Source organism: Tauraco erythrolophus, chromosome 5 (assembly GCF_009769465.1).
Source record: "Tauraco erythrolophus isolate bTauEry1 chromosome 5, bTauEry1.pri, whole genome shotgun sequence".
NCBI lineage: Eukaryota > Metazoa > Chordata > Aves > Musophagiformes > Musophagidae > Tauraco > Tauraco erythrolophus.
In genome coordinates this window covers 1,750,722-1,819,180 of record NC_141469.1, presented here as the reverse complement: position 1 = coordinate 1,819,180, position 68,459 = coordinate 1,750,722, and the positions used below count along the sequence as shown (strand labels likewise).

At 50.1% G+C, this 68,459-nt stretch overlaps 4 protein-coding genes across 4 annotated transcripts; 3 read left to right on the top strand and 1 right to left on the bottom strand.

Annotated features, from left to right (window-relative positions):
* The first annotated feature begins 22,705 nt into the window (after nucleotides 1-22,705).
* On the top strand, nucleotides 22,706-24,367 carry LOC104380493 (interleukin-8). Its single transcript, XM_009987985.2, has 3 exons — nucleotides 22,706-22,808; nucleotides 23,548-23,677; nucleotides 24,280-24,367. The coding sequence occupies exons 1-3, from the start codon at nucleotides 22,706-22,708 to the stop codon at nucleotides 24,365-24,367; spliced, it is 321 nt and encodes a 106-aa protein (XP_009986287.2).
* A 1,826-nt stretch (nucleotides 24,368-26,193) lies between these two features.
* On the top strand, nucleotides 26,194-26,987 carry LOC147528665 (interleukin-8-like). Its single transcript, XM_086612268.1, has 4 exons — nucleotides 26,194-26,257; nucleotides 26,513-26,642; nucleotides 26,769-26,852; nucleotides 26,963-26,987. The coding sequence occupies exons 1-4, from the start codon at nucleotides 26,194-26,196 to the stop codon at nucleotides 26,985-26,987; spliced, it is 303 nt and encodes a 100-aa protein (XP_086468394.1).
* A 574-nt stretch (nucleotides 26,988-27,561) lies between these two features.
* LOC147528664 (C-X-C motif chemokine 2-like) lies at nucleotides 27,562-28,794 on the top strand. Its single transcript, XM_086611963.1, has 4 exons — nucleotides 27,562-27,625; nucleotides 28,071-28,206; nucleotides 28,477-28,560; nucleotides 28,674-28,794. The coding sequence occupies exons 1-4, from the start codon at nucleotides 27,562-27,564 to the stop codon at nucleotides 28,792-28,794; spliced, it is 405 nt and encodes a 134-aa protein (XP_086468089.1).
* A 5,544-nt stretch (nucleotides 28,795-34,338) lies between these two features.
* CNOT6L (CCR4-NOT transcription complex subunit 6 like) lies at nucleotides 34,339-64,755 on the bottom strand. Its single transcript, XM_009989612.2, has 12 exons — nucleotides 64,724-64,755; nucleotides 46,425-46,546; nucleotides 45,751-45,937; nucleotides 45,189-45,274; nucleotides 44,399-44,488; nucleotides 42,855-42,923; nucleotides 41,410-41,567; nucleotides 39,934-40,088; nucleotides 38,802-38,953; nucleotides 37,410-37,634; nucleotides 36,234-36,436; nucleotides 34,339-35,956 (listed from the first exon to the last, which is right to left on the bottom strand). The coding sequence occupies exons 2-12, from the start codon at nucleotides 46,534-46,536 to the stop codon at nucleotides 35,744-35,746; spliced, it is 1,650 nt and encodes a 549-aa protein (XP_009987914.1). The 5' UTR covers nucleotides 46,537-46,546; nucleotides 64,724-64,755; the 3' UTR covers nucleotides 34,339-35,743.
* Nucleotides 64,756-68,459: the final 3,704 nt, after the last annotated feature.

The window sequence follows — 68,459 nt, the reverse complement described above, 5'->3', positions numbered from 1 at the left end:
AACACGGGCTGGCAGGTCACCGGTCTCGTCTGAGAGTAGAATGGGCTGGGCTGTAATGGTAGAGCTCACTGTTGAAGCAGAGATGGCTTCTTCAATGTGATGTGTAAGTGTTATCATAGAATAGAATCACACAATGGTTTGGGTTGGAAGGGACCTCCAAGATCATCTAGTTCCAACCCCCCTGCCATGGGCAGGGACACCCTCCACTACACCAGGGTGCCCAAAGCCTCATCCAACCTGGCCTTGAACACTTCCAGGGATGGGGCAGCCACAGCTTCTCTGGGCAACGTGTTCCAGTGCCTCACCACTCTGAGAGGGAAAAATTTCTTTCTTATATCCAATCTAAATCTCCCCTCTTTCAGTTTAAAGCCGTTGCCCCTTGTCCTGTCACTATACACCCTTGTCCAAAGCCCCTCTCCAGCTTTCCTGTAGCCCCTTTAGGTACTGGAAGGCTGCTGGAAGGTCTCCCTGGAGCCTTCTCTTCTCCAGGCTGAACAGCCCAAACTCTCTCAGCCTGTCTCCATAGCAGAGCTGCTCCAGCCGTTGGATCATCTTTGTGGCCTCCTCTGGACCTGCTCCAGCAGCTCCATGTCCTTGTGTTGGGAACCCTGGAGCTGAAGGCAGCACTGCAGGGGGGCGTTTCAAGAGAGCAAAGCAGTGGGGCAGAATCCCCTCCCTGGACCTGCTGCCCACGCTGCTTTGGATGCATCCCAGTTAGGTGTGACTCCTTGAAGACTGCTGGAGTAGGACTGTCCCAGTTCCGAGCAGAGGAGATGGATGGAGGCTGTTTGGATGCAAAACAGGAGCAGGGTTTTTCCCCCTATGTGAAGAGAGGCTGATGTTTCCAGTAGCTGAGCCCTTCTGTCTATCGCTGCTTTCAGAAGGAGCTGAAGAGATTCCTGAGCTCCAAAATTCAGGTCTCTCATGTCTTAAGGTTTTGCCAGAGGGAAAACTTTGGATGTAAAATACCTGATCAACACCTGGTTTTTGCAAATGCTTAAGTCCTTATCTTTAGCAACAGGTTTTTGAAAACAAACAAGCAAGAAAAACTCTCCCGCGTTCCTATGCGCTGAATTAAATCCGAGTCAGAACGCTCCTGAAATTCAAATCTGTGCTGTGAGACTAGGCTGGGCTTGTAATTTCCATTTCAGAAGTGGAAATACCCTGCAGGAGGCGGAGTAATTGGCCAGACCTTGTGCCTGAATCAAGTTTTGAGCAGACAGATACAAGCAAAGATCACAAAGTATAAAATGGAGAAGGTGTATTTTAGCATTTTATCTTTAATGCTAAGAATTTTTGGATCTGACTAGTGATGCTGACTGTGTGTGTGTGTGCAAGGAGGAAGATAGAGGCTGGAGCACCAGTTCCAGAGAGTGGGAGCTTAGGAAAAGCCATCTCCCATGTGCTATCAAGGCTGGAGAAGGAACGTCAGGTTCTGGACAAGAGAATAATCTTTCAGTGAAGGATTGAAAATAAATTATTGTGAGAAGCATATAAAAGAAAAAAAATTACAAGACGACTGGTGATTGCTCTCCAACCCAGCAGCCAGCCAAGCCTGTCCTTGAGCCATGGGTTCCCCACACCAGGAAGCTGTGATGGTTTCCTCTGCATTTGATTGCCAAAATGTTGACCTAGGAAAAGGTTGACCTGCATGAGCCCAGTCAATACCCTTGTGGAACAGCCTTGAGCCTCCTCTCCAGCTCTGTGTTTTGGGCTCATCCAGTTGGGTTTGTGAAGGAGATGGCTTGGCCTGTGTCTCAAGGTCCTCTGCTGTGTCCTAGTAGCAGAGTATTATTAGCAAATAGTTTGTTTTCACTTCACTTTTGCCTCAGCTGTAGGGTTTTTTCCCTGCTTGGTTGCAGTACAGTCGTTCTTCCTCAGCTCCCTGTTGCTTTCCCTGGCCTTTGTCTGGTGAGGTCTTGCTTGAGCAACAGCTTGTTATGGTTTGTAGCAGCCCCTATGGGATGCGAAACCTTGGGGTGTGCTTCTGCCCCCATGTCCAGCAGTAATAAGACACACACATCCTTTTGGTACATGTTTGGAAAGGTAAGCAGCTATGGCCTGCTGTGTCTGTGAGACCCCACCTGCAGTACTGCAACCAGCTGTGGGACCCTCTGGGAAGACCTTCCAGCAGCTTTCCAATACCTAAAGGGACTGCAAAAAAGCTGGAGAGGGGCTTTTGACAAAGGTGTGTAGTGACAGGACAAGGGGCAACGGCTTTAAACTGAAAGAGGGGAGATTTAGATTGGATCTAAGGAAGAAATTTTTCCCTCTGAGGGTGGTGAGGCACTGGAACAGGTTGCCCAGAGAAGTTGTGGCTGCCCCATCCCTGGAAGTGTTCAAGGCCAGGTTGGATGAGGCTTTGGGCAACCTGGTGTAGTGGAGGGTGTCCCTGCCCATGGCAGGGGAGTTGGAACTAGATGATCTTGGAGGTCCCTTCCAACCCAAACCATTCTATCATTACTTACTTGAACCTCCTGTGGGCATGGCTGTGCCCTTCTGGGTAAAATATCAGGACAGTTTATGTCCCTGCCAGTGGTTTGAAACTCTCAAAATGCTTCAAGCTGTTAAGGGCAGCAACACGTCGATCTTGCCAAAGGGAGAGAAACAAAAGTGAAAGGAGAACAAGAACCTTAGTTCTGCTTTTTTTTTAATTCTGGGTTTTTTAGCTTCCTGGTACTGAAACTCTTGGAGGACAGGTTCTTATATGTCACAAACAGCAACAGATGATGCCTTTGCTATTTATGTGGTTGCATGATAATGGCAAAATGCCAGCACTTGTCATGGTTATGCCCTCAAACCATTTCCATGAGAAGGACTTGGACAGAAATCCAAGCTCAGAGATTGAATTTGTAGTTTTAAGTTGATGGACACAATAGATGATGGACACAAGAGTTGATGAGCATGCCCTTGCTCACGTGTGGCAGATGAATTTGCAGCTGGAGATGCAGCCCCATGGGATGTTATCACTCCCTTGGCCATGAAGGACGGAGCAAGACGTACTGTGTCTCACAGCGCCGGTGGTGCCGGTGCCCAGCCTTGCAGAGGAATTGGTGTCTTTTTCTGGGGCTGTTGATTTGCAGCCTTCCAGTGAAATTGCTGCGGACAGCTGGGTGCCTTTCTAGCACTCAGATGTGGCCGTTGTGCAAAAGTAGCCCCGTTCCTTATTGGGAGTGTATGACAAAAATCAGAGGCCCTTCTTTTCCTCCCTGCTTCCAAGTTGACATCCACAACCCACCCCAACCCTCCCTTGGGCTTTTAGAGATGGCCTGAGTCCTTCACCCATCCCTACGCCTTGGTGGTTGTGTTGGGGGCTGGCCTGTCTTCATAGCAGCAGATGATGACAAGACCACAAAATGCTGGTTAGGGGATGTCGTATTCACCTCATATGTGTGTTGCTTAGCAACATGGACACCACCATCACCACCTAAGCTCAAAACCTGAGCCGAGAGGGGAATTCTGGTGTCATTTCACGCTGGTACTGGGCCGAGTCAGCCGTCCTGGTTGTGAAACACCACGAATAGGCGAGTCTTGTGCAAGCCAGGAGCTGGCCAAAGGGTGCCCACCGTGTCCTCTTGGTGAAGTGCAACATGTTCAAGCTCAGACCGGACGTTCCCTGTTTGCTTATGCTTTATGGCAGACTGATAAGAGTAATAGAGCTAGTCCTGAAAGGAGACAGGGAGGCAAAGCTGCGAGGCCAGCGGCTGTACGGGGAAGATGTGGTGCATGATGGCTGTCACCGGTCTGTAAACCAGCCTGGTTGGGGAGGAAGGGATGAAGAGGAGTCCCTCAGCCATCCCACTTGTTTGCCTTGAGAAGGAGGAGCTGCACGTCGCTCTATGGAAAGGGGGATGTCACTGTCTGTAACGTTGGAATGGTGGAGATTGGTTTGAGGGGTTGGGTGGAAATGCAGAGGAGCAAGACTGGTCAGGGAAACGGGACTCTTCGGTGTGCAAGTGATGGAGAACGGCAGGGAAATACTTTTTGAGTCAAGAAGTGCCTTAGAGAAGAAAACGTAGGAAGATAATAGACATTGAGGGGTCTGATCTCTAGGCGACTTCACAAGGATTTGGAGGGCTTGATGGAAACGCAGCTCTTCTCCTCGGGTTCACCTTCGGTAACATCAGCAGAAATGAAACTTTGGCAGATCAAAACAACCTGCAGACAGGGAGAACTGGGGGTGGGGGGAAAAAGAACCTCCTTGGCAGATAAATCATCTAGGCAGAGGTTTTTGAAGTGCAGCCTGCAGGGTGCTCGAGGCTCGACAAGCCTCTACATGCAGCCTGGAAGGGGATTTTGGGGTTTTTTTTAAACTGAGGTATTGTGTTTACCTGGGATGTTGCACGGTGAGCGAATGTTCTGTGGTCCAAGCCTAGCGATGGAGCGGACGACTAGGAATGTGACTAATCCTATGGTGGGACTTTCCTTTCAAGAACTTCCTAAAGACTTTTTTGGGTGTGAGTGTTATCTGCACAAAGCAAACCCAAAGCTTTTGGAAGCTGGGAAAGAAGATAATCTCCTGGCAGTCCTATGTTTTATCATCTGGTTTCATTCGCCTTCTCAGAGAATTAGGCTTTGAGGATATAAAAAAAACCAAGCAATAAGGGCAGTTGGAATATTTTGGGTACTTAATGTCAGTTTTAATCAGTTATTTGAACTCTCTCTCTGTTTCTTCATGTGTTATTGTAGGACCATTTGGAGTACCTTGCTACAAAGTGGCTGGAATAGTGAGAAACTACCTCTTTGGCAACCTGCACCTTCTTTGTCCTGGCCAGGGCAAAAGGAGCTCCGGGCTGTCCATGTGTTGACATATTTGTAACTGGGAGAAATTTGGTTGCAAGGTCCGTGCAGCGCTCGAGGTCTTGTAAAACGGGTCACTGGAAACACGTAAGCAGCAGGAGAGGAGAGAGGGGAACCTGTTAATACTGGATTTTTTGGTTCCTCGAGCACGGATTTAACGCTAAACTGGTTTCGGACTTGGGGGAACTGCCACGTGCTGAAAAGCTTTGCTGCAAAGCGTGGAGGAGGGCAGCAGAAAGGAAAATCCTGTGCCCCCGAGAGCAGCAGCGGGTTACTAAGAGCTTTGGGGACTTCTGGAAATGGGTTCCCTCTTTAGTACTGCTTCATGGAAGCGACTTTCCACGCCATGAGGAAGACTCATGGTGCACTTGTAGAATTCCCCAAACATTGTCTCCTGGCACTGCGAAGGAGACACCCGACAGGACCCTGCCCTGGGCAAAGGGGGAATGCTGTAACCCTCCTGTCCCAGCCTTCAGGACCGTGTGGTGGATTCTCCAGTAGGGAAGAAAAAAAAACCCCATTCTTCCCTCATGGGTCATGCACTTGTGCAAACTAACATGCCCCTAGGAGCATGTGAAATTTAAGATTGGAAATTAGTGTGGAGAGGGAATGACAGAAGCCTGTAGGGAAGTAGTCAGGGAGTGAAATGTCATTAACTTGATCTTGTCATTCTCTGATGAGCTCATCTTCTCCTCCTGCTGCCATCACCAGATAGGGGAGGAATGCATGGAGAGCAGCATCCTGCTCCCTCACCTTCCCCAGTCCCAGCTGGGAGTGCTTTACAGGGAATTGGGCAGGGTGGGTGTCATTAGCTGAGCCCAGGTGTAGTGACTGACTTGGTAGCGAGCTTCCTCCTCATTGTAGGAAACCTGGTGGCCACGTTTCAGAGCGGAGATGTTGGTGGGAATGGAGCTGGGAAGCACGTTCTGGTTGCAGAGGTGACTCAACTCTTGCTTCGTTGCTCCTCGTACAGCTACGGACGGTGTTTCAATGTCGAAATGTAAGTACACGCAATCTTTCCAAATGTTTTACTAGTCGTTTATGCTGGTGGTTGCTATTTCACTTGATGAGGAACTTGTTTAGTCATAGAAATGCACCTTGGTCTCATCTTTGAAATGCAAGTTGAAGTCTCTATTTGACTGCCTAGTGGGGAGTCTTTCTCTCGGCTGGGTGTTATCAGCCCCTATGTTCCTTGAAGGACACAGACTTGTTGGTTTCCGTGTGACTTGGCAGAGGTTTAGTTGAAATTAACTCTCTGTTAGAAAGTTTTGTGCCAAAACAGCAGCTTTCAAAACGGTTGAAAAGATGGTCTTGAGGAAAGAAGGAAAGAGTCTGTTTTCTCTAATTAAGTAGGAAAGAGCCAGGTGGATGTTGGGGAGAGCAGCCATTACCCTGTCTTGAACCCACAGCAAGAGGTTTTTGGGTTGCTTCTGCCTTGGTTATTCTGGTGTGTTCTTTATGGGTAAAGATGACTTGTTTTGTTTGCCAAACTAGGCTTGTTGGTGGAAGAAGGGGAATAAGAAGAGAATGAATGGAGGAAGGAGTAGAGCCTTCTGCATTCAGAAGTGAATGGACAGAAGTTGATGTAGACAGTGCAGTCCTTGGGTCTTGCTACGTTTGATTTGAACAGACTTGCTCAAGTTTGGGCTCTGGGTTCTCAATGAATTGTATGGCCCTCATCACCTCCATGTTTTAAAAGCTTCCTAGAGGAAATATGATTATTTCACGGGCTTGAGACTTCATTTCAATAAAAAAATAAGTCATGAGCACGACCTGCTCCTTTGAGAAGTCCTAAAGTTTCTAGAGTTGAGGAGTTGTTCTCCGCTCACTGAGAGCCAGTGAGTAGCATGCTGTTGGTGGAGGCGTGTAGCATCTGGAAGTAGGAGCGTGAGTCGAAGCCGGCTTTTAAGATGGATGACCAGATGAAATGAGGGACTCATGCTAGTTTTGGTTTGCATCTGAATCTTAAAAACCCAACCAAACCGGCGCCAGGAGTGTGGGCTCCTCTGTTACGCTCTCCAATTAGCGTGTCCGCAAATGACATCCCTGCCTGGCAGGACACAAGGGTCATGGTGCGCTGCCACGCCACTGCCCCTGGCTCCCAAACAACCCCTTCCTGCCCTGGGGAGCCGAAAACCAGGTGAGAGTATTGCCTGAGGAACTGGTTCCACCCTCGTGTTAGCTGCAGGTGAGAGAAACGACTCTGAAATGCTCTGTAGCTTTTTCCAACCAAATGCATGTTGGTCCCTCGGAGTTGTGTCCGAGCACGGGAAGGGCTCGTGATGTTGGCTTCAGGGGGCTGGAGTGTTCAGAGCAGGACACGAGAAGAAGACTCGCTGCCCTGTGATGGGATCTTCTGGCTTTTGGGGACCCGTCAGGGCTGTTTGGACTGTGGGGAAGGACAGAAGTTGTCTATTTGGAAAAAACCCACCTTCTCTTGTTACTGACCCAAGATCTTAATTTTCCATACAAAACTTTCCCGTTGTGTCTTTGAACCAACCTGTCTTACTCAGTGGAAACGGTGTCTGCAGAACAGAGGTTTTGGGTTAGGGTGGCAACTTTGACTTCCATTTTAAGTGCTCAGAGTTTGAAGTAATTTCCCAAATACACGTATATTAATGGAGAACATGTAAGCACTGGAAGCAGGGGGATGTGTACAAAGCTACTGAGAGGTTCCCGGCTCCTTTCAGAGGGAAAAGGTGGAAAGAAATTTGATTCTTTTTTACTATTAATTCTAGCAGGAATCATAGGATCATGGAATGGTTTGGGTGGGAAGGGACCTCAAAGATCACGTAGTTCCAACCCCCCTGCCATGGGCAGGGACACCCTCCACTACACCAGGTTGCCCAAAGCCTCATCCAACCTGGCCTTGAACACTGCCAGGGATGGGGCATCTGCAACTTCTCTGGGCAACCTGTTCCAGTGCCTAATCATCCCGTGAATTGGTGCAAGGGATTGTGGAGAAGGTGGAACTTGCCGCAGCGCGTTTGCCGTGCGAGGTGGGGAGGAGGCATGTCACAGCATCGCGATACGTTTTGGGGAAAAGTGACATGTGGCTGACGTTTTACTTAAACTGGCGCAAGCTGGAGGTCAATTACTGTGTTGGTCTTTCTGAATCGAGCATCAAAAGTCTGATATTGCTGCCCTCATGGGGAAGGAGAAGGGGGAGATTTGGAATCTAAAGGGGATGGAGGGAAGGGGTCCCATCCTGAAACGGGTTGCTGACCCAGGTAGCTGTGTCTCCGCTGTTCACCGGTGAGTCTACTTGGTGTTGTTAGGGGTGGGGTTCAGACAGCACCAGCCAGTGACCGAAATTTCCCCTTTGCCTGTTGAAATAACACCATCTGACATCACCGATGGGTGACTCCTATCTCTTCAACACACCTTCCCAGGGGTTGCGTTGTCCCATACCTGGTTACGGAGGCGTAGGATGCTCGCTGCACATCCTGTGGTTGACTTGCTGCTTGGGATGTGTTGCACAGGGAAGAGTAACAAGATCGGATTGTTTCATTCATCTTTCAGATCTTGTGTGTGTTGGTAAAGTGCCGTCTGATGTCTCTGGGGCTCGGTGACCTGGGAGCGGGTGCATGGTGGGCATCCATTGTGACCCCAGAATGCCAGCACTTACTCTGGCTACTCGTAGAGAGTAATCACGCTTCAAAAGATGTTTTTTTTTCCCGTGAGCGTGGTAGAAACGTGTGCTGCTTGCTCATGGGTTAGGCAGGACGGTGAGTAACCTTAGGAGAAGCTGGGGGAGGAAGGTGGGAGCCTGCTGCTCCCAGATAGCTCAGGCCAGAAAATAGCTCCAGACCTGAGAAACCGGGGAAACATCACGGGGAAATATCAGCTGGGCAGGGCAAATAGTTGTGGCGTTACCTGGAAGGAGGTGGAACGGGTGACAGGTTGGGAGGGTGATGCGGAGGTGGGATTGGACTTCCACCTTCACCTCCATTGACCTTAGTCTGAAGGAGAGGCAGAGGGAAGGGACTCAGGGCTTGCTGCTTGTCCGCGAGGATGTCTTGGAGGAGGCTGACAAAAACGGGCTACAGGGACACAACACGGCTGTCCCGCCTCGGAGCTGTGTGAGGCCTGGGGTGAGGACTCATGCATGTCATGAAACATGTATCGGCGTTGGATGCAGGACACCACAGCTCTTCCCTCCTTCCCTGAAGCAGTAGAGGCACGATCCAAGGGCTGATGCAGGAAGGAGCCCTTGGAGTAACCCAAATATCCCCCTGACTTAGAGCACCGTGACCTTTCAACGCTTCCGTGGGCTGATTCACCTCGAGTGTCACCAACGCTCGGGGCGAGGCAGGGCTGGCACTGGATCCACCGTGAATCACGCTGCCGAGACGTCGCGCGGGCTCCCGGTGCCGTGCGTACCCGTTCTGGGCAGATAAACACTGTTTGCTTTTAGCTTGACAAACCCAACGGTTGGGAGGGTCCGTTGCAGTCACCTATGGATGCTGGATGGGGGTTGCTTGGCGTGTCCCAACTGAAAGTGTTGTTTAACTACTTGTTTGTGTCAGTTGCTCTTTCCAAAGTATTAAAAATCCCGGGTTTTGAAGGTATTGGGCATGGAAATGTGTTTTACTCACCCTCCCTGCCAAGTCCCCCCCAGCCCCGTGGTGTTCCCAGTATCGCTCCCCTCCGACTCAACGACAACCAGTCGTACCATCCCACAGGGAAAACCAGGCTCGAGCGAAGCTCAGCCCAACGCAGGCTGGTTATATCCACCACTCCCCAGGACCGGGTGCTTTTTGGGTGGCAGTTTGCACCAGCCCTGGGGAAAATGTTACCCCAACTCCTGTATTGCCCCACAGCAGCTGTCCAGAAAGAATCGTAGAACCATAGAATGGTTTGGGTTGGAAGGGACCTTCAAGATCATCTCGTTCCAACCCCCCTGCCATGGGCAGGGACACCTTCCACTAGACCAGGTTGCCCAAAGCCTCATCCAACCTGGCCTTGAACACTTCCAGGGATGGGGCAGCCACAGCTTCTTTGGGGTGTTGTGTCTATATATTGTAGGGGGATTTGGGGTTTTTGCTGAATGGTGTAGCTTACTCTGTCAGTCGGCACCTGTAGCAGTTACTCAGAAGTACTGACCATCACAAAACCAAGAAATACCGTGCAAAAGCCAAGAGATAGTGATGTGTCACGTTGACTTGAGCTTTCCAGGGGTAAATCTTGGTAACTGTTGGAAGGGAGGACTTTGGAGTAACTTAGTAGTTTCTTTAGGTTTCCCAGGCTTAGCTAGGTGTTAGGATAACACTACCATTCCTCAGGCTCTCCCCTCTTCAGCTTTCATCTCTGCAAGTCCCACACTGCAGGCTTGCACCTGTCTTAATTTATAGTAAATAAGGATCCGACGGTGTCTTGGTGCAAGCGTAGTCTATGGGACACCAGTGAAAACCCAGGAGAAATCAGGGGAGAAGTTCACCTTGAGCTCCCCCGAACTTTGATCCCACCATCGCTCCTCTTTGGGATTCAAGAAAAGACAGAGCCCGAGCGCGTGCTCTCCCGGCACATCAGCACAAGCAGGGTCGGATCACGGAGTCCAACCATCGATGCGGGCAGCCAGCACGCTGGTTCTCCAGCTGCTTCCAGTGGGAAGCCTCAGCCTTGGTCATGTTGCTCTACTTGTAGATGGCCTCCTGCAGCATGAACGGGTTCCAGCTGTTTCCAGGTGTGTGGCTGAAGGGTAATGCTGGTGTCTCAGCTTTAGTCTGCCTAACCTCCAAGTTTTCTAGCTAGGAATATAGCCAGTATATGTGGCCTAAAAAAGGCATTGCACGTCAACTTTGGCATCCTCATGCTTCTAGCAAAACTCTAGATGTATTAACAAGAAGTTTCTCTGGATTTGGAGAAACGGGAGCGATACTTTCCTTGCTGACTCTGGTTTTTAATGCTGGCATGCTTGTAGAGTCAAGCATCACGGCGTAGTTGAGCAGTGGGAGTCGTTAACTTGGAAGGAACTCTGATGTTTTAGGCTGCTTGCAGTCAGGCAGGTGTGGTGCTGCAGTTACACCTGGAAACTTCAGTGGGTGTATGTGGGAAGAAGGGTCCTGGGGTCTCTCCGAAGGAAAGCCTGGCCTTCAGAGCCCAAAGCAGGGCAATGTACGAGGGACACAGCTCGTCTGACTAACCAACAGCAGCCTCTCCCTGGTCCTGCTGGGAGGAATGCCTTTTGTAGGATAGGATAGGACACCTTCTACTCGCCTCTGGCCAGTGCAAGCTGTCCCTGACTGGGCATGGGAGTCCTTTTTCGACTGCCTGTGGTGGCTCTGGAGCAGGCACGACGCTGTGCAATGACTCCCTTTCTGCTGCTTTTCTCTCCAGCCTCCTCTTTCCACCCACGGATGGTCCTGGGAGCTTTGTCCTGGTGGGAGTGCTCCTATCTCCAGGATGATAGGTCGGCTGTAGGCTGTTGTCCTTTCCCACCCTGTCGAGCTCAACCACTCTCCTAGTGCAGGAGAACAAAGGCTTTCTGTCTACATCTCCTCCTCCTCCTTTTTCCAGGTGCTCACTGCTCTCTGCAGCACTCTTAATCCATCCTCCCTCAAAAGAAAGGTCCTTTGACGTTGCTGCAGGGTCTGTAGGGTCTAACCTGCGTTTCTAGATCTCCAGGATGCCTCTGTGCCTCTCCCCGCCCAAAAACCTACCCTAACCTCTGCTTGCTGCAGAACATCAGGACAAGCCAGTTCCACAGGTTGCTGCTGCTCTTGCCTGGGAATTGAGCAAAGGGCACTAACCCGTGTGTTTGGTGCGAGGAGGAAGCCCTCCCTTCATCTTCTCTTTTTTCCTTCCCCAGGTCTGGGTTTCCCCTCTTAGTTCCCACCTCGATGCCCAGTCGCTTGCTCCTTCTCAGCTGTGTCCCATCCCCATGCCTGGTACTTGGGGCACCCCCAGGTCGTTGTGCAGCACCCACCTGTGATGACCCCAGGCCATGCCATGGCACTGGCCAGCTCCGCTTTTATTGCACTGTGGTCACCAACAGAAATAACGAACTGGGGGGAAAAAAATATAATGACGAAAATATAAAGGTTCAAAAATACTCCTGAAAATTGAAATTGAACTTCTTCCCTCTGAGGGCGATGAAACACTGGAATAGGTTGCCCCGAGGAACTGCCCCATCCCTGGAAGTGTTCAAGGCCAGGTTGGGATGAGGCTTTGGGCAACCTGGTGTAGTGGAAGGTGTCCCTGCCCATGGCAGGATGTTGGAACTGGATGATCTTTGAGGTCCTTTGCAACCCAAACCATTCCGTGACTCCATAAAATTGCCTTCCTTAAGGGGGGCAGTGGGAAAAAACCTTCCATGGAGAGGGCAGGCATGTGGAATGCCTATAAAGATGTCAAAATTTTTCTTGTGTGATCAGACAGCTTTGATGGTCATCTGCCTACAGCCCAGATGCTTGGGTAGATGCTGGGCTGTGTGGAAGTCTCCCTTCCCCCTGGGTTTTCCCTGGCTCAGCCACATCCGTGATGCTGGCGCTGGTGTCTGCCGCTCTCTAGTGGTGCTGAGCCCCGACCCAACCCTGCTGACACCAACTTTTCCTAGAACTGGTGAATATGGACACGGGAGCAGGTGCTGGCAAGGGCCGCGGGATGTTTTTGGAGATGTTGGTCTGTTCGTCTGCTCCTCCCTGGGCTGGGCTCTGCCCACAACCAGCTACTGGGCTGCCACTGTCACCCAGTAAAGCCGTTTGGAGGGTCTTTCTTCAAACCAGATTAAACATTTTCCTGTAAGAAGGGTAAAACCCAAATGTTCTGGAGATGGGTAGGGGTGTTGCACAACCCATTTAGCTACAACAGCTGTGCCTTGGTCAGTGCAGTGGGATAATATTCAGCAAATACGGTTCTGAAATTACAGAAATTGGCTTTTTTTGTTCTCTGACTTGCTGTGCCTGAAGCCTGAGCTGTCACTGCAAAGTCAGAACCTAGCTCAGGCTTTATTTTTATTTTTATTTTTTTTTTTAACAAAGCTTCCTTCTGCTGTGACAAGTCTAAATCCTGTATCTACATGGTGTGGGCATTTCAGCTGCCCACGTTCTCCAGTCCCACACTCAGAGGCGCAGAAGACAAGTCCCTCGTTTTGTTACGCCAAGGTGATACGTTGTGTTGAGGAACCGTCTTTCCAAGTGCTTCCCTTGAACACCACCTCCACCTCCCACGCAGCCAAAACCGCCCGGTGAGATACCCGCTCCTGTCTGCTGCAGATGTCCAGCCAAACGTCCTCACAAACACTGGAGAAAAAGCAAAATGCCCTGTCCAGGAGAGGAAAAACCCTTTGTAGTCTTAACGTCCTTCTGCGCTGGCTCATCGTTGCTCAGAGAAGTTGTGGCTGCCCCATCCCTGGCAGTGTTCCAGGCCAGGTTGGATGAGGCTTTGGGCAACCTGGTGTAGTGGAGGGTGTCCCTGCCCATGGCAGGGGGGTTGGAAGGACATGATCTTTAAGGTCCCTTCCAACCCAAAGCATTCTATGATTTATTTTTTTTTTCCTTCAGGAAAGGTTTTTCACCCCAGTTGGGAGCCTCTCTGCCAAGCCCACGCCAGCGTCTCCGTTATGCCCCGAGTCACCAGGAGGTGTTGGGCTGCATTTCCTCACTCGCTGGCAGTGGCTCAGCACTCTTTGGCCCCGGCTGCTCCCACCCTGCACCCAGCTCAGCCCATCATGCCTTTGATAATTATTTTTATCCAGAAAACACGTACCACCACGTCAGCGCCGGCCGCGCGTGCGTTTCCGTCTGCGCAGGGCTGGCACGGCCGCTGGGAAGCACGCGCTTCCGACGGGCACGTCGTATACTCCGACTGCAGTCCGGCCCAGCCTGGTGCCCCTTGGATTTCCAAGGTTTGACCAGTTTCTCTGGCTCCTTCCAATGTGCTTCTCAAGATAGCTGCCTCCGTTCTTTTCTGTACGTAGGGGTTGGAATTAAGACATGTTGCTGTTAGGCGTTGGGTTGAAGTCAACTGTAGTGGTTACGTATCTCAAAATGCAAAGACGATGTGTTTCTGTGTAGGTTCTAATTAGCACCCTCAGACCATTTTTAAGCTGTTTTGATGACCACTGGACCCTTCCTAGCCTGAGGTCCTCCAGTACTGTGCCAGGCACGATCTTCTCGTACATGCAGACACCTGTGCTGACTCAACCATCTCCGTTGACGACAGATTGCCTTAAAATTTGCCAGGCACAAAGCCACATGAGAAGACATCAGGTTTTGCTTTATTTGCCTGCGTTACTAAGGTGGGAACAAACCTCGAAAAACCTGGAACGTGCCTTGTGCAACGCTCTTCGTTGAGCAGCCGGTAGAGATCCTTTGTCGTAGGAACAGAATGAGTGGTGGGGGTGTGCTACCACGACTTGTGTGACTTTGCTCCACGCATGGTCTTTCTGCCAGGTATTTCACAACTGATGGCTTCCCCTTTCCTTTCCCCAGAAATCTGGTCCGTTGTATGTTGTGGGCTTTTCATACTCTGAGTAGTAATGCCTGCTCCTCCATGTTGTAGAAATATGATCGAGCTTGAACGTGGGATTAACGCGGCTGTTGTCCAGAGGGGTGGCTGGATTCTCCTACAAGGTCGTGGCCAATAGCTGTATTGCTTCTTGTAGTACGTGTGCTGTTGTTAAGCTTACTGATGTCCCCCCCCATCTCTTCCACCATGTGCTCTTCCTCTCCATGCATCCCCCTCTCCCTGTTTTTGTGGGTGCAACAAGCTCCTCCATGATGAACCAGTCTGGGGCTCGTGACGATGAGGTAATTTGGGTGTATTTATTTAGAGGTGAGTGGGCGGGGGTTTTTCAGACCCAACGTACTCGTTGACACTGCTCCTCTTCATCCCATGGGATCATCCTCAAGGGTGTGTACCCCTGAAAAATCAGTCTGGGTTGGGTAAAAACTGCTTTTCCCCTGCTTTTGTTTTGCTCCTGGCTAGCAGAGGTGGGAAGTTTCAGGTTTGGGATGGAAAAACCTTTCTCGTATAACAAGACCTCAAGCCAGGAGATGCTCTAGCGTGTGCTTGAGAGAGGCAGAAGGTGACCTGCGTGTGGGGAGGTGGGGTATGGAGGGGAGGGGAGATGCTCAAACAGCTTCAGGCATGTTCTGGATCCCACCCAAGGCTGCACCCTGCAACAGCTGGGACTTTTTAGGCCTTATTGGTTTTCAGGGTGTGTTTCTTGAGCGACAACCGAGATAAAAGCTGAGGAAAGATCAAAGCAGGTTTCATGGTTTCTATGGGTTTATGCTTCTTGGTTTCGCTTTCCAGTATCTCCCGAAGTCTTTCTTCTTTCCCTGCCCTTTGATCTGCCTCCCCCTCTCCACCCGGCAGGCGAGAGCTTGCTGACCTTCTAGCCTTGAGGGTGACTTGTGAGCTCGACCAGCCCATCTTTCATCCTCCCCCCCGAACCCGAAGTGATGTGGGATTATTTTAGCTGCGAGATAACTCCTTTCAGTATCAATTCTCTTCACTGGTGGGGTTTACGTCCTTTGCGGAAGTTCGAGTTCAAGTTTCTCCTTCTCCGTTGAGAGCATCTCCGGGTAGTTGCGTTGGCTTGGTGGCACACGCGAGGCTCTGACGCCCCAAGTGCTGATTCAAGGGTGCTGAGTTCAGGAGAAATGGTTGAGAAGGGGTTTTCCCAGGCTGGGAGGCCTTGTCATCTCCCCAAAAGATGTTCATACTGCAGCCATGTGGTTCCTTCTTGGTGGAGACCTGGATTTCCCCTCCATGCCATGTGCAGTTCTACTTGCTCCTAGAGAACAGTTGCTCTTGGCTTGCCTGTTTTTTTTTGGATATAACTGCTATGGTGGCTTGCAGGTGGAACGTGGGGAAGGCATTGGTGTAGTTGGGGGTGGTGTGCCACTGCTCACTTGGGAGGAGAACGTGGACAGGGCTGGCACACGGCCTTCCCTCTAGTAGCCACGGCTCGATGCGATTGAGATGTCCTGGGAGGTGGGACACCCCCACTCACCGTGCATAATTCCATCCCCACAGCCATATCTCACCTATCTCATCCTTCTCCTTCCCAAAAAACTTTTAATAGCTGGGTGGCCTCCCACTCCTCGTAGACCTCCGTGACCCTCAGCAGCAGCTCCTCAGCAGTCATTAACCCTGGCCGAACGCCAAGCTGTTCATCCGTGCCTGTGTGCGGCTGGGACCATCGCTCCCTCTCCTGCCCCACCACGTGGCTCTACCAAAAGTAGCACCTTTTGGTGCTCCAGATTGCACTTACAGGTACTTTGCCTTGCTGGACTTGGTGTGATGTCAGTAGATGTGGTAGGCAGAAATGCTCATGGGGCTAGCGAGGCTCTCAAAGGTAGCTGGGCACGTCCTTCTCCCTCGACCATGTCACTTAAAGACTACCAGTTCTTTAGAGTGGATCTTGGTGTAGGCAACTGTGCATCACAAGGACTAGTGTTCTGGTGGCTTCTGTGCATCTTTTCAGAGCAGGACTGTGGCTCTTCTTGTGGTCCATTTAACTGGTTATCCTGCCTTGCTGGTTTCCTGTCCTCTAGGTAGGTCATCCCAGGCTGTGAATGCTCCAGGCTGTGATCTCTGTGTGCAATTTCCATCGGAAGAAGTGGGTCCCATGGGCAACAGGGATTTGGAAACCCTTCAGCTAGCTCCTGTCACCTTTGGGTTACTCAGTGAGATTGGACATCATCAGGCGAGGCCCTGCTTCGAGGTGGGGAGCTGGATGTCACATGTGGCCGGTGAACTTTACATGTAGAGTGGATTAATTTAATGTCACATATGCTGTGACAATCGAACCCAGATAGCCTGGAAAGAGATGACATTGGTTAGGAAATGAGTCGCTAACATATGTGTGAAGCGCAGATGTGCCAGCAGACATGGGGGAGGTTGACCGTTGTGGCTGAAGAAGCTTGTGTCAAGCTAGAAAGGAAGAGAAGCTACTTTTCTGAAGATGAGCTTCTGTCTTGTGGATTAACCAGTAGAAAATGAGTCAAGACCATGTTTAGCTCTACCAGAAATAATAGTTATGGGTTATCCTGCAAGCCAAATAATATAGACACAGCTTAGTTACTTGCTCAACTGAAATGGAAACCACTCATATTTGGAAAAATAAAAAACCATAAAATATCAGATGAACCAAGCCTGCCAGCTTCTAGCTGCGTTTATGGTGATGTCTGTCTGTGAGGGGACCTTGCCGTAACACTCCTTGGGAGGTTGGTGGGAGGAGTCTTGCTGAGTGTTCGCTGAAAGATGTTCCCCAAATACGATGTAATTCAGGTCAAGCAATTAAAATGAGCCTTCAGGAGGCTGCTCCCTCAGGTATGGAGGGGAAACGTGCTTCCATACCAGTATCTTTGCTGTATTTTTGGCCTTTGTGGCCTTTTTGGCACCTTTTTCCTTGTTGTCACGTACAGAAAGGTCTGACTGTGAAAGCTCACGTGGCTCCTTCCATGTCTTGGCAGTCCCTGGGTCTAATTTCTTTTTCCGGTTGCCCTGCCAGTGGCGCAACTGCTGACGTAGACCCAGAAGACAGCTAAAACCTTGACCTGCCCTGGTGGCACGTCAACACCCCGTGTCCCACCAGCACTGTGGGCTCGGCTGGATCATCAGCACTGTGGGACAACGTTGCGGTCCTACCACTCTGATATAGCTTCTTCTCTGTAGCACCCATGGCATAGGTCTCCTGAAGCACTGGAGCATCCTTACCGGCATTGCAGCATCCTCTTTCTGTTCCAGGGACAGGTGCTGGGGTTGTGGGGGCCGCCTTAGAGTTTGGAAACTTCCCATCTTGTGAAGCGCAGGCTAGGTCTGCCTGGGGGAGTTTGCAGGAACGTGTTCTGGTCTAGCTGTTCGACCTGGACCGCTTCTTCGCTAGCCCAAGAATGAAGTGCTAAAAGCAAGAGGCCTTCCTCCCATCTGGCGGCGATGTGGAGGACGTGGGGTTGAAGATGCACCAAGGATGCAATGAGAGCAGCAAGGCCATGTCAACAGGCGTGTCTCGCTTCAAATGCAATTTATGGGCTCCCTCCCCATCACTGCCTGACTTCATTTCAACTCATCATCCACTTGCTCCCGTGCCGGGGTGGGCGTTGAGCCCTCACCATGGCACGAAGCCCCTATGCAAATCGCTAACGGCGCTCACTCGGCGGCACCTGCGGCGTCTAGACGGGTTCCTGCGCCCACATGCAAATCATACGGAATGGTTTGGGTTGGAAGGGACCTCAAAGATCCTCTAGTTCCAACCCCCCTGCCATGGGTAGGGACACCATCTACTACACCAGGTTGCTCAAAGCCTCATCCAACCTGGCCTGGAACACTTCCAGGGATGGGGCAGCCACAGCTTCTCTGGGCAACCTGTTCCAGTGCCTCACCACTCTCAATGTAAAACTTTTCTTCCTTCTAAACGTGCGGAGAGGGAGCTGGAGACCGCAGCTGAGCCACCAACGCCGCTTCCTGGTAAAGCTCTTGGGTTTCCTTCCCATGTCTTCCGTGCCGGGCGGCACAGCTATTTCTGCTTTTCCCCGCGTGCCTTTGAGGAATAACACCACTTCTTCACTTTGCCTTTCGGTTCCTTTTGGACCAACTCCAGTTCGAAACCAGTTGAGAGCTTCAGGCGAAGCGGCGCAGGGGTGCCGGGGGTATTTCTCCGTGGTGCTTTTCTAGCAGCAAGTGCAAATGAATGCAGCAGTCGGGGGGATTTTCTCCTGCGCTCGCTTCTTGGTGCCATTTGCATCTCTGGGCTGGACGGGATGTCCCGGAAATTTTCTTTGCTTTGGACTCGGGTGGCATGTTCTGACACGCTGCTGAAGGTGTACTGCTGCTTTCCCTTCGGCAGAAAGCACCTGGTCGCTGCTCCGATGAGATCCTGTGGCTCGGGATGGGCTGGGGAGGCAGGAATATCGAATTCATGCTTCTTAGAAGTTTTCCTTAATTTCTTTCCCCCTAATGGAGCTTTTCTTCTTGCTCTGAAGAACTGGAACACTGGAACAGGTTGCCCAGAGAGGTGGTGGATGCTCCATCCCTGGAGACGTTCAAGGCCAGGTTGGACAAGGCCCTGAGCAACCTGATCTAGTTGGAGATATCCCTGTTCCTTGCAGGGGGGTTGGACTAGATGACCTTTGAAGGTCCCTTCCAGCCCTAACCATTCTATGATTCTGAGCCTCTCTTCTTCCTCCTTATCCCATCTCTTTCCAAGTTCCCTCTGACCATATTCCCTTTCTTTAGCCATCAAGAAGACCAAAGACTTGAGCCTTAATTTTTAAGACACCTGTAGTCAATTTTCCACTCGCGTGCAGACACACAGAGCAGAGGTGTCATCACACCTCTCTGGAATCCCCAAAAATGAGATCTTGTCCCCATGCCACGTCACCAGTAGGCCCGTGCACCTTGGCTTGAAGACACTAAGTGACAGCGAGCTCAATAGTTGGTTTGAACAACCTAATTTTGGCCTGATGTCATTAGGCTTTAGCTAATTCCGATGCTCTCGTGTTGAAATTTCTCTTCTATCCCTGACGTCTGCCGCAGGAAGCGCCGTCTGTTTTGCATCCCAGTACGAATAAAACTCCTGAGCTGGTGACCACCAGCACAGGGCCTTGGAGACCCACACGTCCTGGTCAGTTGTTCCCTTCCCCAGGGCTGCACCCTTGCGTCGGTGTTATTATTTGCAGATTTGGGCTAGTAATTTTTTAGGAAGAAAGGAAGGCCAGTCACATCAAGGGAATGCTTCTTCTTAAAATGCCACCAGGAGAAGGGACAGCAGGGGGAAAAAGGGCTCAAGAACTTCTTTTCCTATGTGGATAAATGAACACAGGCTGGTTGGGAATGTGGTTTTGAGGTATAGGAGGCACAAGGGGATGGACAACATCCCAGTTGGGCTGGAAGGAGCCCTGGGCTGGAAATTGGGCATTGCATGAAGCGGCTGAGATGTATTTTTGTGCAATAAAAGAGAAACCAACGCTTTGCTTGGGTCCTGGGTGCCTCTGCTCATGTTTTTCGCTTGACTGGTTGATTCTGAAACAGATGCGGGTGCAGCTCTCCCCCAGGTTTCGGCAGGAGGTATCTTCATCTTTGAAGCAGATGATGGACCACAAACCACAGTGGTGACAATTCACTGCAGTTGGGTTTTTTTTGGGGGGGTGGGTGGTTTTTTTAATTTTTTTTTTTAGAAAAACATAGTTTTTTCATCTCCCCTGCAAGGAGTGCTGAGTGAGTTGTAGAGGAGTGTGCTTTTAAAGTTCACTTTCTCTTAAAATGAACGTAGAGGTTTCGACACGGCCAAGAGATTTGCTTGCTGTAGACGTTTCCAATGCAGCCTCTTCAACTCTCACTTGTGGAGCACACGGGTCCTCCCTGAAGGGCAGGAGAGGTGGCATCTCCACGGCTTGTACTTCAGGGTTGGCTTTCTGCCCATCCCGGTAAAACGTGGAAAATGTTTTTTTGTCAGGTCATTTGCTGCTCATCTCCAAAATTGCCTTGTTGATACAGACCAAGTTCTTGCTCCATCCCTGGCTTGTGTGTTTGGAGACGCTGTGACAGGTCTTCCATTGTCATCTTACAGAGGGGGCTCAGGTACATAAAAGCTTGTTTGTCTCCACCATAAATCTTGAACTCTCCTCCTCTTTCCACACACGGCTCACCTACCACCCCTCTCGTTTCCCATCACCTATTTTTCAGTGCCTTCAAGGAAATCTTTGACCTTGCTGAACTAGCTTGAGGCTTCTTATGGCTTGATGCCACTGAATGACATGGTTTTAAGTGGTTTAATGGCTGCAGAAGCACAGCAAAGCCAAGCAGCAGAACACTTCTTTCCTGCCATGGTCATGGCCTTTGGGAGGTATTTGCACCACGTTTTTGTAGGCCTCTGATGTAGGTACTGTGGGAAGGGTGTCTGGAGGATCCAGTGGGTGTCCAAAAATCTTTAAATCGAAACAAAAAATGACTCGAATCAAACTCTTGCCTGCAAAGGTGCAGCTGCTGCAGAAGATATAGAAGCTTTTGGGTTATTTCTACTATGTTTTGGCTGATCCTTCAGCCAAAATTCAGGGGAGATTCAGGTTGGATGTTAGGAAGTATTTCTTCTCTGAAAGGGTTGTCAGCCACTGGAATAGGCTGCCCAGGGAGGTGGTTGAGTCCCCATCCCTGGATGTGTTTAAGAATAGGGTGGATGATCTACTTAGGGATATGGTTTAATGGGGATTAGGGATGGTTGGACTCGATGATCTCTAAGGTCTTTTCCAACCTAGAAATCTATGAATCTATGAATCCTGGCCCATAGAAGTCCATGTGAGTGCCACTCTTCAGAATTACTGGCATGCAGGAAGCGATTAAGCTTGAATATAGTCACCGAGTAGATCCTTGCCCTCCTCCCTTTTTGGAATTACCACTCGGTGCTGCGTGCCTATTAGCCACCTGTGATGACCACAAGCATTTTCTTCCTGAGAAAACACCACGATGTTTATCGATATTCGCGTTAGTCGTACATCAAAACCACCCCCGACGAATATCGAGGCGATTCAGAAACCCTGGGATGATAGTACCTAGGTCAAGTTCTTCTTTTCCTCACAGCTCGAAGGTGTTTTTTTTTGTCCCAGCAGCGTTGGCTTTTCCTACTTGGAGGAAAGCTACTGCGAAGGCCACCTCTGAAGAGGGGACAACTTCCTTGGTGCTCATGGTGAAGAGGAGACCCTACCGTCCTCCCTCAGAGGGACGTGTGGGTTTTGTCCTGAGTACACAGTGAGTTAAAGAGCACCATGATTGTCATGGAAGAAGCAGAGAACTTAGTGCCCGTTGCGAGAATGGACATAAAGCGATGTGTCGGCACAAAGCAGCACGTCCCTAGAGGAGACAACCTCAGTGGAAGGGCCTGGGATCTTGCAGAGGTCTGGGGGCAAGCACCTGCCGCAGGCTTAAACTGAGATGACTGTGGTTGGACTGATCACCCAGGACTCCTCTAAAGCCACCTCTCTAAATCCAGCCAGCCAAAGCATGCTTCCATAGCTCCCATTTCTCTTCAGGGTAGCTGGGAGATGGACACCTGCCCTGCACCCACAAATCTGGGGCGTGATCTCGCTCTCGCGTTACCTTGGTCTGTCCATTGGATGTCTCCCAAGGGTAACTTCTCCCTGTACCAGTTTCCTGAAGTGCTGCCAGCACTGGGGTTGATTTCCCTTGCTCGTGGAATAGCCACGCTTGGAGCGTGGGCTACGTGCCCTGACTCGGTCCTCTCCAACACGCAGCTCTGGGGAAAGTTGCTTTCACTTCTCTCGGTTTTTCCCAGCTATAAAAGCAGCATCATTTTGAAGTCATGAACTTCAGCAACAATTTGAAACTTTTTTGGTGCCTCCATAGCACTTTGGGTGGTTGACTGGTCATCCCTCCCGGTAAATCGATGCCTTCCCCACTGTTTGGCAGACTTTTCTTAGAAGAGACCCCAGCCACGACCTGGCAGAAGCACTTAAGGGGTTTCTACTGATGCAAGCGATAGCAAAAATAGCGTGGGGGGCTTGTAGCCTTAAGATGAAAGAAATATGTAAATATCTGAGGGCATGAAAAAACCCTGCTGACCCGGGGTTCGCGCTCCGGTTTTATTTTGGGCTCTCCTTGTGGTCGATGGGTAAATGCTCAAGGGAAGGAGGGGGGATGTTGGTCCAGCCCCAGCTCATCAGAAGCAAGGTGTGAGGAAGGCTACGTGGGGAATCCGAAGGCGCTCTTCGTCCCGGCGGCTGATTTGAATCAATAATATTGCGAATCCGGTTTCTGGTGGGGCTGGGGTGGGGGGAGCATCCGAGAAATGATGTCACCTCTTTTCACGGTCCACCGCTTGATGCGGCTGCTGAAGTTTGAATCTCGCCGCTTGTGTCAGAGCGTGACCCTCCCGAATAAATAGGGGTGTTTGTTCCGCCGGTTCCTCAGTCCGGGCGCTGCTGAGGCTGCCGTCGGGATGCGCACGCTGGCCGGGGTGGGGACGGGAGCCCCCGTGCTCCCCTGCCTTCTCCTGCTGCTCCTGATGGTGACGATGATGATGTCCCACTCAGCCTGCGCAGGTGAGCTTCTGGTGTCATCGCAGAGGCACCCCCGGCTGTCGGCTCCCAGCGTGCTGTGGTCCTCATGGTGGGTGGGCATCTTGGGTGATCTTCCAGTAGCCTTCCAGTACCTGAAGGGGCTTCAAGAAAGCCAGAGAGGGGCTTTTGACGAGGGAGTGTAGTGACAGGACAAGGGGCGATGGCTTTAAACTGAAAGAGGGCAGATTTAGATTGGATCTAAGACAGAAATTCTTCTCTCTGAGGGTGCTGAGGCACTAGAACAAGTTGCCCAGAGAAGTTGTGGCTGCCCCGTCCCTGGAAGTGTTCAAGGCCAGATTGGATGAGGCTTGGGGCAACCTGGTGCAGTGGAGGGTGTCCCTGCCCATGGCAGGGGGGTTGGAACTTGAGGGTCTTGAAGGTCCCTTCCAACCCAAACTGTTCTGTGATTCTATCCTGCACCAAAAGGGACTGGAGGAGGTGGAGACATCTCCATGCTGTTTAGCCCAGGGTTTTTTTCGAAGCCAGGAACAGAGCATGACCGTCCTCCTTCGCTGGGACCCGCTTGGGCTCTCAGTCTCTGTGTGAATGTAGGATGCTGGGGTAGAGGCATGGAGAACCGTTCCATACCACGCTCCCTACAGCGCCATCAGCAAAAGCACGGGATGGGACAATTCCTTGGGCTCCCTAAGAGGTTCGGAATTGCTGTATCCTTGAACCAGGCCTTTGGGAGCTGGGAGGTGCCACCTTCTCTCTTTCTCAGCCATCCTGGAGGTGAACGGAAACCTGAGCTGCAGGTGCGTGAAGATGACGTCGGACTTCCTTAGTCCGAAGAGGTACGAGAGCATCGAGATCCGGCCCCTGGGCAGCACCTGCCGACGCACGGAGATCATGTAAGTGCGGCGGGCGGCTGGCGGGGCGCAATGCCGCTCGTTCCGCCCCGTCCCTTCCGCAGCCACCCCGCTCCTCCGCTCCCTTGCTGAGAACAAAAGCCTTTTTGAACCACGTTGGCCACCTCCCTTGTGCTTTGCGGGCAAGGAACCTCAGAGCCAACCTGCCGCGCTCTTCCGGCCGGGACTGGCGCTCTGTGGCGAGCCTTTGCCGTTTGGAGGCAGCACATCCTGGAATGCCGAGGCGGGATGAGCCGTGAGCAATTTTTCCATCTCTGATACGCAACGGCATCTCGGGTCAAGTTTTTCTCCCGTTACTCCTGTCCTAACTCGTGCGACGCGTTACTCGGACACGTAAGGCTGTTGTAACCGCTCAGCGTCGATGCGTCCGGAAATCTACGGAGGGAGAATCATCTCCAAACAGCCACCTCGGGGCTTCAAGCGTGGTGCCTGGTTTTTTCCCCATTTTTGGACTTTGCTCTGCAGCTTCCCTGCCTCGCTAGCGGCTCTCCGCGATCCGGCGCTGGAAACGCATCGGCTCCGGCCGCTGGAATCCCTGCGGTGAGAGGGGAGGGAGAGGCTCAGGAGATCTCCTTGCCTTTCAGAATCAAATTAAAAACCTCCGGGAAGGTGTGTGTGAATCCCGATGCCCCTTGGGTCAAGAAACTGCTGAAGCGCATTGCTGGCACGTAAGTGGTTTCCGTGAAAACCCCGTTGGATCTGGTGGTTCTGGATGGCATCCTAGTGTGTCCGTGGTCCCGGAGAGTGCCCACGGGACTCGGAGGGGCTACCGGGGGCTGAGGGAGCCACTTCTAAACCAACGAGGGGTGAGACCTCGCCGCACAAAGCAGCGTCGAGCGGTTCCGCGGTGCCACCTGCGAGTCATCTCTGGAAACGTTTTGGGAAAAAAAAATATTTATTTTGGGAGAGTGGGAAAGGTCAGGAGCAGGATTTGCTCATCATGGGCATGACAGAGAGCTGGTGCCAAGCTGGGAAAGCCACCCTCTGTCGTCGTGCCCGGTTTCCTGGCATTGGCGTAGGGGCGGTCGGGAGACGTGGCCGCGAGCGACGTTGGCCCCGGCAAAACGGTGGCAACTTCCCGTGGTTGGGGCAGGAGCTTCCTCCCCCAGGACCCGCTTTTCTCTGCGTTCACACATTTTTCCTCCTTCTTCTGCTTTTTCACAGGAAGAAAAAATAAGTTTGCTGCTGAGGAAGTTGGCGCTCAGAGCCCCGGCACGGGCTGGCAGGCGCGCGGACCCCACCGCTCATCGCTTTGCCTTCGCTCCCCCCCCATTCCCGGAAAACCCATGTCCGGCCCCGGCGGTGGCCACCACAGGGTGGGGGGCGGCTCGTTGCTGACTCCAAGCCTGTGGCAGGTTTGGGGGGGGGTGGTTCCTCCCCAGCATTCAGTCCCTGGATCAGCATGAAGGTGAACCCTTCGTTTATTTACTTGCCCATGGATGGTGAAGCATCGCCAGGGGCTGCTCCCGTCTCCGTAGGAACCACTTTCCGACTCTTTCCGTGCAAAATGCATGTTGACGGAGCGCGTGTCCAGGTGTTTTATTACGTGGTGTGGCATGCCCTGTACCAAGAGCCCAAAGCAAATAAAATTCCAGGTTTTTTTCCTTCGGTTGTTGCCCTGGATCTCCTAGTTTCCAAGAAAAGTGGCTGAGCTTTGGGAAACCCGACCGTTGCAGCCTTCCATTGTTCTCGTCTTGCCACTGGCGTTGAGACGTGCGTTTGGCTATACATCGGGTGAGGAATTCCTACTCGAGGTTGGGGAACGTGGGCAGCACCCAGGCACCCCAGAAACCCCTTTGACGTGGAGGGCTGAGGCAAGGGAGGGGAAAGGTTTGTCTAAGGCAGTGATGGTCGCTGGGGTGGGTGTCCCAGCAAGGAGCTGGCAGCCCTGGCACAGTCGGTGGGAAGCCAAACTCCTTGGTTGCGTCTCTTTGGTTGCAATTTAAGGGGCTGGTGATGCTGGTGGGGAGCCAACGTGCCCCACATCCACGTGCTGTTGTTGGGTGATGGGGCTGGTGTGTGCTGGTGGCCTTACAGCTTTGGGAAGCAACGAAGGCGGACAAGGAAATACAAGAGATGGGCATTAGGGCACTTGGCAGAGTTTTGGGATGATTTGCCACAGTGGGAGGAGAGCAAAAGCAAATCCTCGCAGGGCTCAGGCTGGGATGTGTCATGAGGGGGGCGAAACGTGGTTGTAGGATGTTTGAGTAAAGAGAAAAACACCCCAAAAAACCTCCAGGCACTGACGGCTGCACGAGCTGGGAACCACCACTGGGGGAAACAACCGGTGTCTTTACAAGACCCAGTTTTGGAGGAAAAGGAAAACGGAGCCGGTTTCAGGAAGCCCGAGCCCCCGGCTGCTTTTTGTCAGCGGGGAATGGAGACGGCGGGGGGGGGAAACCCCATGGACCCCCGGGGCCGCCCACCCGCACCACTTCACTTCTCCTATTTTCCGGCTCAAATAGAGGGATGCTGCTGGGGCCGGGACTGGGGCTGGCATGGCTGTGTGGGTGGCCCTGCTGCTGGGGGTGCTGCTGGTGACCCACCGCCCTGGCGAGGCAGGTGAGACTTCCCGAGCCCACCCCCGTGGGACTGCAGGGTGCTGGGAGGGAGGGGTGAGATTTTCATTGATGGCATCCTACTGCCATCTCCGGGAACGAAATACCATGGAGGCTGTTTTCCAAGCGGGTGCGGTGATCCCGGTGGGATGTGGGGGGGAGCTGTGTTGCCTGGAAAGGGTTTTGGGGACGGCGGTGGGGTTTTTGGGGTGGGGTGTTGAGTGGTGGCTATGTGCACCCCCCCTTTCCTCCCTTCCAGCGCTCCTGGAAGCCAACGGCAACCTGAGCTGCCGCTGCGCCAAGACCACCAAGGTCTTCATCTCCCCGCGGAGGTACAGCAGCGTGGAGGTGCGGCCGGCGGGGAGCAGCTGCCGGAACATCGAGGTGATGTAAGTGGCTCTGGGGAGGGGTCCGAGCCCTCTGCTCCCCCCCCCAACCCATCCTCCTCGGGGCGCTCGAGCCGCGTCACCGGAGGAGGGGGAAGTGATGGTGCAGAAACTCCACCTGTTTTGTAGGATTAAGCTAAAAAGCCTGGAGAGGGTCTGCGTGGACCCTACCACCCCTTGGGTGAAGAAGCTCCTGCAGGACCTCCCTCACCTGTAAGCCCCCCCTACCAGCACCCTCTGAGCCAAAGGGGCTCCTGGCGGGACCGGGGGTACCCCGTGGGGACCAGTCATCACGCGTTTCTCGCTGCTTCTGCTTTTGGTAGGAGGAAGAAAGAGGTTCCTCGATGAGGATGCCACCACCGGCGGGACGGCCAGATGTGCTGGGTCTGAAACTGCCCTCCCCCCCCCTCCCCAAATCCCACTGCTCCGAGGCGGAGGGCACCGTGCTGCCACCTGACACCCTCAGCCCCTTTTTCCTTTGCATTCGGTGTGTTTAATCCCTTAAAAATGTCACTCCCCACTTCCTCGCTCTCCCGCTCCGTGACCGTGCGTTGGGTGTCCCCCTCGGGCACCACCTGACGGGTGCAATAAAGGTGCCAGCGCTCGGTCCCCATCACTCGTGTCCCGTCCTGCGCCATACTGGGGGTCCGGGGGGCTCCGGGTGCCAATCCCTGTGGGTGGGAAGTGAAGCGGGGGGGTCACCGGCGTTACTGGGAAACGTGGGGCGAGCGAGCAGATGGCTTTGGGAGATGGCCGCGGTGGTTTTCGGTGGCGTGGGCCATGTGGGCTGGGGGGAAGCGCCGGCGGGGAAGTTGAAGTGTGGGACAGATCCTTCTCCACTCCCCCCACCCCATCCCGTGAAATCCCCCGTTGGCCCCAGCTATAAAGCGGCCGCGGTGGCGGCTCGGGGCGGGCAGCAAGGATGCGGCTGCTGCCGGCGGTGCTGGCCCTGGTCCTCGTCCTGAGCAACGCGGTGCCAGGGGGTGGTGAGTGACCTCGGGGTGTCCGTCTGTCCATCTGCCCCTCCAAATCCCCGGGCAGAGGCATCGGGTGCCCGGGATGGCGCTGAGCGCGGGCTCCTGTAAGCTTTCACATCTCTCTTGCCTATCTGTGAGCTTGGGTGTATCTTTTAAACCCCGGTGGGGGGTCCCTGGAAGCGGGGTGGTGGGATTTGGCTGATGGGTGATGGGTTTAAGCTGCTTCTCTTGAAGACCTTGATGAAACTCGAGCGTTTGGCGGGTTTAATTCATCAAATATTGGTGAAGTTTTCAAACACCTGCAGGAAAAGGGAGTGTTGAGGCTGCGCCGGGAGGGATTTGCGTCCCTGCAAACGGCCCCGTGGGCATTGGGAAGGGGATGGGCCGGTGGTGGGAGATGGGAGGAGGTCCCCATCCGCGTGCCCCACTGGGTGTGGGGTCCTGTGGGGCGCAGGTCTGTCGCTGGAGAGCCTGCTCACCAACATGAGGTGCAAGTGCATCAGATCGACCGCCCAGCTCATCAACTGGGGGCTCATCCTCGCCATCGACGTTACGCCGCCGGGTATCCACTGCCGGAGGAAGGAGATCGTGTAAGTGGAAAAACATGGGGGTCCTCCTACCCTCCCTGAAACCCCCTCCCCAAAACTGGGGACTCCGGAAAGGCGCAGGCTGCTGCGTGATACGCCACTGCGCGTTTTAACAGACGTGACCCCAAAATATCCCGTCTGTCTCCTGGCAAGGGTTGTCCATAACGGCACTGGGGAGCGAGAAAGGGTTTTCTCTGCAGATGGCGGCACAGGTAGAAAAATTTGGGAGGAAGAGGCGTTCCCGGGGCTAAGAGGGTCTCGTTGCCCTCGCAGCCTCACCCTGAAGAGAAACAAGAAGGTGTGCGTGGCCCCCGAGGCGCCCTGGATCCAGCTGCTCATCCACAAGCTGACGCAGAGGTACGCGACGTCGGAAAAATTCCGAGCGGGGGCTCTCGACGGCATCGGCAGGTCCGTCCCCTTCTCCCTTTTTCATTTCTTGTCTTTCCCCCCACCCATCAAAAACCCCGCAGGAACGTCCCCAAAAAAGAAGCGGCGGCGCGGGCGCGGCGGGACGCGGAGCGGTGGGCTGGGGGAGCGGAGCGGCGGTGCGGCCCCCCGGCCCCCCCGCTGCCCGGATACCGTTGTACGTAACCGGCCGCGGTGATGGATTCCTCAGCGGGGCCGGCGGCCCCGTAATCCCCCTGGATTCGGTTCCGTGGCGCGACACCGGTGCTCCCTCTGCTCCCGGGGCTTCGGCAGGGGGCCGGAGCCTTGTCCCCCTCTTCTCCTACCCAAAAATAAAGGCTTTGCCTGTGGGCACCCAGCCTGGCCCCCGTTTCGGGTGCCCACCCCGGTACCATCAATAAAGGGATGAACGTGCTTCCTCCTTTGGCTGCGGCAGCTCTTTTTGCCCAGGTTTGTGTAAAATTGGGATTTTTGGGGGATGGAGGGATTAGGCAGGATGGTGGAGCCCTCGGGGCGCTGCCCGATGCGCCGCCTTTTCTCTGTTCCATGTTTTTGTGCTTTTTTGTGACCGCTGTTGGGAGGAACGGGTCGTGCTGTGGGATGCTGATGGGTGCCGGATGGGGTCTGAGCTCTGCAGCGCCGCGGTGCTGGGTCCCAGTTGCATGAGAGCGGGAGAAATGGGAGATACTGAGAAATTTCCTGGTGATGGGCTAAGGCTCTCTCCGTGGATCCCTCTTTTCCTGGGATGGACACACACCCCTCACGGGGACCGTGGCGACGCAGGTGTGACTTGGAACCCTGAGCAAAATTATTTGTAAAAATTCGGCTTGGGGGTGTCTGAGGCCTGGGGACCTCCCCAGAAAAGGCAGGAATCATATTTGTGTCATCCACCCCAAAACGGGGTCCCAGGGCGAGCTGTAAAACCCCCGGCCGGTCCCTGTGTCCCGCTCTGCCCACCCTGCGCTTCTCCGGAACCGCAGCGGGGCACGCGGGGGGCTGCGAAATGGCTTTTTATTGCTGCAGAAGGAAAGAAAAGCGCCGGATTGGGGAAGAACCGAGCGGATATTTAGCACCATCCACCCCGTGTGAGCAGCGCTCTGTGTCCGCTGTGCAGGGGTGGTGTTTAAATTTTAAAAAAAAAGAATTAAAAATTTGAAAAAAGGTAGAAAGAAGTAATAGTTGAGGGGTTTGAGGGCATCCTTTCCCCAGCTGCCCTAAGGTTGGAGCCAGGCAGGGCTGCTTGGTGCCGGGACCGACGTTATTTCGTCGGGAGAAGGTTCTTCTCCCTGCCTGGGTCCCTGCTGGCTCCGCTCGGAGGGGATTCGCGTTCTCGGGGAGTTTTTCGTTGCAAAGTATAAATCCGACTGGGGGGAATCACCCTGTGGCACGGTGCTTTCTCCAAAACATGAGTTCTTTCAGATAGAGGGGAAAAAAAAAAGGATCTTTTTGTAAAAGCGAAGGAGAGAGCCGGAGAAAGGGTTTCCTATCGTTGATCCTCGCAGGAAACATGGAACAAGCAGAGTTCCTACGTTGGGTTTTTGCTCAGGTCTCAGCTGAAGGCAGCTGCCCTGGGGCAGGCGAGGCAAACCCGGGGCCGGGATGCTCCGGCCTCCGCAAGGATCCATGTCCCCATCCGAGAGCCCAGCGCGCTCTCGCTGCAAAGGGAATCATAGAATCATAGAACGGTTAGGGCTGGAAGGGACCTTCAAAGGTCATCTAGTCCAACCCTCCTGCAAGGAACAGGGACATCTCCAACTAGATCAGGTTGCTCAGGGCCTCGTCCAACCTGGCCTTGAACGTCTCCAGGGATGGAGCAGCCACCACCTCTCTGGGCAACCTGTTCCAGTGTTCTACAACTCTCATGGTAAAAAATTTTTTCCTAATATCCAACCTGAATCTACCTCCCTCTATTTTAAAACCATTACCCCTTGTCCTATCACAACTGGCCCTCCTGAACAGCCTCTCCCCATCTTTCTTGTAGGCCCCCTTGAGGTACTGGAAGACCGCTATAAGGTCACCCCGGAGCCTCCTCTTCTCCAGGCTGAACAGCCCCAACTCTTTCAGCCTGTCCTCGTAGGAAAGGTGCTCCAGCCCTCTTATCATCTTCGTGGCCCTCCTCTGGACCCTCTCCAACTGGTCCAACGGGAAGCTCCCGTTTCCATAAAACGAGACGGAAACTCCTTTAAAATTTGAGCGTAAGGGTGGTCGGCAGTGCCACCGCGGCGGTCCCCCCTCTCCACCTGCATTTCCATCTGTTGAGGGCCAGGACCTTGCGGGTGGGAAGACAACACACAAGAAAGAAGTTCAACTTAGAAAAAAAAACTCTGTTTTTTTTGTCCCTGCTCTCGTTTCCTGGAGAAAAAGCAAACCCTTGGTCGGCGTCAGCGCAAAGAGCGGCCACAGGAGAAGACACGGTGGTGCTTAGAGCTGCGCCTGGATCTAGAGCATTATTATCTCCTCCAAAAATTGCTTTTTTGTCTTAAAATGAGTTCTTAGCCAATGCTTGGCGTAGAGGCTTAAGACGCGAACGGTTTCCACCAGGTTCTCTCAGGGTTTGGGTCTGTGAGTTTGAACGCTGCAGGGGGAGAGCAGGAGGGTACGTGACTGTATTTCTGTCATCTTATAAAAAAAAAAAAGAGGAGCTGTGTGTCGCAAGATGCTTTTCCTCACTGGGAGATGGAAAACTCAGCTGATCACAGTGTCTATCAGAAAACCCCAAACCTCTCTGTGTCTCGGGCTCACTTCTTTTCCAGTCTGTAACAAACCAGGTCTTCTCTCCCCCTGGGTACAACCACTCCACAAGAACAAGCACTTGAGCAGCGTTTAGGACATGCACAATGAGGCAGGTGAGGTTTTTTCCATGTTCTAGCTTGGTGCCAAAACCACACTGCTTCTGAAGCCACCGTTAATCAACCTCAGTGAGTCTTATAGGCTGCTTTGCTTCCCAATTTTTTGCTTCCCAAGCAATTTTGGTCACCGAGACCGCCCAGAAGAACATCACACCTCTGCGGTGACCAAGCAGGACGGTGACCGCTGCTCTTCTATTCGACAGCCTGATTTTAGCTGACCCCCCACCTCCTGCTGCTGAGTGTCCCAGCGTGCCAGATAGGATGTGCTTCCATCCGTCTTCTCCTCATAAAGCAGGGAGAAGGTCCTTCCTTAGGTCTTAGATCTTCATGATCATTACAAGAAAAACATCTGTGCAGAAGCCAAGAGCAGAGGAATCATAATTACGTACAAAGCTGAGGTCGCCGGGGAGAGGACAACCACTTTTTCCTTTTTTTTTTTTTTTTTTCCACTTCTGGCTCCTGCTCCCTACCAAGGCGGTGTGAATATTGTGCTCCTGGTCTAGGAATCCTTACAAGTGTTTCCCCAACCTCTTTCCTACATTAACAGAGAAAGTCTGAATGTCAACAAGCCCTTTGGGCTTCCCCACCACCACCTCACCAAAACCAACCCCTGGACAAACAAGTGATAGGAACCTTGGAGGTCCCAAGTTCTCACTCATGATTCCGACCCCGAGTCTCACGAGCCGCGTGTGGAAAGCCGGTCTCCGAAAGGCCAATATTTGGGATGAAGTGGGACCTGCAGATGCTCAGCATCTTTGTCAAGTGGGCCTCGGGGGGTCTAGAGGGTGAACGTGGATTTAGGGGTCTCCGCAGCAAAGCCAGCAAGGTGGGAGACCGTCATCCCCCCGCGAACGCGGAAAATCACGGCATGGCGTTGGAAGCTGCGTTGGCTCAGGGGTAAGTGCTTCTGGAAATGTCCAGAATCAAAGATTTTGGCTTTTTGGTCTATAAACCACAGAACAGTGAGGACTTGGGACTAATGAGAGGTTTTCTGAACGTGTCCGCAGATCAAACATGAGCGGCTTTTGATGGACAGAGGAAGTTTTTCCTCGTAAAGTGAAGTATTTTCTCAACAAAAGCTAGAAAAAGATGACAAAAGCTTTTAACGAGGCTACTGGGAAGGGAAGCTGGTCTCAGACCCCACCGTGCCACACCTGCCTTCAGCATGAGGTACGCAAGCGTTCGCCCCCCTTACATCGAAAGAAGGAAACGAAAAAATATTCAGCTACTTTGTACAAAATTCCTTTTTTTTTATATATATATATATGTATATACACACAAAAAACCCCGAATCTAACAGATTGATATATTGAATTTTAAAAAGTTGCTCGTCGAAGGGTGTTGGATTTTTGTTTTCTCTGCTTGCTTTAGGCAGTGCTGTTGCTTCGAAGTTGACACACTGTATTTTGGAATGTGAACCAAGACAACGAGGAGCACTAAAGGATTTAAGAGCTTTTTGTGGGGTTTTTTTGGGTTGTTTTGGTTTTTTTTTTCCAGGCATCGGCTGCGAGGACGCTGCGACGTGCTGGGATCGAGGGTCAGTGATGGAGAGAACGGATGGTTTTCCATCCGTCTCTGCTTAGGGGTTGGGATATTTTGCTTCGTGTTGCTCCCTATTCCCTAGAAAACACCCGACAACCAGCTTCCGTCTCCGTGAAAAGAAAAGGAGCGTCATCACCTGGATGGTGTTTACGGAAAGGGATCTCGTTCTGCGTGCCAGGCTGATGGCTGCCTGCTCCTCGCTCCCTCTCTTCTGAAAATTCCTCCGGAGAGCGGCGTTCCTGCTCGGCTGGAAAAAAAATTGCTGTGCCTTTACTTCTGCTGGGAAGAAGACAAAAAAAAAAAAAAACCAGAAGGAAAACAGGGAGGGAGCCAGACACGTGGAAGGTGGGTAAATATCTCCTTGGTTATGCGCATCGACCGAAACATAAACAAGACCAAAACATAAACTCTCTTTTTTTTTTTCCAAAAAAAAAAAATTCAGAGCTTTTGTGCAATGTCTATTGAAATAACTGTTGGGTTTTTTTTAAAAAAAAAAAAAAATTGCACAACATAATGGACGTTCAGAAGGGCGTTTTGCAGCAGAGAAAATCCAAGGAAACACCTTCCCGCAGCAGAACGATTCCATCGGTTCGAAAGCCAAGGTAAGTCAGACTTCAGCAGTTTACAATGTTTTCCAGGGTTGGGTTTTTTTTTTTTTTTTTTTTCATCCCCATCTTCTCCCACCCCCAGATTACAAAAGATGGTTGTTGGTTTTGATTTTTATTAATAAACGGGCTCCTCCGCGGTTCATATACAACCGTAGGCGAAGTGGAAATTCCGTTTTATACAAACATCTCAAAAAAAATGTTGGGAGTGAAGTATGGTAGGAACTATTGCTCACGTCGCGAGTTAACATGCGTGTAGGGAAAGGAGGAGAAGGGATTGTCAGTGCACCCCCCCACCCCCCCAAAAAAAAAAAGATACAGCAGCTGATTACAGAAAGGTGATGTCCACAAAATTAAGTTTTCCATGCTATTCTACTTTCCAGTACTATACTCTCCAGTCGCGTTCCCAATTTATCCGCAACGGCCGGGTGTCGAACGCTGAGGTATATTAAAAAAGAGACACCTGCACCTCGAGGAACATCCATCTTTAGAAAGGGCTTTTTTTTTTTTTTTGCTTTTTTTTTTTTTTAATTCTTTTGGGGCAGCACAAAGCCATCACCATACAGGAATTTCCCTCAGCTGCCACCGCTTCCAATTTTTAGCGGGCAATAGATGCCGCCGCCGTGTTTTTAGGCACTTCTTTTAAAAAAAAGAGGGAGCTGTCGTTTTGTCCAACTGGTTTTTGCATGCTGGCCCCCACCACCCCCTCCCCACTCCCCAGCAAGAGTCAGGGAATAGTTTCTACTCTACGTTCCAATTGATTTATTTTTTTTTTTTTCCCCCCCTATGGATAATTTCCTATGTGTAAAACGACAAAGGAAAGGTTGAATTCGAGAGTAGAGGATCAGCCTGACTTGATTTTGCAAGAGCAAAGAGATGGCTCCTAAGTATTTAAAACTAATTTCCCCATTTAAATTTGACTTTTTGAAGTGTACGAATGAGACATAAATATAGGCTATCAGTCTGTTTAAAAATTTCATCCACATAATGGAAAATTTTTTCATTTATTAAAAATATCACATTTTGAGACTAGAAACAGTAAAGTGCATGAAAAGTTTAAAATATAAATTCAAGAAAAATCTTATAGCAGCAAAAAAGCAGAATAAAGAAAAACTTAAAAACACAGACACAACCTTTTCCTATCACTGTGCCTTTTTTTTTTTTTTTTTTTTTTAACATTAAGCAGCCAACCAATTTTTCAGACAATTGCATTATGTTTAATGCCTCTTCAGGCACAAGGTTTTGAACTGGCCACCTAGAGCATAAAAAAGGATAAAATAGAAAAAAAAAAAAAGGATTTCCAACGCATCCAAAGAGCATTAACAGTCGGGAAAATGAACCAGCAGCTTTTTAAGTCAACCCTGACCAAGAACAGAAAAGAAAAGTTGTTAAAAAAGTGTGCTGGCTATTTGGCAAGTAGGGTCAGGAAAAACCGACGCTGGGCGTTCAACGCTCACCCGCAACGTCTGGTCAGACGTAGCTTCGCTGGAAATTTGGTTGTAAATGAGATAAAGTCAGGAGAATTTAGACCTCCAATTTGATCACAGATACTCATCTATCTTTGGTTTTCTAATTTTGGTTAGAGGAGGGGCAGGGCCACACTGCTGATTGTTTATAGTCAGGTATTAAGTGCTTCGCTGATGTGCAAAATTTATTTCAGATGCAGAGTTCAGTCTCCGTTTTGGGTTCAAACGAACGGTAGTTCTAATGTTCTTTCTACAAAACAAGCTTTTTTTTTTTTTTGTTGGTTTGGCTCAATTTGCCACGTTCTGGACAAAAGCATTGTCTTGAAATACGCTAATAAGCGAGTTTTTAATCTCATTTGTGAGGGCAGCCTCCTACCGAAACGAAAAAGCTTGCCAGTTTTAAAAAAAAAAAAATTAAAAATCTGGAAAAGGAATAATACTTTGGTTCCAGCCCTAGTGCCAAATGATACCAATATGCACCAAAATGTGCAAAATCTCCTATCAAACACATAAGGAAAGGAGCTTGAAGAAGCAGCTGGAGGTTGGCCATACTTCACTCCTACATACTTGGATTTACAACTGTACAGGTCCGTGACGACAGGTCCTCGCCCTCCCAGGGACAGGTCCTCGCCCTCCCAGGGACAGGTCCTCGCCCTCCCAGGGCAGGGCTCCACTACCTCCTGCTGGGCAAGTGCACACCGTTGACGAGAGGCAGGAGCGGAGGGTGGAGTTCGAGTTGTGTTAACAGTGAGAAGTGGTCTGAAGGGATGTGAGGGTGTGGACACCCAGTGATGTTGTTGTCAACCAGCCACTGAGGATCCAAAGGCCCCAGGACGCCGAGCACGTTCATGTGAGGGTTGGAATAGAAAATGTAGTCAATCACACCCTAGGGAGAAAGAGAAACGCGACAGTGAGATCAGACCTTGCTCCTGGCAACCTGAAACTCGAGTAGCTTCCGGGAAGAGCTGGAGTTGGGCTAAGAAACACGTTGGGTGATCAAAGCAAGGATTTGGGTGAGGTAGGAAAAGCGTCCAACGGGTGGAGGAACCAGTGAGGAAACGTTTACAGGAACAGAGGGCAAGACAGCCAACGGTCAGAAAATTAAGACAGCGTCCTGGGGAGACCAGGTGAACGTCTGCCATTTGAGAAAAATCACTGCTTACTTTGAAATCGAAAGTGTAATTGGTGTAAGGCATCAAGTTGTTTTCGTAGGCGCTCTTCAGCTGGAAGCCATGCGTAATCCTGCCTTCCGAAGCCCCGTTTTTCCCGTTGCCACTGAAGTTCATGAGACACTCGTTGTAACGCAACTCCTTGAAGTCCTTGTGGTTGTCGGCTACTATGCCATTGCTTAAGTATTCCACTACACCTGTTTGCAAAGGAAAGGATTCAGGGAGCTGCTTTGAAATACAACATTCTGGGAACGTTGGCCTCGAAGTTAAAAGCCAAAACACCAATAAGACACGCTGTGAGATGGGAAAAGAGCTTTCCACCTAAGGGGAAATCCACACGGCGGCTGCCTTGTCGGCGTCTGAGCCGTACACACCTTTCTGACGCGCGGCCGGGAAAATCATAGAATCACAGAATGGTTTGGGTTGGAAGGGACCTTAAAGATCATCCAGTTCCAACCCCCCTGCCATGCGTAGGGACACTCTCCACTACACCAGGTTGCCCAAAGCCTCATCCAACCTGGCCTGGAACACTTCCAGGGATGAGGTAGCCACAGGTTCTCTGCGCAACCTGTTGTAGTGCCTCACCACCCTCAGAGTGAAGAATTTCTTTCCTGTATCCAATCTACATCTCTCCTCTTCCAGTTTCAAGCCATTGCCCTGTGTCCTGTCACTACACACCCTTGTAAAAAATGAGGCTCTCCGGTGCTTTTGAGCCCGTTTTTTGAGGATTGCAGTAAGCCCACAGTACATGTAGGGTAGTAGGTGTGTGACGGGGTGCTGCAGAGGCACCTTTTGTACGTGTACCTGATACTACGGTACCAAACGTCATAATTAACAAAGCAAACCCACTAGAAAGTTTTCATGTCCCATCACGAACTCCCATCTTTCTTACTTCTGTTGCTGCTCAAGGCATGGGTATTTATTTAACCATTTTAAGATCCATTTGTGCTTTTTTACACCTAGGCGTAACCGACTCTTCTGGAGCGTACAACTCACCACGAAAAGCGGTCTACTCAAGCAGACTTGCATCCTCTTCAGCCAGATTTCCAAAGACAGCTGTCATCCATACCTACCCAGGCAGGTGCAAGCCACCCCATCGCCCCCAGAGGAAAAGAGGATTCCAACGTTCTAAAAAGGTAAGTTAAAACTTAAGCCAGGCTCAAGTCTTACCTGAATCAGGCAATGAGTTGAGATCCGCACACAGCACCAGAGGGATAGAGTTAGGATCTGCTGTTGGGCTACCGGGCCTGCTTGAGGCTTTCTCGAGGATATTTTTCAGTTCCGAGACAAACATCATCGTCTGGACGAGTTTCACATCTGAGTATTCGGGGTCCCAGTGCATGTGGGCATTGGCCACGATAAGCAGCTGCTTGTCCACGTGAAGCGATTTCATACCTGGATAGACAAACACGTCGTGATCCGCGAAAGGCCGATTGTGTGACTACGACAGATGTTCCCCTGTTAACGTTCAGGGTTTAGCTACTGAGGGCTCCAGCTCAGAGACACCAGCAGATGGATGTATTTTCACAGCTGGAAGAAAAGGCATTACCTGAACCACTACTTGATCCTAAATCAGCAGCATTTACCTAACGTTACGTGAGTAAATCTCTCCAGCGCAGGAAAGAATAGCCAGCATAATCTGATATTGTTACAATTGCCTTCTTTCTCTGCCGTTCAAGTGGTCATCACTTGACCTTGCACCACTGACTCCTCGCTGCCATGGTATGGGAAAAACCTTTTCCCTTAGGAATAACTCACCTCTGCTTAAATGAATGCAGTATGAACCTGGCTGATGCGAAACGCTGTAGCTGCTTTGGCTGTTTGCCTGAGAGGGCTTTGAAAGATGGGGCAGAAAATCACAGGCAGCTCCTTCCAGCACTGCCTTTTGGACATCCTGCTCCTTGGAAGGGTACAGTGGCAACGAGCGATCAAAAAACCAGAGCAGCCAGAGCAGGGTGGCAATTTTAAGCACATGGAAATTGTCTACTGTATCTGATCAAACTTCATGAAAATGTGGCAGTCAGTTGATCCAGTGGCATGAAAAGATAGCTAGATGATCTTTAAGGTCCCTTCCAACCCTAACCATTCCAACCCTAACCATAATCTCCTTCTTCCACATCAGTGCATTAGCACTGTCATGTAATCACTGGGGGAGGGTGGAAGGATTCCATCAAGCTGGGGAAAAAGAGAGTTGAAAATAGAATTTGAACATCACCGACAACGACCGGTGAGAGCATATGCGTGTGAACACACCGACCTGGGAAAAGCTTCAATTCTTCAAGTAAAATTTAACAGAATAAGTAAGCAGGGACAAGAACTTGAAAGGAGAGAGCTCAACGCTGGGCATTGAGGCAACCAGTCAGGAAATCATCCGTGCCCTGTCTTAGCCACCGACGGGCCATCGCTTCTCAAGTTGGCGCAGTGAACAGCGTCTGATCATCGGCGAGTAGTTGGTGACCACCACCAACGGCAACCATATTGTAGGGAGCCGTGCTACCTCGGAATAACTCCCGCCTTGACGTGGCACCGAAGAACCCATGAGAGAAGCCCGGTCATACTCACTCGCTCCAAACAATTCTTTGTGCACCTCCAACACCACGGCGACTCCGATGTTGTCCTTCGTCATCACTCGGTTTAACATCGCTTCTGAACCTTCCGAGTTGGCCATCGCCACCTGGTTGAACTCCACCGTGTGCTTCTGCACCAGCGTGAATCTGAGGAAGCAAAGAGAATCACGTGTGGACACGGCTGACGTGCAGCTGCGTGAGAAGAGGCGCTTTCTATCCGCGCTCCGCTCTGCCGCGTCCGAGGAGAGAGCCTGGGGGACCAGGTGAGGCACGTTGCTTCGGTCTTCTCCTTTTATAAAAGTCAAAACAGTTCTAAGAAGTATTCTCCTGGTCAGGATAAAGCTCTCCCTCTGGCAGCTGAGAGACTCTCAGGGGAGATGAGAGACCTGGGGTTTGGGAAGCGTTCACTCGTTTCGGCGTAGCGCACCGGGAGGACTATTCAGAGCAACGCCCGGAGGTTATCGCACCTCCTCAAGAGTGTTCCAGGCAAAAAATGAAGATAAGATGGTAACTAGAGGCTTGCCTTTTATTTTGGGAAAACACATTATTAAAAACCAGCTTCTTTCAAACCACTAGTTACCACCATTAGTTGGGTGGAATTGGTTTTTTATTCCTTTCCACTCTTTGGATGCCCAAAAACACCTTCCTTCAGGACAAACTGAAGGTTTCCTACTCAAAGGGTTTTTTTTTTGTTTTGTGCTCTACGAAAATTTTTAAAAAGAGTAATATTAGTGTTCTGTTTTCACCTGAGAGCAGCACAGCGTAATAACCACTTCTCTGCACACCCTTGTTAGTTTCAAAGTTTGAAAAACATCAGAAGTCTGTTTTCAGACTTCCTCTATTCCCAACAAGTCGAGTTGGTTTTAGTCATCTGAAAAGCACGTTTTTGTTTCCAGAAACAGTCAAAGCTCCGAAACGAAGCTGAAGCTTTGCAAAACTTCCATTCTAATGACTGCAAACTGTTGCAAGGGAATATTCAGAGGGATGCTCGGCGTGGTACAACCCATGAGCAGTTTACACAGGTGAGAAGTGTGAAGGCCACCACCTCTCCTCCCTTCCCAACAGTTTGCTTTCAGTGTACCACAACTCTTTGGCTCAGGTATTCGACAACGTAACGTTTCGATTACTTTTCCGTTTTGAAGAATATTGCACAGCCGTCCACGTGCTTCTTCTCCTGCTCCGACATGATTTTGGCACGTGACTTGGGAGAAAAGAAGCCGTCGTATCCTCGTTCCTTCAAGGCTGGCAGAAAAAGGGTGAAGTATTGCTCCGTTTCCACTTCCTGCAACGGAACACAAATACTTTAGAGCTCACAAAGTCACCTAAACCCTTCTTCTCGCTGCATGGCAACCTGGGCCTGCCTTGGCTTGCCCTCAGCAGCTCTCACCAACGTGGAAAGCTTCAGCTGGCACAAATCATGTCACTTCCAAGATTAACAGCCTGCTGGAAACAGATTGGCATTCCTGGATATCCTGGAATTCCCCCCAAAAGGGAAAGTGACAGGTGTATTTTGAAGAGCAACAGATTACACCTGATATTTTTGACATCTGAAAGCGGACACCGTCCTCGGTTCAAACTTCAGAGAGCTCGACAGACATCCAGCAGCAATTAATATTTAATCTGCAGAGCGCTTTGGCACGAGGGTCTCTCGCTGTTCTGTAGCAACATTTGGTCTCCAAGAGGATTTCCGAGGTTGATCTCTTGAGGTTTTTCAGACCAAGGCAACTACTCTCTTCTTGTGCAAGATTTTTGCTTACCAGAGCTTGCTTAAAACCCGAAAGATTCATAGATTCATAGATTTCTAGGTTGGAAAAGACCTTAGAGATCATCGAGTCCAACCATCCCTAATCCCCATTAAACCATATCCTCAAGTAGATCATCCACCCTATTCTTAAACACATCCAGGGATGGGGACTCGACCACTCAAGATCAGTTTAAAGGCAGAAGCATTCAACTGTTGTAAACATCGGCAATAAATTTCTAATAACGCAGCGGGATATCTGTTCCAAGGACAATGGATATTTAACTCTGACCATGAGAGTCCCTTTGTTTGGCAATGAGAGTGGTTTAGAGACTTGAACTTCTGTACCAAGCAGGAATGGATTAGGAACAGTGGCATTTGGGGATACAGCATTCCACATTCTCCCTGTCTGCAGTAAATGCCAGAGGAGAATATTTAAGATGCTTATCTGAGGGGGAAAAGACCCAGATCTTCCAATTCGTATTACCTCCTAATTTAGCCAATTTTATCTCCCTTATTTGGTCTTGTTTCATAGAACACAAGACAAGGCATCAACAAGGAGCTGTGCACACAGCTTGTATTGGTAACCCCTGGAATTTGTGAGCAAGCAGGCGAATATGGTGGTGTCAAGAGAGCGTTTCATTTATAGAATCACAGAATGGTTTGGGTTGGAAGGGACCTCAAAGATCATCTCGTTCCAACCCCCCTGCCACGGGCAGGGACACCCTCCACTACACCAGGTTGCCCAAAGCCTCATCCAACCTGGCCTTGAACACCTCCAGGGATGGGGCAAAATTCATTCTCAAGGTGGAAGTTCATGTTTTCTGTTTCTGATGAAAAAGGACAGTCGTTTTCCAGTTACCTGAAGGCTAATGATATCCGCATCGCAGTTGACGATTTCCTCCATGATTCCCTTTTTCCTGTACTCCCAGTTGAGCGCCCAAGATGGGCAGTAGCCGTAGAGCTGCCGGGTGGCGTATTTATCACACAACACATTGTAACACATAACTGTGAACGAAGCTGGAAGGCAAGAAGGAATGGGAAAGGTCATCAATGTCTGAAGATGACGAACGCCGAACTTACTCAAGCCAAAATACAGAATCTTACGCAGTCTGTTCTAGAGGACCTACTGAACACGAGGCAGTGGGCTTATTTGGCTGAGCGTTTCGTGAGCGGGAGTCAAAAAAGGTCCTGCTGAGCCAGCAGTTACCAGGTAAAGCTCAACTCTTCCCCAAAAAAACCTCAGCATTGCTACCAAAACGAGAGGGCGTCGCGTGCGGAACAAGGCGACGCGATCCCGTTTTGCGGTCGGTTCGTTATTGCCTTTGGGGATGGGGGACAGGTAGGGGTTGGCGACAATTAGGAACAGCATCTCTCGGGATTTAGGGATAAAGAGAGGGAAAGTAGCAGCTGTTTCAGTGATGGAGACAAAACCCAGTATTTATTGCATGAGGTGTCTTGATACAGCAATTTTGGGCTTAGGTGACCTGTGTAGCTCTGAAGCAAAAAGAAAACCAAGCTGCTCCTATGCCATGCAGAACTTGGTCGTGGTGGCTAACAGAACTTTGGCATTTATTCCTACTTTTTGCTGGTTTGTTGTTCTTTAATATAAAAAAAAGTGATGGATGATCTGAACGGCAACATTAGCCTGCCGAACACAGGACCAAGTTTGGAAGACCTGCTGTCTTCAAATTTCTAGAAAGAACAAGTGCAGAGGACTGCCACGTGATTCTTGCTGGTTATTAATCTGATCTTCTGCGATATCAATATCAACGTTTTCCTTCGTCATCCAAGCTCCCAGATGGTTTTTGAGGGCTGTATTCAGAATGCCCAGAGGAAGAAGAGCCACTGGGTTTGGACAGCCTGAAGAAATATTGTGTCCTGCACTTGACCAAAATTAACAATAGGTGGCATTAAACTAACTTCAGTTACTTGCAGATGGAGACTTCTCCAAGTCTCACTTTGGTCCATCTGTGAGTGCACGCAGCATTTGTAGACACTTATTTTACAGTTCTTATTATTTCTGACACAAGAATTTCTTAAGAAAAGCTCTTTTGCTCGGGCATCAGTGGCTGGAACAGTTATGGAAAAGCCTAACATGGGAAAAAAAATGACCGGTGTCCCGTTCAAATTACAAAAATGATTTTTACAGCACAGCCGCATGTTGATTTTTTTAGTACAAATGAACACAAATTGCCATTTTCAATCTGATCCATGTAAGGCAGAAGAGTTCTCTGGAAATAAAGCTAAAGAGAAGTTTTTCAGTGCATCATTGTGTGAACAGAGGGAAAGGAACCACAGACTTACCTGAGGGCAGAATTTGGTCTCTTTCTTTTAAAGTAATCCATGGCCTTGGAGGCAGCTGCTCTGGATGAACTAAAAAAAAAAAAAATTAAAACAGTGATTAATTCAGGGTTTCTATTTGTAAGTCACAGTTTGTAAGTCCAAACCATGCCTGAGCAATAATGTTCCACGCTGTGCTTTGCAACCCCAACTCCCTAAGCCTTTTTATGCTCCAGGGGAGGTAAAAACCCATTTAAGTGGCTAGCTATAGTAAGAGCAGATTTGTCAGTTGTAAGACTCACGACTATTTTTGTCTCTTGCTTTCAAACCTAGAAGCACCACTGAAATACTCCTGCGCCTTGAATATGCTGCTGAAGAAGGAGGGGTAAATCCTGTAGCGGTTCAGACATCCTACGCTCCGCTTATCCAAGAACCTCACCCTATATCCATTATTCTGGCAGTGTTTTAACTTGGCAGACATCAAGTGGCAGAAGAGAAAGCTCAGTTACAGAACCACAAAGCAGGATTCAAGTCAGGTACGGGATTTTCTTCATCACTTTGGTGTTTCTTGACCTAAATTTGACGTTTTTCTTGCATTTGGATTATAATTTCTAACAGAAAGGATCAAAACGGCTTCAGCAAGGAAGACTTTGCCTTTTGTCAGTAATTGAAGGGTTTCACACAGAAGAGTGGGAACAACTGGCTGTAACAGGGGAAAAGCTCAGACCACACATGTCATAGAATCATAGAATGGTTTGGGTTGGAAGGGACCTCAAAGATCATCTTGTTCCAACCTCCCTGCCATGGGCAGGGACACCCTCCACTACACCAGGTTGCCCAAAGCCTCATCCAACCTGGCCTGGAACACTTCCAGGGATGGGGCAGCACAACTTTTCTGGGCAACCTGTTCCAGTACCTCACCACCCTCAATGTAAAGAATTTATTTCTTATATCTAACCTAAATCTGCCCTCTTTCAGTTTAAATCCGTTGCCCCTTGTCCTATCACTGCATGCCCTTGTAAAAAGTCCCTCTCCAGCTTTCCTGTAGGCCCCCTTTAGGTACTGGAAAGCTGCTCTAAGATCACCCCGGAGCCTCCTCTTCTCCAGGCTGAACAGCCCCAACTCTCTCAGCCTGTCTCCATAGCAGAGGTGCTCCAGCCCTCTGATCATCTTTGTGGCCCTCCTCTGGACTCGTTCCAGTAGATCCATGTCCTTCTTGTGTTGGGGACTCCAGAGCTGAACACAGTATTCCAGGTGGGGTCTCACGAGAGCTGAGTAGAGGGGCAGAGTCACCTCCCTCGCCCTGCTGCCCACGCTGCTTTTGATGCAGCCCAGGACACGGTTGGCTTTCTGGGCTGCCAGCGCACATTGCAGGCTCCATGTCACCCTCTCCCACCGCGTGTGCGAGCGTGCCTTTGCGTGTACGGCTGGAACCACGTGCCAAAACCACCCAAGCGGTTAGGAAAGACTTTCCCTTCCGTGGTTCGCGTTCTTGGGTTAGCAGCCAACGCCGTCAGAGGCGCCCGCTTTGAAACCGCCTCCGTCAAGCAGATCTGTAGGGCTGTCACCTGCTAGATTGTCGAGCATGTAGTTCAGTAGCTTGCGAGTTCCGTCTGGGTCCTGGTAGAGGCTGAGAATATCTTGTGATAAAGGATTGCCTGCCAACAGCAGAAAACAACAAGTGGATGATTAGCTGCCTGACTTTCTTGAGGCTATCCAAGCAAAGGAAATCGCCCATAACGAGACCAGACCAATTGACCTAGGAGATATTCAGGTTGCTTAACTTGGAACTGTAGAATACCACAGTAACAGGTGCTATAAAAATAGCTAGCACAGGTAAGGTTTGAGAATCATAGAATCATGGAATGGTTTGGGTTGGAAGGGACCTGAAAGATCATCCAGTTCCAACCCCCCTGCCATGGGCAGGGACACCCTCCACTACACCAGGTTGCTCAAAGCCTCATCCAACCTGGCCTTGAACAATTCCAGGGATGGGGCAGCCGCAGCTTCTCTGGGCAACCTCTTCCAGTGCCTCACCACCCTCAGAGTAGAAAAATTTCCTCCTTGTATCTAATCTAAATCTGCCCTCTGTTTTCTTACTTCCACTCAGCTCCATCAGTAATACAGTAGGCTAAAGGGTTTATTTACCTATCTACAGATTTGAAATAGGCTCGTAAGGAAGTTTAAAAGCATTAAAAAAGAAAAGCATTGCCAAACCTGCTGGTCATTTTTGCCCCAAGCTCGATACCTCAAGCAAACGGTGAGAACATGTTGAGGTAATAGACAAAGCTTTTGAGCCCAGCCCCTTCAGCAATTCAAGAGTACTGCTAGGAATATTTAACTGTGGAACTCACTCACCTTTCAAACCTAGGGTTTGTAGCTGGAAGAGCCGTCCAAGTTCGTAAGGCAAAACCCGTAACAGATTGTTGTTTAAAAGCAATTCCCTGCAGCAAATGCAAAAACATGTTTGATGAGTATCACTTCAGAAGAAAACTCTTACAGCACTCTGTGCCATTCATCTTCAAAGGTGACACTTTCCCCCTTGAATTTTTTTGTATTATGGAAAGATAGGCCAATCTTCCCATTCCAAAGCATGACTGAAAGACTTTCCTTAGGGAAAAAAAAAGCCTCCAAAACCCCAAAACACAAAATTAAATCGGGGAGAGTTTAAACAGCAGGCAATCACCAAGTCTCAAAGAATGTTTCAGAGCAGCAGACGACATAGCTTACAGACACGTCTCTGCAGAGATGAGAAAAGAAGGGTAATGAACCCAAAAGTAATTATGAGAACGGAAGCTTTGCTCCAATTGGGAATTTTTCACAATTATTTTATATACAAGAATGGAAAGCAAACTGAAATTCTCCGTCTCAATCGCAGAACACAGATTTTTGTCAAGTTAACCGGAATAATTTCTCTCACCTGAGAGATACCATGTTTCCTAGTTCTGCTGGTAAACTTCTGAGCTTGTTGGATGAGAGATCCAGGTAAACCAGATTCTGAAGCTTGGCAATATCAGGTGGAATGCGAGTAAGGTTATTGTCATTGAGGTGCAGAGCAGTCAAGTGCGTCAGCGACCAAAGCGACGTACTCAAGCTCCGCACTCTACCTGAAAAAGAAAAGCCAAGAACCACCTCGTCAGTCAGGTTGGCACTCTGGAACCATCAGACACAAACTTGGAGGGATGTCAGAATACGGGAATTCCAGTGTGGAAGCCCCACCACTCCGGTGAAACGCTCAGGAGATAGCTTCGTGTGTCTTTTTGATGAGCAGACGTGAAATAATTGTTTAACCCTCTCCGTTAAAACAGAGAGAGGGATACAGTTGTAGGGAAGCAGATGTGCTGGCCAAAAACTCACATCCAGTCTGAATTGGTGTTTTACACCAACTGGCGTAAAACACCAGTTGTTTTACACCAACTGGGCTGAACGTGAGCCAGCCAAGCTCAAAGGCAATCTGGTCAGTCAGTTATTCCTCCTCCCTCAACTCAAAAAAATCCTGTTTTCACCACAGGATCTCCTATTTCCAAGTGGCTGGTGCGATTCCGAGGCACCAACGACTCGGCCGAACCCAAATTCAAAACCAAACCGACTCACCCGAGATCTCCAATTCAGCCCAGTGCGACTTCTTCCCGTTGGCTACCTCTTCTGCTGACATGATGGTGTAAATTCTGCGAGGATCCGGAGGATCATATTTTTCCTTTGGCATCCCTGTTAGTCTGAAAGACCATCACAACCGTTACCATTTGCCACTCAACAGCATTTCTTCGTTTCTAGCCCGCCAGGAGATGACTTTTCCCAGTGATGCTCTGCAAAAACACACGCCCTGGAGTTCAGGTACAATAAATACGACGCTGACATCAGCCCAGTTGCTCCCAGCGCACAGAGTCAGGTGCTCAGACCTTTGCAGAATATGGCCAGCAATGGAAAAGGGCATTTTTTCCCAAAAGCTGGGTTTTCTATAGCCACCCGCAGCGCTACCTTGTCCTGCCCCGACGCAGACTTTCTGGATTTCCTCCTTTTTCCCCAAGAGCAAAGCGAAACCTGTGTCATCGCTGAGTTATTGGCCACGTGTGGAACCTGCAGACAAGATGACCGTGGTGAAAGCCCACAGATTGCTCCCTCTGTAGTTTTCCCAGGGAACCAACGAGCAAAGGGAACCCCCTCTTTGCTTTTGCAGCAATTATTTTCAACAAAGTCCCACTTGTGCACTCCACTTAGACAAGATTTGAAATCGCAGTCTGAAGGGGAATTAGCTCGATTTTTCTATTAACTGTGTAGCTTTTCTGGTTTGTGCTTTTTCATGCTCAGTATCAAAAAGGCTTTTTTGCTCCTAATGGCCTAAGAGACATAGAATCATAGAATGGTTAGGGCTGGAAGGGACCTTCAAAGGTCATCTAGTCCAACCCCCCTGCAAGGAACAGGGATATCTCCAACTAGATCAGGTTGCTCAGGGCCTCGTCCAGCCTGGCCTTGAACGTCTCCAGGGATGGAGCATCCACCACCTCTCTGGGCAACATGAAAGGAGCTCGGGTAAAATTCCCATTAGCTGTTCTTGTGCACACAGGGCTTCAGCTCAGTCCAGAACTTTAGTATCAGATGTGTTCATGTCTTAAGGATGACACATGAAACACACAGACCTTGATTTTATATCAATGTAAAGCAGGTCGACAGGATGCCTTTTTTTTTTTAACTCTCATACATACCTCTGCTACACCTGGCTGCAATAACTGGGAAGCTCTTCTAACTATAATTCATTTGGTTTGCTGAGAAAACTGTGAAGAATTTGAGGAAACCAGTTCAGATTTTTTTTTCAGCTAGTCCAACGAAACCAAAAAATCACATGTCCCCTTTATGAGCTTAACGTACGGCAGTTTTTTCCTACAGGTCCAGATAGCCGGAACAGCGTTCCAGCATCACCCAGGAGCAGGAGCTATCAGGGCTGTCCCCTGCGACGGTGCTTCCTTCCCCAACAAACACCCAAGGAAATTCCATTCACGGTGAATTCAGGCTCCCTGTTGCAGGGCAGACACGAGCCCCACATCTAATTCCAGCCGAGTTCTATTTCCAGGTGAAGTCGTCCGGCGAGGGAAGCTGCAGGGTAAGAGGATTCCGCGCTCACGCTGCTCAGCGGCAGCGATTCGCTTCGAGGCAATGAACGAAACAGATGACTTAAGGACACAGGATTAGCCCTGAAATCCTTCCATCCTCGTTTCGGTACCCCGAAATCGAGAACGGTACTTCCCAGCACAATCATACGCTTCGGATGCGCTCGATCTCCGGTGCTTGGGTTTTGCTGGATTTATCTTCACTGTTAAACACAGAAGCAGGGAGCAGCCCTGGCCACGTGAATGGATTCCTCACAGCCCCTGCCCAGAGCCACGAGAGCCCTACTTCACCTTTTCTCCCTGGCATCCTTGCCCTTAGACGCGTACGGAACTAATCCATGTTCCACTAAGTCTCAACATGGCTCTTCCTGACTTTTGCAAGGCCTTGGGAACCGACCGGAGGTGAACTGGGAGAGCTCGCGGTCCCTGGCAGCTGCAGAAAGCACGGTCCCAGGAAGCACATCGCAACGCTCCCGCGCTTGGTGTTAAAGCCTCATCGCCTCGGGAAGCACCGAGTGGGTCATCTAGCGTCGTACTTAACACAAATTTTACGGATTGATTCACGCCCGGATCAAGACCACAGTCACAGAATCACAGAATGTTGGGGATTGGAAGGGACCTCAAAGGATCATCTAGTCCAGTCCCCCTGCCGGAGCAGGACCACCTAGATCAGATCACACAAGAACGCGTCCAGGCGGGTTTGGAACATCTCCAGAGAAGGTGACTCCACAACCTCTCTGGGCAGCCCGTTCCAGTGTTCTGGTACCCTCACTGGGAAGAAGTTCTTCCTCATCTTTAAGCGGAATCTCCTCTGTTCCAGCTTATATCCATTTCCCCTTGTCCTATCGTTGGATGCCACTGAGAAGAGCCTGGCTCCATTCTCATGACAGTCACCCTTTCCATATTTACAAACATTAATGAGTCTCAGTCTCCTCTTCTCCAAGCTAAAGAGACCCAGCTCCTTCAGCCTTTCCCTCAGCCGTTCAGTCCTAACGTTTCAGGCATGGCATAAACAGATGGAGTCTGTCCGTGGCAGAAAGCAGCAAGGTAGTTTTTGCGGGAAGTCAAACTGTCATGTCACTGCCACGGGATGACCTGCAACGACCCTTTAAGAGCAAATGAGATTTCACTACCTGGCAATGTTTATTTCATCCACGAAGCATGCTGCAGATGAGAAGGGGGAAACTGAAAAGCTGAGTGGTGGAAATCGAGCAGAATACTGATAAAGGATTAAGGGTTTAAGGCAGAAGGGATTTTTTTGCATCTTTAAGTCTTAATCGTGATCAACCATTTGAACTGACCCAGGAAGAGTCTTCATTTTGCTTTTTAATCTGTTTTATCTTAAAACAAGCCGTACTTGGACCACAACTGGACCTAAGACAGCGCCAACTTTGCTGTCCAGCACTCAGCATCGGGTGAGTGCTCTGTGAAACGCGTTGCCCTTACCGAGTCTCTGCCTTCTTGTTTTCTGCAGTGTGATATTATAGTAACATGAGGCCCAGGCAGATGGAAATTTCAGTTTCTGCATACTGGAACTTCTCCCTGCCCTGTGTGCTGCTGGCAAAAGCTTTGGCCGCGCTCGTTTCCTACGGGCTTCTCAAGGTGCGTTTCCAGCTAAAAAAAGCCAGGGGGGAAATGATTTGTGTTTCTGCTCGCCGTTTCATCGCAAGCCAGACCCAGATGGCCAACAGCTCGGGAAGGCTCCATCCGGCCAGGGGTCTTGGCTGTCACACACACGTCAATCCAAAGGCTTGAGGTCTCCTCCAGCTGCTGAGCAGCTTTGCTGGAAACCAGAGCGGGGCTCGTCGTTCCCACCACCAGACCCCAGCAGCTTCCCGCCTCGCGCCGAGGCCGAAGTCGGACAAATATCCCAGGGCCTGGTGATGAAGACTGGAAAACCGCGGCGGTTAGCCCACCTGAGTCACCCCAACCTCATCCATACCTGCCCGCGGGCCCAGAGATGACCGCTGGTCAGGTGACACCATCCAAAAGCTTCCTCCTTGGCAGGGAACTCAATTAAATTCTGCTGAAATATCGCTCGTTAGGACAAGTGCTCTGCCAATTTAAAGCAATTTGCAGCAGTCAGAGGCCCGCCGACGGAACGAGCCCCGAGCTGCGAGTCAAACGACACGCACATTTCTCAGATATTAGTCACTTTAATATTATTTTGAAATAGTAGTGAGTCAAACGAGCGTGAGTGTCATTTCCACAGCTACAGAAAAGAGAAAACAAACCTAAATCAAATATGTTTTTTTTTTTTTGCTTCTGCGTCACAGCAACATTGAGCAAGACTTGAAAAGCCACCACATGTATTTTTTTTGAAGCAAAAATGAATTCTGCCTGGGTTCTCAACTCCTGTCGTTCCTGTCTCCCTCTCCACTTGTCCTGGAACTAAACCAATACCCAAAAATCCCAATCTATTTTTGCTCGGTCTTCAGGGAGCTACAGCGAGTTCCCTGAATCAATTAACCCCAAAATCGGATGCGTGTGAGCGCCGTCAAAAGGAACAAGGCAGGAAGGCCCAGCCAGGGACTTGGGAAGTGAAGTAGCAGTGATTTAGCTCAGCTCGAGCTGTTACGGAGTTGCACCCTGCAGGTTCCAGAGAGAAAATTCAGCTAACACAGGTGTAACACAAGTAGAATACATGCACTTGGGTTTTTTTGCTTTTTCAAGTGGCACAAAACAGAAATTATTGCTATCTTTTCTTTCCAAGAATTCCCTTGGAAAACTTCTGAAGCGATTAAAGCTTGCTCTCCGCTGCAACTCAATCATATAAACTTACACCTGGTATTGTGTAAATTAAAGAAAACCTGAATTCGAGAACATCCGTGCATATAGTAAGAACAATATTTAAGCTCTGAACAAAGTTGGAAAGCTGAGGGTTCCTAACAGGAGTGTCCTTGGCTGTGAGTCCATCCTCAAAAGCCTGAGGATGACTGGCATGGCAGGGTTACTCAGCTGCAGCCCTGAGTGTGGTCCCAGGTGAAGTCAAGCAGCTCCAGCTCAGCTGGGTATAAAAAGGGCTAAGGGGGAAAGTGCTTTGGTTTGGGATTCCTACAAGCAGAGTGTCTGTGGCTGCTTTTTTTGTGCTCTTAGTTTTATTTAGTGCTGTATTTGCTGGTTTTTGTGTACAGAATGTGCTGACTATGAATTGGAAGGCAAAAAAAAAAGGCATAATGTAGCAGTACTGAAGATGTGAAGAGGGGTAGGAAGAAAGTTTGGAGCAACCAGGGAGCGCTGAAGGCTTTTACTCTGAAGAGAGTTTTTTTTGGGCAACGAAAACCAGGAGCTTCTGCACACTCAGAGTTTCTGACAACCAGGTAATAGAAAAGAGCACTGCTCTTCTCTACTTAACTATTTAACGCTTTCTTTAGTTACACGGGTGTGGGAAATATGAGAGAGGGAGGATAGAGTTAGCAGTGTGAAATATAAAATGTGATTTTCTGAGGGAGAAGCTGAAGGCAGCCCTACAAATTGCATCAATGCAACAAGAGGAAAAAAAGGACCCTGTGCTAAGGATGAAGACATTTCTTAACTCGTAGTGTGTTTTTATTTTTTTTGTATGGGTGGGGGAAATCAACAGCAGCTGTGAACATAGAAAATCTCTTCCATTACACAGCACATCCAAACACAGTGAAGTAACTATCTCAGGGTAGCTGAGAGAGACAAATTGCATCACTACCATGTTTAATAAATCTCTCCTTCCAAAAGCAAACATCCCCCATCAAGCAGAAGGATTAACGTATGTTTGGCAGAAAGAGAAAGCCTGCTCAAAGCTGTCCAGATTATTTGGCATCTGTGTTGCAGGAGGGTTTGAGGCCAGATAGGTTCAAGTTGCTTAGAGCTATGTGCTGCTGCAAAATAATGACCAAATAACGGTCAAATAATAATAATGACTAAATAAAATCCTGCTGGCTGACGAGGCCAGAGAGGGTGCGTGTATACTCACAAGCACATGGTATTGAACGTTGGGAAGTTGGACCACCAACTGGAAAACAGAGCTGGTTTTGTTGATGTATTTTGTAAACAAGACTAACTGGTTGCAAAGGGAGCACAGGAAGGCTACTGGTCTGTAGTAAGTGCGCTCTGTTTTTAAATGAGGGTGTGACAAAAGTCTCCCAAAGGAGAAGGGGGCATACAGGCAATACCCACGAATAGGAAAACTGATTTAAAGTACTTTGAGGGGGATGAAAAATCAAGAAGGTGAATGTTTAAGGATATATTAAGGGGATTTAACACAAAACTGCTCACACTAGGATATGTATAGATGTGTAAGGTAGACTACTTAGTAAATCCGTGTACATATAGTATCTGGTGTATATTTACCAGCAAGAAAATATGCATAGGGAATTTTGATGGTCTTTTGCTTGGATCTGAGTTTTCTTCATGGTGATCTCCTGCAGGAACATGTTCGACCACCTCGCAACGCACCATCTCTACCAGGAGCTCAACAAGCACCACGAGTCTGTCAACAAAGGTACTGTCTCTTTTCAGTTTCTTCCTCCAAGTAACCTGACTGGGAATAGAGATGATCAGTGAAATGAATAAAAATGCCTCACCGTGGTTTTTTATTAAAAAGGGAATATAAGTGTTTGCTTCATGTTGTTTCCTAATACTGAGATTTCAAACGGTCTTTGAGGAAAATATAATCAAAGTACATAAATAGAGACTCCGTGGACACAAGTAAGTATCCTACCAGGTGGAGGACAGTGAAACAGTTACGTGGAAATAAATGGCAAGGCAAAGGATGATTGAAGAGAATATTAAATCTAAGGAATAACAGCTGAAATTTCAAGCTTAGCACCCAGGTGCTAGCAACCAACAAAGAAGTCCATAAGTAAAAACTGAAAAGCAACTTTTGTTTTAAAAATCTGTAAAAGTATGTATTTCTTTTGATATCATCCATCCAAGAAAATGGTTTCTCACGAGAAGGCACGCTGACTGCTGTGCAGAGGACTCAGTTATACGAACTCAGCAGGAGTATTGATCTCTGCTCACTAGCCATCTCCTTTACAGAAAGAGTCCGAAACCACACAGGGAGGAGAACTCTGAAAATCTGGAGCATTAAAGGTCTTGTATGCTATCTCCTTTCAAGTCTGTAGCAACAGTTGCTCTGCCTCTACTGTAACCTGTAGACAGGGCCTCAGCCCAGTTTGCTTTTTCAAAATCATCTGGGCTGCAAGTGGGATGAGACAGGACCTTACTGCTGTAATGCTGTTAGAAAATTACATCAGCTTATACTTTAGTCATCTACTAATGCTTTTAAAAATACAACGAGGTAATATGAGGGTTTTCTTGAACCACATCAGTCACGCACCTAAACCCAAGCTTGCTGTAGTAAGACATCTTTGCTACTCTTAGGTTCAGTACTTAAGTTCCTTAACTTGAAACTTCTAGGGAGTCTTCACACGTATTGCAAGCTGAACGTTTTAATAAAACTGCCACTTCTTCTACATGATCAAGATAAATATCTGATGTAGGAAATATTTCAACCAAATAAGCTTCGGAAGTAATTTTCATCGTCCTTGCTTGTACCTATCGCAAGGCACGTCTGCTTCAAGGACCGTAGCTTTGTATCGCAGCTCAAGTAGGCAAAATAAGCCAAAGTGGGATTTCTGTACAGATGCAGAGAGGATGAAAAGCTGTTCCTCCAAGCTGTAACTGGTCAGGAGGCATGTTTGTGCTGGGAAGCAGAAAGGAACAGACTTACTACGGCGCTGCCCTTGCCTGGCAGTTGTACCTTTGCCATAGTCAAGGGAAACTCGCAGCCATCCACCAGATTTGGAACAAGGTTGCGCAGACAGGAGGCATCTCCATGGAGTAAGTTCAGGGTTGGGAGGAGAGCGCTGCTTGGTAAACGTGGCCAACCATTTAGGAAGCGTTGCCATCTCCTTTCCAGAACGACGGCAAACCTGCGTGCAGGATTTCGGACTCACGCTCAGCCACTCCAGCAAACCCAGAAACGTGGTGAAAAGGACGTGTCAACAACAAGCACAGCCACAATCCGATGGAATCTGTCCCAACCTTGCTCTGGTTTTTATTCCGTGGGGTAGTAGAATCATAGAATGGTTAGGTCTGGAGGGGACCTTCAAAGGTCATCTAGTCCAACCCCCCTGCAAGGAACAGGGATATCTCCAACTAGATCAGGTTGCTCAGGGCCTCGTCCAACCTGGCCTTGAACGTCTTCAGGGATGGAGCATCCACCACCTCTCTGGGCAACCTGTTCCAGTGTTCTACAACTCTCATGGTAAAAAATTTTTTCCTAATATCCAATCCAAGTAGTACGATTAGGCTCGGCGAGAGGAGGCTGGTTAAGTTTTGCATGTTGGATTTCATAGCAAATCCTCTTTGCTCATTAGCAACTTCTTCGTCGTGCGAGAGGTGCAGCAGTTGATCAAGCTTTGCTGGAGGCTGTTGTACAAAGGGAGTTCTCAGGGATTGAAAACACAGTTGCTGTTACCTGAACTACACACCTTGCTTCATTTCCAGCCCAGAACTGCTTATACCCAGCCCGCTCACGCGGAGCTGCCGTGTGCCCGTCGAGCCCCGTAGGACAAGCGAAACAAGACGTACGACCGGCCACAGCGACGTTCTGCAACCACATCCTGCCAGGCTTCTCGCCTCCTCCGCCTGCCTCGACGTACAACGCGAGCCCAAGCGCAGGGAAATTCCAGCTGGGGGTGGGAATAGTGAAAAACAGGGAGGTCACCGAGAACCTGCAGCTGATAGTAACTTCAGAGGCAGTGGGATCCCAAGGGCCTTCACGTAGCCCTTCAACAAAGACCGTAAAAGCCAAGAGAAGCATAGAAAAGTCATAGAAGCAAACCCCGGAGGGAAAAAAACCCAGCAAAAGCCAAGGGGAGGAGTGGGAAGGGAGGAAACAAGCTGCATTGGATGAATTCTAGAGCCAACTGGCACTCACTTGATAGAAATGCTAATTGTCCTTCTGACATACACCCACTAGTTATTTCCTCTCGTTTTCTCATCGCCTCTAAATGATGTACAGAGTCTTTTCTTAAATCACAGGTAACACGAGAATATCCAGGTTTCCACCCTTCCTCTTCCTCTATGTCACACCCCCACTTACAAGGAGAGCTGAACTATTTACTGCGTGGAAATACTAGGCAGCATTACGTAGTTGTATTTAATTTCTGCAGTTAGTTAACCTTTTCTTAGTCCTTACACCCAAAGAGCAGTTTCTGCTCTGTTTGAAATCGTCTGTTACCTCTCCTTGTGTACATGGCTACTCTTGAATACCTGCATCAGGTCACGGAGTAATACCTGCCTTTGTGTGCAGATGCCTTTTCCACTTTATTTCTTTCAAAGGAGCTCTTTGGGGCTAGCTTAGATGCTAGGCAGCTCCTCAAAAGCAAAGCTCAGCTTAACAGAAAGGCATACAAGGGGTCCGTTGTAGGGCAAGAAGAGTTTCAACAGACAGCCTGTAAAGCAATCTGATCAGAAGCCCCCGGAGGGACGGTTTAATAGCACCTTTATTCACACAAACGTGCCACGCTAGTTCAAAGAAATGACCCGTTTGCAATGCTGCCCCATCCCCTGGAGACCACCGGGCTTTTAATGAGATACAGGACAGAGTGGCTTAAAGGATTATGACCTGAAGTCACGGGGAGTCCGGGGAAGGAAGCAGCCAGCGTCGGATCAGGAGCAAGCTTCAAGACAAAACGCTGTCCTGGGCTGTGGGCAGAGAAGGAAAGCAGCCATGCACGGATGCAGCCTAAAGCAGAAGGTTTTCCGAGGACCGGTTTGACGGCGATAGGACCGGGGAGACAGAAAACTCCCAACAGCAAGAACTGAGTAAGCTTCAAGTATCGTGGTGCGCGAGCATCCCTCCGAGCCTCCAGGGAAAGAGCTGGTTGTTTATTGACAAGCCTAATCCGACACCTCACTTCATTCAGTCGCTCGCTCGGAAGTGATAAAGACCCTGTTCTGGTTGCCCAGAGCTAACACCTTGTCTCATTCAACTGCCCTGGATCAATAATTGGAGAGAAGTCAGCTATCGACCTGTTTTGTGAACCAAACTACACCAGAATTATTAATTCATGCATGCTACTGCGGCAACCTCGAAGCGGTCTTCTCAATGAACCTTTCTTCCTTTCTTTAAAAGCCTCTTTAAATCATCACTGACCTTTCATCCTTCAAAGAAAAGTTTGTGCTAGGAGGAAAGAATAAATGTGATGATTTTCACCGCTACGACGTTATCCTCCCCTTCAAGTAGCAGGCTGCCAACGCTTTCAGCGATGCCCAGCAGCACTTCAGCTACTCTCCCTGTATGATGGAAAGATAAGGGCCAGCTTATCGCTCACAATCTGTTCTTTGCAGCAGCAATTAACAACAGGGACATCTGCCACCGTAAAATGATGGCTTTGAAGTGACAAGGCCTGCCCTGTTCAACTACAGGTAGATTTGGATGAGTCAAAGCTCAAGATTTTCAATGAAAGGAGAGAAAAAAAACCAAAACCAAACCAAAAACTAACACACCAAAAGCCAGAGGAAAAAGTACACACCAATTGTACAAACTGGTTTGTAATGGCTGGCACAATAAATGAGCTTTTTCTTACTCCAACCCAGTTTCAGAAGACCACAGGACGCTGCACTAGCGTTCCGAGTAGCTGGGCTTGTGCGCACAGAAGAGAGGGAGAAAGAAAAGGGATCTCTTGAAAATAAAGCAGTTTATAGGCATAAACCCCTTTCCCAGTAAGCTGTATTTAAATGTACTTTACTTCTTTAATCCAAAAAGGTAAAAAGCTTGCCTGATAGCCTGAGAAAAGGACATTATTTGGATACTGAAAAATAGTTATTTCAGCTGCTTCTGTATCTGATGATCCAAATCTTTCCCATGTGCATTTACACCATACTTAAACTTCCAAATACTACATTTAGTTTGAAAATCAGGGTTGAGGAGTAACATATACTCTTTTAGCTGCATCCCAGCAAGGTGGAAAATGAGAAACTACAGCAACAATAGCCCAAGAAAATCCCTGTGGGGACCAGGAAATTCACCTCTAAGGGAAAAGTGAGATGCAGATATCTGGAGTTAATTAACTACGAGCATCTATGACATCTGACTCGTATGACACGAGACACTCAAGAGCTGTGATCTCCAGTGGGTTTAGATGCTGCCTGGTGCGGGAGGTATCCTGCTCTTCAAATGAAAATTAGCACAAGGCTCATTGTTGCACAGAAAGATGACTGTAATATTTAGTTTATTAGAGCGAAGAAGGCCATTGGGGAGCAAACCCCGAGGTATACGTTAGCTGGCAGGGGACAGGGCCAAGAGCTGACACCAACTGCACTGGTTCCTCTGCCAAAAGATGGGTTGAACTTGGGTGGATTCCTCTGTTCAGCCACCTGAAGGCACTTTATCTAAAGCACGTGCATTACCTAACCAGGCAATACCTTTGGCAATTTTTGCTGAAGTTTATTTCTGTTATTTCTTAATATGCTAGCATGTGAGAAGTTCATTCAAGAGTCGCCTAACGTTTGTGCTTGCAAAGGCTTCCGCGCTGTCCCCCCTCCCTGTCCGTCACGGTCCTTCGTCGCGGATTCGGTGTTCCGCGAGCCATCGGGCACCGCTGGCAGAGCTGCGACCCTGGCGCTTGCTTTCAAGACAGTGAGGTGCATGGAAGTCTAAGTACAGGCTGAAAGAGTTGGGGCTGTTCAGCCTGGAGAAGAGGAGGCTCCGGGGTGACCTTATAGCGGTCTTCCAGTACCTCAAGGGGGCCTACTGGAAAGATGGGGAGAGGCTGTTCAGGAGGGCATGTTGGGATAGGACAAGGGGTAATGGTTTTAAAATAGAGGGAGGTAGATTCAGGTTGGATATTAGGAAAAAGTTTTTTACCATGAGAGTTGTAGAACACTGGAACAGGTTGCCCAGAGAGGTGGTGGCTGCTCCATCCCTGGAGACGTTCAAGGCCAGGTTGGACGAGGCCCTGAGCAACCTGATCTAGTTGGAGATATCCCTGTTCCTTGCAGGGGGGTTGGACTAGATGACCTTTGAAGGTCCCTTCCAGCCCTAACCATTCTATGATTCTATGATTCTACTCACGACACTAAGTGTAAACCTGCACAGAAGACAAGGATTTCTGAAAGCAAATTAAAGAAGAGAAATACGGTCTGCAGCCCCAGTCCTAGTAAACGTCACTCCCCGCTGCTTTATAGAAACGGAGCCTAAAGCAAGAGCACGGACACAGCAGGTATGCAGAAGAGGCAGGTATGGATTCAGGAATGCTGTAGCATTGCGGACAGCTTGAGGTTTCAAACCACGCAATTTTCTAAGCAGAAAATATCTCTGAGTTAGACTCATTTCCTCGCATCCACGTCCAGGGTTGTTTTGTCCATACCTGCAGCTGCCGTGAAACACAAGGCCGTCACCTTAAAATGGAACAGTTCCACCTCTGCATGCACGGGGAGCTGTGTTGGGCAGCACCCAGGGGTTAGGGTTACTACAGCAGGCAGAAAAACATCTGGCAGTTCATGACAGGACTAGTCACTGTGCAGTCTTCACGTCAAACCGTACAGCAAAAAACGCATCAAAGAACGAAACGGATATCCTAAGGTCATAGCCTCACTCAGACTTTGCTACATAAGTCTGCAAAAAAGTTGTATAACTCTGTAATCTGAGACATTTCAAAGAGATCTTAGTACTGCAAAAACAAAAAAACCCACCCCCAAACCTCCTATTCTATCCACAGGTCTCAAATACTTCATATACATGCTTCTCTCATCCACTCAAAATATTCCTAGTTTATCTGATGAACCTCAATCCATCTCAATCTTTCACTCCAGACTAGGGAGGAGAAGAGAGAAGATCATGACACGTGTACAAAAAGGTGCCTAGAGATTCAACTGGTCCCAAAGGTAAGACCTAATGTGGCTGGAGGAAAAAAAAAAAATTGCAAGCCAAGGGCCATCTAACAATCCGAATCCGACTCTTCCTGGCACTTGCGACTGTGTTCTGGTACATGAGAAATTGGCTGGCCCTGTTTTCCTTTCGCTTTCTTAACTTTCCAAAACAAAAAGGGATTAGAGGAAAGGCGTTCACAAGTGGAAATTTCTGCTGGGTGGATAATTCATCCTGTGTTTGCTCCCTCCCACCTCCAAGGCCAGTAGTTAATTCGTGCAACAGAATGAACATAAATTGAATTTTAAGGAATAGAGGAAGCAGTAGCCAGTTTTCTGGAACTACATTCAGAAAATATACTGGTACTGCCTCAACTGGCCTTTTCCTGCCCGGAGCTGCAAGTTCCACGAGTCTAAGAAAATACAAAGCAGAGTGTTTTCTTTTACCTGGAGAGCCCAGCTTGTGACACCCATCCTGCTTTTAAACCTCTTGCAAACCAGCCTGAAGTTTGCCATCTGTACCAGCAGGAAGCTCTGCTTGCACCAGCCTGTGCCATGCGTGTAAGGGCTGAGCAGTGCACACGGATACGTGCTCCAACAAGAAGCCAGCGAACCGATCCTTTCCGGAAGGCCAGGGAACGCCGGCAGTTTCTGCGTTTCTCCCCACGGGTGATGGGGTGACAGCTTTATCCTTCCCTCCCCAGCGTTTTAATTCTGCTCCAGCTCTCAGCCTGATGCAATGAGAAGAGCTAAGGGTGTTCTCCAAGGGCCAAGTCTGATCCAAGATAAAAGACATGGACTTGAGGGAGATGAACCCACCTTGCGCCGTCGGGAAGCTGGTGGACTTCACGCAAGTACGTATGGCAAGCGAGTCTCAGGTACACGTTGACCTCCACCTCCCAAAATCAAACTCCCTGGCTTACATGGGAGAGATGGACGTATCTGTAGCGCTAGAACGGAACCTTTCCATCGGAATCATAGAATCATAGAATGGTTAGGGCTGGAAGGGACCTTCAAAGGTCATCTAGTCCAACCCCCCTGCAAGGAACAGAGATATCTCCAACTAGATCAGGTTGCTCAGGGCCTCGTCCAACCTGGCCTTGAACGTCTCCAGGGATGGAGCAGCCACCACCTCTCTGGGCAACCTATTCCAGTGTTCTACAACTCTTATGGTAAAAAACTTTTTCCTAATATCCAACCTGAATCTACTTCCCTCTATTTTAAAACCATTACCCCTTGTCCTATCACAGCTGGCCCTCCTGAACAGCCTCTCCCCATCTTTCTTGTAGGCCCCCTTGAGGTACTGGAAGACCGCTATAAGGTCACCCCGGAGCCTCCTCTTCTCCAGGCTGAACAGCCCCAACTCTTTCAGCCTGTCCTCATAGGAAAGGTGCTCCAGCCCTCTGATCATCTTCGTGGCCCTCCTCACGAAGGAAGCTCTCAAATACCTTTTTAGGCCATAAAATCTTAGCGTTAAGCACCCGGAGCAGGAAGAGCTGCAGGCCACACAGCTGAAAACTTCCAAACCTGCAGGACCTCTCCATTTCGCTGTTTACAAAACAGAGGATGGTCATATCCAGCCAAGTGCACCAAGTGTGTTCTCTGCTTTTCCCCCTCCTCAGTTTTCCTGGGAGTATCGCGTGGAAAAACAGAGCTGAAAACTTGCAGCGGGAAGTCTGCAACGTGCTTCTCTGGGTACGTACTTAAAGCCAAGCCAGAACCTTCAGATCGGTTTCTTGGGGAGAGGAAAAAGCCAACCTAATTTGTGATTAGAAGGCACAAAGCTGTTCAGTCAGATGGAAGCATTCCTGAAAAGCGAGGGCGAAACTACCCAGTCAATTCATTCCGCTGCCCTGAAGGGTAAACAGCAAACTGGGGCACAATCTCCAAATCCTGACTCTTATTAACAGCTGGACCACAAGCGGCTGGTTTCTGCATTTCTCTTTGTACTCAGGAAACACGATGAACTAAAAAAGCACGTTTGACAGACCCTGACACCAAAACCAAGAGGGGGAAGAAAGAAGAGGGGGTCACTTGGCACTGTTACTCCTGGCGTGAGGTTCAGGTCCCTCGCTCAGAGAAGAAACGCGCTAAAAAAGGTGGTTTCAGCTGGCGGTGGATACTGGAGGCTTTCTGGTTTTCAAATTTACCCAAAAGGGATACGTCTTAGCGTTCACCAAACTTTGCTTAGCAGCCCACAATAACTTCTTTTTCAAAATGATTTGTCAATAAGGCCGGTTTTGGAGTTGCCAAATGTCTTGAGAAGAAAACTAAAGATGTTTTTCACACAGGGAAAGCTCTTTTCCATACTGGGACCCCGCAAGGTGAAGGCTGTCTATCCCTTCTGGCTGTAGCTGTGAGACATGGCATGTGTGTCGGTAAGTGGAAGGCAATTCCAAGTTGACAGGATAAGAGGGAATGGCGTCAAGTTATGCCAGGGGAAATTTAGGTTAGATATGAGGAAAAATTTCTTTACAGAGAGGGTTGTGAAGTATTGGAACGGGCTGCCCAGGGAGGTGGTGGAGTCCCCATCCCTGGAGGTATTTAAAAACCGTGTGGATTTGGTGTTGAGGAACATGGTTTAGGGACCCTGACAGTGCTGGGTGAATGGTTGGACTCGATGATCTTGAGGGTCTTTTCCAACCAGATGATTCTATGATTCTTTTTCCCCTTTGCTTTTCCTCAGGAGACCTCCTTCTCCTCCCTGCCTGCCCCAAAAGTGGAAAACAAAACCTCTCTCTGCAGCAACACAAGGCTAAACACACCCCTCTCTTCTGCGACTTGCAGAGCTGCCTCAGCCCATGAATATTTTTTGCTTTTAAAAGCATTTCATATAATTTAATTGTGTTTTTGGTTTCGAGTGGTTGCAAGTCGGAGAGTTGGGGAGCTTTGGACTTGCAGTAGTAGTTGTGGAAGGATTGGAGGGCAGGACAAAGGACCCTTAGTCTAAAGCTTTGGTTTGCTTTCTTCTTTCCCACACAGGCTTCTGGAGACCTCATGCGGGCGCACAGTTTAGGAAGGGCCAAGGCCCACAGGCTCTTCAGAGAAGTGCTGCCACCGGTAGTTTCCCAGCTGTAAAAATTCCTGCTGCTCCCACCCGAGGGCACGGTAAGTTTTCCTTTACGCTTGGTTTAGGGTAACAAATAATCCTGATTCACATCAGCAAGGATGATGGCAGGGTGCTCTGAAGGATTAGTCGGTCCGGGTCTGTAAACTGTCAAAGCTGCAAAATGTGGGGTGGGGGAACCTCCAAAATTAAAAACCTTTCTGACGATCCGTCACCCCATGGACTCAGAAAGAATATGCCTCTTCCTTAAGGCTGTCATCTGTATTCCCAGGCTTTTCCCTCAATAACAGGTACTGATCATTGTCGTCAGCGAGACGGACACTTTAGTGGGACAAGTGGAATAGGACAGGAGTTCCCTTGGACTTGACTTGGTGCCAGACAGCAGATCACTATTTTTGACACCACGGGTGTCACAAGTGAGCTTCAACTTGCTCTTGGCAGCCAGATGACGAGTGAAAACCCCTCCTCTTCCTCTCTCCTCTGGCCCTACTCCCACCATTGCGTGCAGGGTGGAAGTCTCAGAAGGGAAAAATATTTCATTGCTCTGCTGCTCGCCTCGGTGGGCTGAGCACCTTTGTGAACGGGACTGCGTTTAAATCCGTGCAATCTGCCCGCAGACCACGTAGGCGCAGTGTTAACTTGATTTAAAACGTGCCCCTATACCACGGACTTCATACCTGGCAAACAGGTTAAAAGTCCTGCAGCCCTTTTAATCTCATTTTATGCACCTTTCTTGGAGGAAAAATCAAGCTCCTTTAGAGGCAGGCAGAATGTGAAAGGCAAGAAAGCCTTGAGCTCAATGCGAAGCATGAGCGGCTACAACGCCGTGCCATCGTCAATCATTAATCATTTACATCAGGAAATGCCAAAGTAAGGGTGAACACACACAGCCTTATCTGGTCCTTGTGTACACATGCAGGTTACAAGCTGTGCTTAAGCCACTTGTGTGTGTGACACACGAGGGCTAAATGGGCTTCTGTTCCTCGGCCCTACAGTCTGACTTGGGGCAACTTCCAAAATTGGTGTTCACTGACTGTAGCTCAAATTGTTTGTAGCTACTTTTTCTTCATCTCGGAGCGGCCGGTTTAACATCTCCCCTTGCAAGGGATAAAGTTTGTTTCTTGCAGAACATCACAGAAGGCATTTCTGCCTTGCATAAGGTGTTTCTGCCTACCTTTAATCTTATTTCCGATGCCCACCTCTCAGATCCTGGAGGAAAAGCTTTCCGGTGGTGTCCGAATACTGTTAAGTCACTTGTTGATCCCTTGCAAACAAAAATTGTTTTTCTAAAGAGGATTTGAGAGCAACTTTTCTGGAGAGATTTTCTTCCAGTGCTGCTCTTTTTTTATTCAGTCTATGTTCAGTTTAGTTGGTTTTATTTTTTATTGGTGATTTTTTTTTTTTCTTGAGGAGAGGAGTTTTCTCCTAAGTAACAGAAACCAAGTGGCGTCCAGCACCTTGCCATTACAGGTAGCTCTCATGTAGCCCTTTTGTGAGTTGACCAAGCCTCAAACAAAGCCAGTGAGAGTGTTCAGCTGAAGGCTTTACACGGTCCTCTCTGCACCTCACTCTTTGAGATCGACTCAAAGGCACTCCAAGAAGAGGCACGAATGGATCCAGTGAGCCCTGGGCACAGCAAGTCTTTATGCCATCTTCTGCAGGATGCTTCAAGGTTTGCTTTGTCCCCTCTGAGTTGTCTGATCTCTTTTTTTGGGGGTGTCTTACAGCAGGTGGTACACGCGTGAAGCCTGCTCGCACCGACCTGAGATGCGCGAGCCTTTTAAGACGGGGAAGGAGAGCGAGAGAATTCCAGAAACATTTTCACCAGCTAAAGATACCGAGACAGAAACGTCCTAAGTAAGCCTTTGCTTTTATCTTTCCAGGTGAGATCGAGAAGCTGCACAGACAAGTCACTGAAACCCAAAGAATTAAGCAAAAGGTGAAGTTGCAGGGTACCGTCACCGCTGAGCTAGGAACGAACGCTTTTAAAACACGTGAACGCTTTGCACCCTCCATCTCCTCTTTTGTTTCTTGATTTACTGCGAGTTTAGGGAGTGAAACTGGCTCAGCACAGTTAACTTATTTTTCAAGTTTCCTCAAATGCCATCTTATGCTCCCAAACAACTCAGCTCCACCGTCACGTCTGCTTTCCCAGTATTCTACAAATGAGGTTACATCCAGTGCCTCGCGAGCCCTTTCGGCATCCCAAAAGCTCTTTCCAAAAAATAGTAAGCCAGCCATTTATTTGTATTTCTCTCCCCCTTTAAACCCAAGTGACCCAAAAGCGTCCGACAGATTAAAGCTGATGTAAGCAGTATTTTGCTTTTCTCTTTGCAGTTAAGGAAAGTTTGCTCTAAAATTAGGCACGTTACTGACTCATAATTTTATCACTTAAAAACCAAATGGCTTTGGAAAGGTTCGAATAAGAAAAAAAGAAATACACCTCCTTGTTTGTGCACGTTGACTCTGAATGAAAAAGACAGCGGCTGCTGTCATCTAGCTAAATGTAAATTTATCTTCGCAGTGTTTTAGATTTTTAAAGTCTCACCCCAGTGTGGAAATTAATTATTTTTTTCTCCAATGGTGCCTTTTCTTTTTACTACCAGAGCCCACACACACCGTGGGATTACTTTCTGAATTATTTCTTGTAAGACTGCTGTGAAAGCTAAATATTGCTGTGCTTGGCAAAGTTGGTGCAAAGCCTGTCTCGCTCTTTGTAAAAAATCGGATTGTTAACGAAAAACAACCACAGTTCACGTGGCAAAAAAAAAAAAAATAAAAATCCCAGTTCATCACACGAAATGAAATTTTTATAAACACCTTTGGAGGGAAAGAAAACAAATAGCAGCCATAACATCACTTACTTCCACGAGAGAATTCCCACTGCAAATGTGACCGAGCTCCTACGGATCGCGGATGGGAAGAGAAGAGCCAGGCACAGGCAAGACCCCCTGACCAGTCGTCCCTTCCGAGCCAGGCAAATAAACCACTGATTCCACTACATCCCTGGGAGCACGGTGCTCGCCCGGCAGCAGCACCGCTACCACGGTAGGGAAAAACACCCTTTAAAAAACGAAAACAAGCTCTATCAGTAAAAGTGCACTTTTTGCAGATAACTGCTTCTGCAGCCGGGACTTCTGCTGGCACAGCTAGGTCAGTCCCGGGTCACACTTGGTCACAGCGCTTGCAGACAGAGCTGTGCCAGCAGAAGTTTGTCCTATAGACCCGGTGGGAAACTCAGCAGCAGCGAAAACGAACCCGCAAAGTTTCGTGGTTTTCCTGCTGTTGCCAAACTAAGTTTATCTAACAGTGTGATGATGGGTAGTCGTGCTGCTGACACGCTAGACTTCCAAGGACAGAGGAAACCTAAACTTAGCTCAGGAACGTGGCAACACCTATCAGCCGTTTACATTGTACTTCATCCTTCAATTAAATACACAAACTCAATTAGGAAAAGCTCCTGTAGGAAGAAAAGATGAAACAGAACACATTAAACGGTGCTGTACTTCAGCACTCGCAGCAGCCTGCCCTCGCTTTTAACAGGAAGAAGAGAACAAAACTGAAAGTGTTTAACAGGATTTGTTTGGCAGACAGCAAAGCACTGCAAAATTCCCACCGTTCAGTTAAACTGACCAGTCAAACTGTAACGGGGCTTTGGTCATCTTCGATCATCTTTGAAGACAGCAGGCGAGGAGATTTAACGCCCGAGTCGACCCTCAGAAATAAGTTCTGTTCGGATGAACCGACACCACACCAGTCGACGCGTGTCGTTATTCCAGACCACGGAGCAGCAAGACGTCAGAAACACGCGCGCTGCCGACCTGCTCTGGAGCAAAAATTACAAAACTGAGCTGTAAATAAACTCCCACCACCCTCTGTGGGGGAAAAGAAAGCTCCAGGCAAGCGCTTCGCTACTTCCAAACCCGCTGGTGTTCAGGAATGAATACAGGCGGTCGGAGAGCAGGGCTGTGGAAAGGAGAAGGGCTACTACGTACAGGATGCGGCGCTCGCAGGCAGTGAGGAGCAAACCTCCGACGTGAAACCTGCCTTTAGCTTTGGGAGGTGTCACCAGCACGGCCGGCCGTACAGCGGGCTGCGTTTCGGAGGAGCGCCGTTTGGCAGTGCCAATTTCACTCCCGCTGCCTGTTTCGACAGGGAGAACACAGAAATAAAACCACCGGCAGTGCCGTGTTTGGAAAGGCCGTGCTCCACCTTCGCCGGAGATTTCTGGCCTTCCAAATCGGGATGCAGCTTCTAGGAACTCCTCGGGTTGTGGCACAGGGAAGACTTTGTTGTTAGAAATAATGCACTTTTTTTTTTTTGCTGAGCCGGGAAAAAAATAAACGCCAAAAGCACCGAGGCAAAAACATTTCCAAGGAATGGCAGAGGCTAAAAATAGCCACATTATCCTCACTTTATCAGCCATGTCTGCGCACACAAGAAGTATCACCGTGAGCGACTGTGGGACGAGGTGTTTTCCCCTCCCAGTTAGTTTTGGGTTGTGGGGGAGCGTCTTTGCGCTCGGCTGAGCGGCGGGAGCATCGCCGAGAGGGGATGGCACAATTTAATCTTAGCAAACCCCCCCTCCCCGGCTTCAGCGAGGCCATCTGAAATCCTTTATCAGCAGGCTGGCTCATGAGAAGTTGCAACTCCCCAAAGCAAACACTTGGCCTATTCAAAGTTTCAAAACCGGCCCGATCAAGGCGACTCGCCGCACGGTTTCAGAAGGTCAGATAAAACTCGGCGTGGCGGCGGAACGGCAGAACGTGACCCAGCCCTCCGCCACGTTCACCAGGAGTACGTGAATTTAAAAAGCGAGCCCCAAACCGGTACAAAAACTCGGCGTCCAGGCGCGTTATTTCATCCGCGAGCACCGCCGAGCTGAGCTACGAGCCCGGCTTTTATCGCAGGTGGCGTTCCTGCCATCTTCCTTCGACGGGACTGCTGCGGAGCACCGGGGGAGAGCGGCGGGACCCCCTTCTCCCCCAAAAACGCCCCGCGAAGCACCCGCGGCGCCCGGTCCCGGGCCGCTGGCGGGGACCGGGGCCAAACGCCTGCGTTTGCCCCACGGCCGGGGCTCCGGGGTGCGCCTGGCATCCCCCTGGCATCCCCGAAAGCAGCTCGGGGCAGCGGGGCGGCTGCCACCGGCCGCGGCGGCCCGGCCTCCCGGGCTCCCCCGCCGCCGCGCCCGCGGCTGGGCCCTCCCGCTCCCGCCTCCCCTCCCGCGCCCTCCGGGGGGTCCCGTTCCCCGGCGGGCCGCCCCTCGCCGGGGATATTCCCGCGCCTCCCCCCGCCCCCCGTACATAGGGATTCGCGTGTGGCTGCGAGGCGGCGCAGGCCGCGGGGGCCGCCCCGGGTGCTGGCCCCGGTGCTGGCGGGGCGGCGGGGCCCGACATGGCGGCACGGGCCCGTTCCCCCGCCCGCCCCGCTCCCCGCCCTCGCACCCGCCAGGCCCCGTCGGGCCGCGGCGCTCACCTGCATCCGGCGCGGCGGGGCGGCGGCAGGGCGGCGGGGCGGCGGCGGCGGGGCGGCCGGCAGCAACGACATGCAGGCGGCGGCCCGCCGGGGAGCGGCGCCGGGCCGGGGACGGAGCCGCGGGGCCGGGGCGGCGGCAGTGGCGGCGGCGGCGGCGGCGGCGGGGAGGAGCGGGCCGGGGCTCGGGCGGAGGAGACGGAGGCGGAGGCGGGAGCGGGGAGGCGGGAGGCGGGCGGGGCCGGGGCCGCCGCTTGGCGGGGGGGGGGACCTCGGGCGCACGCCGGGCCGTGTCACCCACCGCCGCCGGTGTCAGCGCCTGCCCGCGGCGGGAAACGGCGCATCGCCGGCCCGGGGGGACACCGGCAGGTCGCCGAAACGCCTGAGGGCGGGAAGACACCTCCATTTTACCTCATGATTCTGTGGGCGGCAGCCGGGGCCCCTTCGCGGAGCGGTTGTTACCGGGAAGGCCGGCGGCACCCCGGGGGACGTGGCTCTCGGGTCGGGGGAGACTTCTGGGGGGCTGCTCGCCCCTAAATTATGAAGGCGAGGGGGTGAGTCGGGGCCGCCCGCTGCCGGGGCTGGGAGAGCGGGAGAGGGAAGCGGCTGCCGGCGGGGCTGGGGGCGCAGGGGCCGCAGACATCTTTCTCTCTGACATCTGTCACGTTCGTTTCTCCGCAGGCAGCAGCTCATTTTCTGAGAAATCTTTTTTTTTGGCCCCCGAATTTTAGCCGTGCGGACCTGCGTGAGATGGGGGATGCTCTCCTGGGAGCCGAAGGAAGGAAGCGGAGGTAAATGTCGCTCCAGCGTTAACGCCCGTCGTCTCTCAGACACCCCAAAATCAGTGGCCATTTCCACGTTCCATGAGGAGGAACACGGGCCTAGCGTGAGGGAAAAAATGGATTGAAAAATAAAAATAAAAGCAGCATCCTAGGACAGGGAGGGATGTGGGTCTTTGCGTGCTGAGCTGTGGAACAGCCCGGGTGGAAAAGTGGTGCTGGAAGAAAAAAAAAGCAGCGGAGAGGTGCAGAGAGGTGTCCGGGGGAGCAGCGTGCCGCTGCCAGGGCACGGGGTGGGACAAGAGATGGCAGCAGGTCAGGGCCAAGAGCGTTTTATCCGAACTTGCTT

What these genes read in the sequence shown, in the direction of transcription:
- LOC147528664 (XM_086611963.1), top strand. Translation starts at nt 27,562, where the DNA reads ATGCGGCTGCTGCCGGCGGTGCTGGCCCTGGTCCTCGTCCTGAGCAAC. An exon ending in TGCCGGAGGAAGGAGATCGT is followed by an intron (nt 28,207 to 28,476) that starts GTAAGTGGAAAA and finishes TTGCCCTCGCAG; the next exon opens with CCTCACCCTGAAGAGAAACA. An exon ending in ATCCACAAGCTGACGCAGAG is followed by an intron (nt 28,561 to 28,673) that starts GTACGCGACGTC and finishes AAAACCCCGCAG; the next exon opens with GAACGTCCCCAAAAAAGAAG.
- CNOT6L (XM_009989612.2), bottom strand. Translation starts at nt 46,536, where the DNA reads ATGCCAAAGGAAAAATATGATCCTCCGGATCCTCGCAGAATTTACACC. An exon ending in ACAAACCCTAGGTTTGAAAG is followed by an intron (nt 44,489 to 45,188) that starts GTGAGTGAGTTC and finishes TGCTGTTGGCAG; the next exon opens with GCAATCCTTTATCACAAGAT. An exon ending in CAACTCATTGCCTGATTCAG is followed by an intron (nt 36,437 to 37,409) that starts GTAAGACTTGAG and finishes CTTTGCAAACAG; the next exon opens with GTGTAGTGGAATACTTAAGC.
- LOC104380493 (XM_009987985.2), top strand. Translation starts at nt 22,706, where the DNA reads ATGCGCACGCTGGCCGGGGTGGGGACGGGAGCCCCCGTGCTCCCCTGC. An exon ending in GTCCCACTCAGCCTGCGCAG is followed by an intron (nt 22,809 to 23,547) that starts GTGAGCTTCTGG and finishes TCTCTTTCTCAG; the next exon opens with CCATCCTGGAGGTGAACGGA. An exon ending in TGCCGACGCACGGAGATCAT is followed by an intron (nt 23,678 to 24,279) that starts GTAAGTGCGGCG and finishes CTTGCCTTTCAG; the next exon opens with AATCAAATTAAAAACCTCCG.
- LOC147528665 (XM_086612268.1), top strand. Translation starts at nt 26,194, where the DNA reads ATGGCTGTGTGGGTGGCCCTGCTGCTGGGGGTGCTGCTGGTGACCCAC. An exon ending in CCACCGCCCTGGCGAGGCAG is followed by an intron (nt 26,258 to 26,512) that starts GTGAGACTTCCC and finishes CCTCCCTTCCAG; the next exon opens with CGCTCCTGGAAGCCAACGGC. An exon ending in TGCCGGAACATCGAGGTGAT is followed by an intron (nt 26,643 to 26,768) that starts GTAAGTGGCTCT and finishes CCTGTTTTGTAG; the next exon opens with GATTAAGCTAAAAAGCCTGG.